The 72,089-nt window shown below is 37.2% G+C and overlaps 3 protein-coding genes, 1 long non-coding RNA gene and 5 other non-coding genes across 9 annotated transcripts in view; 7 read left to right on the top strand and 2 right to left on the bottom strand.

The window, feature by feature from the left end:
• LOC132270649 (protein ORANGE-GREEN, chloroplastic-like) overlaps positions 1-3,200 on the bottom strand; it is an 8,540-nt gene extending 5,340 nt beyond the window's left edge. Inside the window, exons 1-5 of the mRNA XM_059771829.1 lie at positions 3,141-3,200; positions 2,686-2,976; positions 1,650-1,764; positions 578-694; positions 313-399 (exon numbers count right to left, since the gene is read on the bottom strand). Of these exons, the coding sequence (XP_059627812.1) occupies positions 313-399; positions 578-694; positions 1,650-1,764; positions 2,686-2,885 (519 nt within the window). The 5' untranslated portion in view covers positions 2,886-2,976; positions 3,141-3,200. The remainder of the gene's footprint in view (positions 1-312; positions 400-577; positions 695-1,649; positions 1,765-2,685; positions 2,977-3,140) is intronic.
• A 14,602-nt stretch (positions 3,201-17,802) lies between these two features.
• Positions 17,803-18,216, top strand: LOC132269830 (uncharacterized). Its single transcript, XM_059771066.1, has one exon. The coding sequence runs from the start codon at positions 17,803-17,805 to the stop codon at positions 18,214-18,216; it is 414 nt and encodes a 137-aa protein (XP_059627049.1).
• Positions 18,217-46,400: 28,184 nt separating this feature from the next.
• Positions 46,401-51,078, top strand: LOC132270648 (uncharacterized). Its single transcript, XR_009469554.1, has 2 exons — positions 46,401-46,772; positions 46,880-51,078. It is a non-coding gene; the product is annotated as an uncharacterized LOC132270648 (long non-coding RNA).
• On the top strand, positions 46,646-46,748 carry LOC132272282 (small nucleolar RNA Z107/R87). The gene has a single exon (XR_009470025.1). It is a non-coding gene; the product is annotated as a small nucleolar RNA Z107/R87 (small nucleolar RNA).
• LOC132272000 (small nucleolar RNA R30/Z108) lies at positions 46,877-46,982 on the top strand. Its single transcript, XR_009469948.1, has one exon. It is a non-coding gene; the product is annotated as a small nucleolar RNA R30/Z108 (small nucleolar RNA).
• On the top strand, positions 47,761-47,854 carry LOC132272279 (small nucleolar RNA snoR31/Z110/Z27). Its single transcript, XR_009470022.1, has one exon. It is a non-coding gene; the product is annotated as a small nucleolar RNA snoR31/Z110/Z27 (small nucleolar RNA).
• Positions 48,418-48,517, top strand: LOC132272283 (small nucleolar RNA Z107/R87). The gene has a single exon (XR_009470026.1). It is a non-coding gene; the product is annotated as a small nucleolar RNA Z107/R87 (small nucleolar RNA).
• LOC132272280 (small nucleolar RNA snoR31/Z110/Z27) lies at positions 49,897-49,991 on the top strand. The gene has a single exon (XR_009470023.1). It is a non-coding gene; the product is annotated as a small nucleolar RNA snoR31/Z110/Z27 (small nucleolar RNA).
• Positions 51,079-56,090: 5,012 nt separating the features above from the next.
• LOC132270647 (nucleoside diphosphate kinase B-like) lies at positions 56,091-58,142 on the bottom strand. The gene is made up of 4 exons (XM_059771827.1): positions 58,004-58,142; positions 57,681-57,729; positions 57,343-57,574; positions 56,091-56,339 (listed from the first exon to the last, which is right to left on the bottom strand). The coding sequence occupies exons 1-4, from the start codon at positions 58,052-58,054 to the stop codon at positions 56,225-56,227; spliced, it is 447 nt and encodes a 148-aa protein (XP_059627810.1). The 5' UTR covers positions 58,055-58,142; the 3' UTR covers positions 56,091-56,224.
• Positions 58,143-72,089: the final 13,947 nt, after the last annotated feature.

The following is a 72,089-nucleotide window of genomic DNA, read 5'->3' as shown; positions in this document are numbered from 1 at the left end:
CATAATTTTTCCTCCCCTTACCCCCACCCCCCCTTCCTCACGGAATTGTTTGCACCCAAGAGGAGTCAAACCTTAGGCCTGATGCTTCCTAAGGCACCACCAACCCCTTAGGTTTCCTATAGAACCATATTTCATTATATGCAGTAGCGAGTGAGTCTCATTCAATTACAACACCAAAGATCATCAACACTATAATATTTGGAGAAGAAGAAGAAGAAAATTAAAGAAGAAGGAGAAAGTTAATGTTCTCAACTTATTCACTAACCTATTTCCCTGATTCAAATTGCAATTCACAAGTTGAAGAAAACTTACAGCAGGTGCTACAAGACCACCAAAAAGGATAATCCCAGCAATGAGAGAAAAACAAGTGGCATAATATTGCTTAAGATTAGCTGAACTCTGCATGAAACATGTTGCTTAGTCATCACTTAAAGAATCTCTCAATAGCGGGGAAATAAGAATTCCTGAATAAGTTAATCTATCGAAAGACGAATAAAATAAAATGGTTGGGTTAAATAACAGATTATGAGATTAAGAAGTTGTTGTAAGAGTATTTTAGTAGAGGCAAAAATCTTACCAGTGGAGGCAAAAAAGGAATAAATGATGGGAAGTTAGGAAGTTCATTTTCTTGCTCTTCCGTCAATATTCCAAGTTCAGCACTTCTGATTCTTTGTTGTATCCTCAGCCTGCGAACCTATAAAAAAATTTATGATACAAGTATCAGATGCAAATATAGTAAAATGATTTGCAAATGATGCCATCTCATACTTGCTTTGAAATTTGAAAGCATGACTTGTGGGAGTTCAACATTACATAAGCCATATTGACAATTTTAATAAGCCGTACTGACAAGTGTTCAAAAAATAGTCATATTGACAATTTTAATAAGCCGAGGTATCAAAACTGTGCCCAAAAAAGTTGCATTTCTTGATCTAGGGTCATGAAAGAGAGGGGAAATCAAGGGAAGTGCACCCAGGGTTCTTGAGCCATATAACTTAAGGAATGTAATTCTATATCATTCCATAGCAGTTCTTTTTAGCAACAGTGCTATAAATACCATGAAGCTCCATTTGGAGTCAAGCTGCCAGTTATCCCTCCTTACTAGTTATCCAGAAGGTAGGGGCGGGTATGCAGATACAGTAATCTTGACTTTTCTCTATGACTTTTTCTTGGGCAGCTCAAGCCTCAATGGCCACATCAAACTTTCCACTTCCTAATGGAAAAGATATATGAGACTTGGCGAAAGAGGATAAAAATATATATAGATGGGAATGAGAATCTACTTTTGACCATGAGCTATATTCTTGTTTCCTCAATAACATCATTTGCTGCATGGGACAACTAGAATCAACTGGAATATAAATGGAAAGTAGATGTGTGGTGATTAACTGTTTTGCTTTTTTCAATCAAGTCTTATATTTGCTTTTGGCATTTCCATTAGAGCCGACAGTTCGAAACCTTTTTTTTATTTTTATTTTTATTTTTCAAATAATCTCTGGTTCAATTGGTACTTGCAGTTCCTCGTAAATTGTGGGTTAGTAACCTAATACTTGTTCAAAGACACATAAAGGATAAAAGGTTTTTGATCTAAGTGACAACGGTGCAAGGATAAATACTATCTTAAACAAAGTATTACCTTCAAAACTCACCTCCTCCATATGCAAAAAGATCTTGTTTCGGCGACTTCGAACATTATCTTGAATTTCTAGCAGTTCCATTTTAGCAAAATCCTGAACAGTTTCAGGTCCTTCAATGATACAGAATCTGCACCACAAAGCATGAATGAGTCTTTTATTAGACCATCGTATTTATTTTAGTCATTAGTGAGGTTGTTTAGTTGCCGATTATCATATATACAAGTAGGATCACTAAGTGCACACAAAAATCTAGTTTGTTCCCAGGATTCCCAAACAAGATTATAACAGATACAAATTGGCCGCATTATGATTGTCTTGCAAACATTTCCATTAATCCATTTCTTCTTAATCATTACAAACTTTTGGCTTAAAAATATTGCAAACACGATCCATGAGATTGACTGGGAAAAAAACCACACACATTAAGAAATGTAAATAGTTAAAGCTCCAAACATTCCTCATTAAATACATGATATCCAGATACGAAGATGCTATGCACTGCCTTCAATGAGATATGATGAATCAAAATCCTCTACATTAACAATTCCCCGCTGCTCCCTGCGATTGGTGAATTTCACCTCTTTCAAAGGTGAATTTCACTACTACACACAAATTTCACCATTATAGCAGTGAAATTCACCAACTGCACAAAACTGCGAGAAATAATTAGGGATTCAGATTCAGTACCCCCAATTCAATTATTACTCATTTTTCTTAATCAACGTAGGCATACCTCATAACCGGGTTGATTTACATGTTTATAGTCATAAATTCAGTATATAAAGATCAAAATTAAATGCATAATTCACAAAGAACCTTCTATTATAAATTTGATAATCCGCAATTTAGCCAAGAACAAGTTAGGAAACATAGAACGTCTTAGGAAATGAATTCAATATAATTGATCATTCGAGGTAAACAAACAACCAGAAACCACAAAATATGCAAGCTGATAATTCAAAACAGAAACGAATAGCAAAGAAACACTAAGAGTTTTGCTTAATATATGAAAGGGTATACATGAATAGAGCTGGTGATTAGAGAATACCCAGTAGCACTTTGATCAGTTGAATCAGAATCAATGGAAGACGCAAAAGAGGAAGCATCGGGCTCCGACGCCATGGGTCGCCATTTCAGGCCCGATTCGAGCTTTTTTTGAAGAACTCTAGAGTTAGAGGGTGTGTAATTGTGACGAAACAAAGGCGTTACGGAGTACGAACCTGCTAAAAGTCGACCCGAACAAAGCATCGCTAAATTCCCTCTCTTCTCTCTCTCACCAAAGGTGTGCTCTTTCTCTCAATACAAACGCACGGATATGAAGACGAGAGGGTATCGTGTTCCTAATTTTTGTTGTTTTCTGTAAAAGGGTTGGGAGAAGAAGGTGGTGGTGGGTGGTGGTGTATTTAAATGTGATGGCGATTTTAATGTAATTGAATTTTGAGTGGAGTCATTTGGCTTTGACGCCAACGCACGACGGAAAATACAATAAATTTGTATCGTGTTTCGGTGCAGTGAGAGTTCCTAATTTTTGTTGTTTTCTGTAAAAGGGTTGGGAGAAGATGGCGATTGTGGGTGGTGGTGTTTTTAAATGTGATGGTGATTTTAATGTAATGGAATTTTGAGTGGAGTCATTTGGTTTTGACGCCAGCGCACAACGGGAAATACAATAAATTTGTTCTGATAGGTCATAGGCAACATTTATTTATATATATTTTAACTTAAAAAAAACATTTATATATATATATATATATATATATTTGTTTCTTGACCCGTTAAAATTTAAAGGGTAAATTACACAAATTACCCTTAAAGTTTTTATATTATGCATATAGATAAAAGTTATAGCAATTTATAAAAAAGTCCATATAGATCGTTTGACCACAAAAAATTAATATAATTTTTGACTTTAAAATTAAAATATTTATTTTTAATTAATAAAAAATAAAAAAATATTATGTATCGATGAGTTTCAGTTTTACCCCTAAAAAAGTGGTACACCCCCGTCAGCTTTTTTTTTTTTCTTTTCCTTTTTCTTTTTCTTTTTTTTTTTTTTTTTTTTTTTTTGGATTTCAAGTCTCCTTACTCTCTTTCTCTCTCTCTTTCTCACCTCTCTGTCACGGGCTTAGAGTTTTAGCACCACTCTAGTTGTTCCCGTGCGGCACAAATGTAATACCCCGATAATTTTAAAAGATTTATTAATTATGATTAATTATTTTATTTTATTTTTCAATGATTTATTTTATTTTATTGAGTGCTAGATTAATTATTTTATTTTAATTAAGTTATATTTCGTGATTATGTATGATGATTGATTGTTTGTGTGGTTGATTATTGATTGAATTATTGGTGTGTTGATTTTATTGGTATTATATGACTTAGTTGTAAATTCTTGTTTGTTTATGTGCTTCATGTAATTAGTTATTTTAATTTCTGTATTTAATTAATTATCTTATTTATTTAAATTAATTGGATTGGGCTTAAGGAAAGTTGGACCAAAAGATGTGGTCTTGGGCTTGTATGAAACCTTATTGGGTTAATTAATGAAGGTCCGTGGTTATTTAATTATTTAAATGATCACTTTTGTATCAATTATATATATATATATATATATATAATTATATATAAATATAATTAATTAATAATTGTTATGGAAAGATATATATATAGATATATATTTATTGATATTTATAAGTATATATGATTTAATTAACTAATGAGTTAATTATGGAAGGAATATATATTTATATATATATATATATGTTTATAGATATAAATTATTTAAAGATTATTATTTTAATTCATAATACTAGTTGGAATAGGATTTGGAATTTAAGGTGTATAAAAATACACATAAGGCTTTAGGGTTAAAGGTTTTACACGTTAGAAAAATAAAACAGACAGAGAGAGAGGAAGAAGAAGGGCTGACAAGGAGGAGGTCGGATCTGAAAAGGAGGACGTCGGAATTGGAAGAGATAATTAAAGCTTAAAGCGTCGGTTTCGTTTCGAAACCTTCAGGCGAGTTTTCTCTAACTTTCCTCTTAGAACTCATAAGGATTTCACCTTGAGTATCAAGGCTTTAATTAAATTTATTTGTTTAAAAATTATGGTTAGATCGGAATAATTAAAAAGTATAAACTATTATATTTGATTTTTAGATTATTGGATTTTAATTGATATATATAGGTGTTATGTATATTTTAAAATCAATCTATAGGTGGACCCAAGAGAGTTAATTATGGTTTCTTTATTTTCTAGAATTGTTCTGTAATTTTCTGGAATTTTTCCGATATTTTTAGGAATTTATTAGGATTTATTTTCCTATTATTTGTTAGGAAAATAATTATATATATATATATATATATATATACTAGGTAACTGGCTGGCGCATGTGGAGCGGCGGCACAATAAAGAATTGATCCAGTGCAGCGCGGTGTAGGATAATAGGGTGTATACGCCAATTAGGGCCATTTGATTAATTAAACTTATGTGAATTGATATGGTGCATCGCGGCGCATAAAAGTTTGGTGCGCAGGTGTATCTGGACCATAGAAGTGGTCTGGTCAACTATGGGATTATTTGGTGTATTGCAGACCATGAGAAGATGGTGCACTCGCTGATCTGGACCTTAGATCTATTATAGTTAATAGAAAATAATCTAGTGTGAACGTGTTCATTTGTGCACTCATTTATGACCATTGGATGCGGCATAAAGGAAGTGATGGCTTCAGTGTGGTGAGCTCACGGTAGCTGAAAGAGCTTAGCCAATACCAGCACACAAGGAGGCTTGAATCCAGCGCGTGCAAGTGCATAGTAAGCACGTGGGCGCGCGTGGGAAACTATGTTGGCCTAATTCGACACTAGAAATTAAAACGGTCATAACTTAGTCATTTTAAATCGAAATTGGGTCATTCTTGAGCTCAAATTCAAGGATTTTTCGTCTTCTTTCCAATGGTACCAATTTCATTATCAGATTCCCATCCTACTAGGAGATATTTATGTTTTAGTGAGAAAGTGTCGGAAAACTATTTAAACCAATATGGAGTATTTAAAGGAAACTATTTCTGACATATTTAGTTGCACTAATTTGTGTAAATATAATAAATTAATAATTTGTTATGGAAGGAAGTGTATATATATATATATGTATGTATGTATGTATATTGATTTTAAATAATCAATGATTATTAAAGAAGGTATTAAACACATATATACATTAAATAACATATGTGTAGGTATATATATATATAAATCATTTAAGATGATTAATATTATCATTCTTATTTGGCATATCTTAATAGGCTGGTTGTTAAATTAATGATATGCGTATAATATGCATGTGATGGCTATGTATGATTTAGCGTATTGTTAATTTTAAAGTTAATTCATGGTTAAAGTGTGGGCATGGATGAATTGTCAAATGATTAAATATATTACCTAAATATTTGTATGAATAGAATACATATATGGAAAGCATGGATGAATTGCTAATTAAATGTATGAATAAATATACCTGTGGAGGCATGGTTGAATTGCCAATGTATAAATATACATACACGGAGGCATGGTTGAATTGCCAATGTATAAATAAATATACTTATGGAGGCATGGTTGAATTGCCAATATATAAATAAAAATATTTACAATGGCATGGTTGATTTGCCAAAGCATAATTACGTTGTTATGTGTTAGATGATTAAAATATCATCTATGGTTGTTGTATGTATGGATTGGATTAGGGTTAGATATTCTTAAATGAGAATAGTTTAGTACTTACTGGTTAGTGTATTATTTTACATTAATAAAATAATATTGGGGAAGACGTGGATGATTTGTCAAAACTTGGATTTTGGATATGTGATTTAAACAATTAAAATCATTATCGGGTTGGGATTAAATAGAGTATTTCTTTTATTATAATTTGTTGTTTAAATGATTAAACAACTGACTAGGATGGGATTAAGGTCAAAGGAGTTTTTATAAAATGAAATGGTAGATTGGTCTAGGTATGAATATTATTTTAATAATTATTTAATAGGTATGGAAATTTAATAAACCTATTAATGGATGTGATTAGTATAGTATATATAATTATATATAGACATGTATATCGTGCTTTATTAAAGTTAAAACTTTATTAGGTTTGGTTTTGATCAGAGATGATCTGCTTATTGGTTTTCAGAGGCCTGGTAGAGTGAACTTGCTCGTAGGGTTTAACCCACGATTTATTTTTCAGGTTATTAGAGGTTCCAGTCTCGAGGTTGAGGATCCGCAGCTGGGAGACTGTCATTCGTCTATTCATCTTGTGTACTTTTAAATAGTATTGGATTATTGGATAATGTTTTAAGGGGTCCTTGAGTTATGGGATTTCCGAATTGTAATTGTTGGAGAATCATTAAGTAATATTTATTTATTAGTTTTCTTCAGCGGTTTATTTATTCTTTATTATTCATCTTTGTATTCTGTGCTTGTTAAATACTTAAATTGTTTTGATATCCCTTGATTTTGTGCGCGGACTTGATCAATCCGTGTTCCAAAATTAGGGGGTATCACAACAAAGACGTTGCTCCCACTCTCGCAAGTACTTGGTCAGCCTAATTCCCGTGCACACCTTAGCCAACACACTCCCCTCGTGCGCTTACTAGTGTTGTAGTTGCACTCGCCCTCTCCTCACTTGGCTTGCACACTCACACACACTAAGACACTTAAGTTGGCAAGGAAAGAAAACTTATATTACTTCAAAGAATGCTTTGTACAAGGCTAGCACTCAAGCTCTCTACAAGGCTCTCAGGACTCACTCTAGGACTTGTTCCCTGCAAAATGAAGTCCTACCTCTATTTATAGGCATCCCCATCCCTAATGGACGGCTAGGATGCATTCTAACCAACGGTGGAGATTGATTATCTAGAATCTTCTCCCACCTTCTTCACACTTCCATACTTATCTACTAGTATCTACAACATTCTAGAATTCTCCATACTACTCCACACAACTCTGGAGAACTCTAGAACCTTCCACACACTTCTACACATTTCTACACATATCTAGAATCTTCCACATAACTCTAGACTATTCCGGAAGACTCTAGAAACTCCACTTGCCATGCAGTTGCCATGCAGCGTCCTCCTCAGCGTCTGCGTGTCGCCTGCGTGGCACAACCTCCATAGGCGGGGCGTGACATTCTCCCCCACCCATTTCCGTGACGCCCTCGTCACGGTTTCTTCAGCTGACCCAGCCTCTCGCAGGTCATCAGCACTTGCGCATATGTCCTTGGCCCAAACGTACGAGCGTCCTTCGGGAGATGTGAAGTCCTCACGAGCTCCATCGTGTTGACTGCCACCTCTGGACTCTCCTTCCTGCCCACGAGCGGCACCATGCATGCGGCCTTGCCTTCCTCGCCTCCAAGTATCATCAACGCACCAAGGCATGGTAGTGGCGCGGCGTTGTTCCTGTCCATGAACTCCAGCCCCAGCACCATGTCATGGTAGTCCATCTCCGCAACTTGGAAGTCGGCCTTGCCCTTCCATCCTTGCAAGCATAGCTCCACCTCTTTGCACACTCTACTCACGCGTGCCTCCTCGGAGTTGACGGCCTTGATCCATCCCTCCGTCTTGCGCATCTCCAAGCCAAGTCGTTGCGCCTCCTCTGGGGTAATGAAGTTGTGTGTGGCGCCCGTGTCCACCAACGCTTGCACGGCTTTGCCACCAACCTGCGCATCCACATAGCGCACCCCAGCTACTTTCTTCGCCTTACCCTTTTTCTTGGTGTCATGCGCCATGCTACTCAGCATCTGCATAGCCCCCATGCATCTGTCTTCGTCGCTGCCCGTATCATCCACCTTGCCCTTGCCCTTATCCTTCACAAGGGCGCTCATGGTCTTCTTGTTGGGGCAGTGTCGCAATATGTGCGGCCCTTCGCACAAGTAGCACTTCGGCTCCCACTTGCCCTTATCGCGGCGCTCCCCTTTGCCACTAGCCTTAGACCTCTCTCCATGGTCCTTGCCTTTATCATGGCGTGGGCGTCTCTCCTCATCGCTGTGCTCATCATCACTTGACTTGGGCGAGCCCCTTTTCTTGAAGCGACGGTCTCCCCCACCTTTGCCGTGGTCCCTCTTGGGAGACGTGGCCCTCTTGTCATCGCGCCTAAAGTCTTCGAGGCGCTCCACTATAGCCATTGCGGATGCCAAGTCTCTAGGCTCCCTCCTCCTTAGCTCCGTGGCCACCCAAGACTGCAGCCCATCTATGAACAAGCACACGCGTTGCCGCTCCGGCATCTCTGGGATCTCCAGCATCAAATTGGAGTACTCCTTCACATACTCCCTTATGCTGCCCTTCTGCTTCAGGCGCCTTAGGTTGATCATGGCGAGGTCCTCAACGCACTCGGGATAGAACTGCCTCTTGAGCTGCCTCTTAAACTCCTCCCATGTGTCAACTGCTCTTGCGCCTCTACCGGTGAAGCGCTGCCTCCACCATAGAGCGGCAGTGTCCGTGAGGTACATAGTGCCTGTCTGCACCTTCTCCTCATCATCCTCGATCTCCATGCACTCAAAGTACCGCTCCATGTGCCAGAAGAAGTTGTCAATCTGGCGCGCATTCCTTGCCCCATCGTACTCCTTGGGCTCCGGCGCCTTCTTCTTCCTTGGCTTCACCACGACCTCGCGCGCCTGAGAGAACTCCTTCTTGCACTCGGCAATCTCCATGCGCAAGTCGTCTACCCGATCATGCAAGTCCCTTTCTTTCTCTTGCGCCTTGTTGGCAATGCCATCAATCAGCTCGTAGAGCTCCGCCATCCTTCTCTCGAGCCTATTAAACTTGGTCTCCGTGTAGACCAAGTGTGTGGCAAGCTTCTCCTCCAAGCTCTGCTCTAAGATGTGGACTTGGTGGTCTCCTCCGCTAGCCATGTCTACTCCAACAAAGCTCCCTTGACGAACCTGCTCTGATACCAACTGTCACGGGCTTAGAGTTTCAGCACCACTCTAGTTGCTCCCGTGCGGCACCAAGACGTTGCTCCCACTCTCGCAAGTACTTGATCAGCCTAATTCCCGTGCACACCTTAGCCAACACACTCCCCTCATGCGCTTACTAGTGTTATAGTTGCACTCGCCCTCTCCTCACTTGGCTTGCATACTCACACACACTAAGACACTTAAGTTGGCAAGGAAAGAACACTTCTATTACTTCAAAGAATGCTTTGTACAAGGCTAGCACTCAAGCTCTCTACAAGGCTCTCAAGACTCACTCTAGGACTTGTTCCCTGCAAAATGAAGTCCTACCTCTATTTATAGGCATCCCCATCCCTAATGGACGGCTAGGATGCATTCTAACCAACGGTGGAGATTGATTATCTAGAATCTTCTCCCACCTTCTTCACACTTCCATACTTATCTACTAGTATCTACAACATTCTAGAATTCTCCATACTACTCCACACAACTCTGGAGAACTCTAGAACCTTCCACACACTTCTACACATTTCTACACATATCTAGAATCTTCCACATAACTCTAGACTATTCCGGAAGACTCTAGAAACTCCACTTGCCATGCAGTTGCCATGCAGCGTCCTCCTCAGCGTCTGCGTGTCGCCTGCGTGGCACAACCTCCATAGGCGAGGCGTGACATCTCACTGGAACACAACCGTCACCATCGGCGGTGAGGAATCGACGAAATTGGCCCCGCATACGGCACGGGGCCACGTACTCCTCTCCATCTCATCGACGTTTCCATGCTTTAGGCGATTGATCGTTGGGATCTGAGAGTCGTTGCTCTCTTTGTCCCGCTGGCATTCAAAGTCCAAACACAGGCTCTTCTCTCGATCTCTTCTCAGTTACAAACCCAACAAAACTCAACAACAAAAATGGCAGTGCACCCACCAGTCACCACCCTCACTCACCACCAGGTCCAAACCCCACTTATCTCAAGTCCACATCAAAGCCCACAGTCACCACCCCCACTCACCACCACGCCACCTCCACCTATCTGAAGTCCAAATCAACCCCTATTTTTTTTTTTTTTTGAAAAGGCAAATCAAATCCATATTGCTTTCTACTTCGTATTTGGTATATATAACTGTATGTATAACTATATATATATATATATATGTATATATATATATATATAAAAACCCAAACCCATTTTGCAAAGTTTTTTAAAGACAAATCAAACCCATTTTGCATTCTATTTGTATATATAACTATATATAAGTATGTATACCGAAACTCAAACCCATTTTCATTTTATTTTCCCTAAAAAAAAAAAAAAAAAAAAAAAAAAAAAAAAAAAAAAAAGGCAAATCAAACCCATTTTGACTTCTATATGTTGTATATATAACAATATATATATTTTTATTTACATAAACCTAAACGCATTTTACAGCAGCAATGGCAGTGGTGATGCAATTTCGACGTTGACGAAGGTCTGTTCCACGACTAGCAATGACAATGGCACAACGATGACGTGATTCCGACATCGACGGGGGGCAATAATATGCATTTGGTGTGACCCATCGACTCTGATTGATTAAGCAACGACCAATTGTTGTTTTTAGGTCGATTTCGAACCCTAAGGTTCATGGAATTTTGTGAAGGAATTTGGAATGATTTGTGGCTCTGCGGTTGGATTTGGGTCTGTGATTGGTTTTGTTGTGAATGGTTTTGTGGTTTTTGCAATTTGGTTCTAGCGGTGATGAATGTTTTGGGTGAGTTTGGTGGTAGTTGCACCTAGCGGCAATGTGGTAGGCAAGTGATAAGGTGTACTACTTTTTGAGGAGCAAAAATGGAACTTGTCAATACACAATATCTTTTATTGTTTTCATTGAAAACAAATATTTTAATTTTAAGGTCAAAAATATAAACTTATATTGATTCCTTGTGGTTAATATGGACCTTTTTGTAATATTGTTATAACTTCTATTTACATGTACAATATAAAAATCTCGATGATGGTTTGTGTAATTTGTCCAAAATTAAAATGGAGGAATCTCCATTTTCACTGTGCTATGTCATGATCATTTACACACAAAATGAAAATTAGTATAAAATATTCTCACAAAAGCTAAGGTTTTGGTGTTTGGTATTCAAAAACATTTTATGTTTATGTTTTCAACGAATAATACCATCGTGTTACAAAAAGTTTGTTGAATAATGATTAAAAGTATATTTCATAATGTAAAATTTGTTATAAAATTTTTAATAGTAGAGTATGAAAACATGTTTGATAAAAATAAATAAAAATAATAATAAAAAAGTTAGTTTGAAATATCCAAGTCCTAAATAGTTATACAAGGTCATTTAACACTTTTTTTTTTTTTTTTTTTTTTTAGCACAAGGACCCACTCTAGGCTACAAACCTGAGGGTGCAAAGCCTCGCCCCCAAGATATACCAGGTAAGTCGAGGGTGATAATGGAGACTAGCAAGATTCGAACACTGGCCAAATTTTATTTTATAGTTGCTTTGGTGCAAAAATATGTAAAAGCATTAAATTGGTGTTTTGATTTTAGGCCACTATTTAAGAAGCATTTTAATGCTATACAAAAATAAATCATTATTTACCAAAATAATAATGCATACCAAATAGATCCAAATGATAAAAATTATAGAGTAGTCACATTATGTACATAAATACAAAAATCAAAGTTTTGTATCACTTATGGCATTGCTAGTCAATTTATATAAACAAAGGACTCCACCAAGTATAGATGTTTTGTCCATACTTATTTGCAATAATTTTAGATGAAATAATAAAATAATTTCAAATTAAAATTTTGTGGCGCTTCATATTTGTCAACGACATTGTGTACTTGGATGACTTAGTAATTTGATGGATATTGTACACTAAGACTCAATTCCAAATTTATACATGACTAGATCAAACTATTTTGTATGGAGTAGTGTTGGGTCCTTATAAAAAATAAAAACAAAAAGAAAAGAAAAAAAAAGTGAAGTGTAAAGTGCAACAAAACCCCCTCAATTATACCTCATTTACAAGAAACTCCCCAAACTACAACCAACTCCCTCAAATTATTGAATTGTTGCAATTAACACATCTCCGGTTAGCTGCTTAGGACAGATATAGTTAAAGACTTTTTTACCCCTATATAAAACCATGCCATTTCATGATTGTTTCAATATAGTTTTGATAGTTATAAACTTAGGTGGATGACATGGACAGTGTATTTTCAAGAACCAATTATATTGGGACAACTAGCGGAACCACCCAATGATAAAAACCACATGTCACCATTTATATATAAATATACAGTCATGTTCATATTCCCACACTAGAAAATCCATAGTAGGGAAATAAACACAGCATCAGAAATTCAGAGCGAGAGAGAAGATGAAGAAGAACACCCATATCGTCTCATGGCAAATTTAGAGTATGATTACCTCGCTTTGTCGCAACAGTTCAATTTTGATTCAAAAATTTTGGGGAAACAAGGATTTGGAACTCAGCCGATTCAAAGACCAATACTACTGGTGTTGACATCCATCCATTCTATCAATATTTATTTTCACATTATTGTGCATCATCTAATATTTTCGCCACAACCACAACCACTTTCAAGAAATTCAAGAAATCCCCTACAATCCTTGTACTAGAAGTGTTCTAAGCCAACAACAATCTAAAACTAATCTTCATGTATCTCAGATAACAATCTTTCTCAAATGGTTCCTGGTCTCAAATCTAAAACTAACAAGGTAATTTCGCTTCCATGGAGCTCATTATCTACCAAAACAACATAATCAATATATATTTGTGTTTGTATACATATATATACACGTAGAGAGACAGAGGCACACCCCTTCGCAAAATGGAAGGATTTAACGATATATATATAGCAATATAGATAGACGAGAGAAATTGAGAGAGTTAGGGATGCAAACCCAATAGCAAAACCCCAAAAACCCAAAAAATGTAGTCGCTAATCACCAATCAAACCCAATTACAAACGCAAAATTCTCGACCCATCATCTTCAAATCCATATAACAGATCTTTCACATAAACCATTACCGCTGCAATAGCCACATCGGAGAGTCTCATCATCGAAATACCCATTCTCATAGCCATCTCCATCACTGATTGGTGGAGCCTTTTGTCGTTGTCGCCGCTGCGTTGATTCTTTCTGTCGCCGTCAGAATCTGTGACCGTCGTATTCCTCGGCAAGTCGTCGCGGTCATCAAATCCGCAAGGTCTCGCTGCTGCGTGTATGACTACCACTAGTCTCAAATAGGGGATTGTTTGGTGTTGGAAAAAACATTAGGGAATGTTTGGCTGGGGTTTGGGTTTAACGGTAATAATAAGGAAGGGTAGTGTGGTACTTAGATTTCGTAAGGGTTGTACAGTCGTATAAAGAAAATTGGTCTTATTTTTCAAAAAAAAATAAAGAAAATTGGTCTTTCACGTGACCAAACACGTGCTTGTTAAAGTTCCAATTCAACCGGCAAATGGCCGCAGTAGGTTAATTGCAACCAAAGTAGCTAGTTCAGGAGTTTTATGTAACTTTTATAGGTCATAGGAGTTAACTGCTAAAAGGGACATAATTGAGGGAGTTTATTGCACTTAAAAAAAAAAAAACCTCCTCTATCTGGAAACGAGAATGTTAGAGCATTAGGTGTGCAAGGTCAATTTTGGCTCTCAACTTTTATGCTATGGCTGACGTGACTCGACGTGACTCTCTCCATTTAAAATTCTTGGCTGCGGTGCTGGGTGTGGTGATGGGTATTTTATATTTGGTCCTGGCAGTCCATATACGTATGTTTGTTTTAGAGAGAGATAAAGAGAGAATGGAAAGTTAATAAACGTGGGGCTTCGCTAAGCCACTTGGCCTTTTAATGGTAGATGTTTACATTAAATCTGCTACATGTTTTGGTGTGAGTCTTCTCCTCTGGAGAGCCCACTGCCAAAGTATTTAGCTCTCTAAAAAGTCAAACGATTCTCAAAAAGCCTAATACTTAATACTCATGAAATAAAGAATAATGATATTTACACTGATGAGTTAGACACAATTGCTAAACCTATTACATTTTATTTGTCAATACATATCAAATATAAGAAAGTAGAATCTCTATTTTCTTATTTTATATATTAATAACCTATCAAATTTACTAGGCCTAACAATAACAAATAAATGGAGTGACTTGAATATATATGATCATTAATAAAAATGTGAAAGAAAATTTTTTTGTGACTCTCATTGGATAGAAAATTTTGAAAAAGTAGATTTTTGACCCTTACATTCACTTAGAAAGACTAGGAGACCAATATATATATAGAGAGAGAGAGATTATTAAAAATGATACTCCTTAAAAAATAAATTTAACATGTGAAATGTTGTAATACCCATATATTTTTTTTTATTATTTAATTGAATATTTTTTATCTAGTTGACTTTTTAAGGAATATTAGTGATAATAGGTTTCCTTTTAAAAAGTTAGAAATTTTAAAAAGGTATCCTAAATTATCTCACCTACCAGTTATTGTTACTCTTTATAAGTTTATCTTGCTCTGTATATCAAATTATGATATTTTATAAATCGAAAGAAAGATAAAGATAATAGGTTTATACACACTGAGTGAGATCTGACGTTGTGTACTTGCCTGCAGTTTCTGGGAAGAGAGCCGGTGATCGGAGATTCGTGTGGTAGAAGGGATTAGCGTTTCCATGCAAGTTAATCTTACTTTATAATTTTATATATACGACTGACTTGCTTATTGAAGTTTTAATATTAAATTCTGAATTCTGTGTTCCATTGTATACAGATCATCTTGTTAATATTAAGCATTTATATATATATATATATATATATATATATATATACACACACACACACATACGTATGGATGTATAATTATCGTGTCATTGAAATGGTCACATAATTATGGCTTGTTAACTATTTTCTATGCTTTGGTAGATAAATTGATATTTTTTATATGTTCATGTGTGTATATATATAAATTTTTATATTTGTATAAGTATAATGTGGATTCTTTTGTGCATACAAATTAAAATCAGTTTTAGTGGACTAGTAATTTATGTTGGAGTCCGGAATAGCTTGGGTCTTATGTTGGTCTAGCAATGAAGGTTTTAGAAAACCTTGACTTTTATATGTGCTTTGGAAAATTCTTGCATATTAATTAGTTGGATGAACGTTTATATAAATCCTATGTTAATATAGTTGAACAATGGGATCGAGATCGGAATGTGATAAACAGTGGCCGATTGTAAGTTGTTTTTGCTTACAATGATATATATATATATATATATATATATATATATATATATATATATATGTTGTATTTTAATGTTAGAGAAATTAGAGAAAAATATTATTAATATTTCAAAAATTATGATATTTTTTAGAAAATTAGATTAAATGTTATGAGCCTAATTGTGAAGACTTGTCAAATTTTAAATGACGGTCGAGTGGTTTACCAATTTAAAATCATAAAATTTATAGTTTTGGGTCTCTGGGCATTATGTCTATGCGTGTATATATGTAAATATATATATAGTTCATTATTAGTATTGAATTTGAGACATTTAAAGTATATGATTAGGTATAATCATTGGTTTCATGGTATCTATCAAATAATATATCTTACTTAAAGAAAAGACAAAGTAACATGACCATGATCACTGCTGGGTTTTGATTATATGTATTATAGAATTGTATTTATTTATTCATTTTCTATAGTATTGAAAGTACATTATTGTTTGTTGATAATAGAATTAGAGATTAAATTGGGAAGTGAAGGTACTGTAATGAAATTACAAATGTGGCTTTTTACTGATCAGATGGAAATAAAATGCACGTTAATCTATGGATTAAAAATAATTCATTATACATTTTCTTATATTGATCAGTATAATGGCTAATTAAATGAAGTCATTGGTTAACCGGAGGGGAAGTCAGGGATTGACCCGATGATTATTTACTAGGTCTGGTTAGGGACCTACCTATTTGGGAGTGCACTTCCTTTTTATTATAACCATGGGTCTAATGAGCCCTTATTGTGTGGACGTGATCAGGGATCATCTGGGGAGTAGACGTACAATCCAGTCACACGTGTGTTTTCGGTAGTCAGGGACTATACGATTCACACCACTTTATTGGACGAGATCCCGGGATTTATATGAGTTATGTAAATCTAATAAAAGTAAATGATAGTTGTTGAGTTTTTAATTAATTGGAGATTATGCAATTTTTTTAATAATACACTTAGTTGAGTTGCTTTTATATATGAGAATATAAAGTATGGTAAGCTTGTTGAACGATGATTGTGTTTAGCATTTTTTGCTGAGCTTGTGAGCTCACCCCTTTCAAGTGCTCGTAGAGTAAGAACGTGATGGAGTCAGATGACGAGGACGGATTTTAGCTCGTGGCACATTTACTTATTTTTATTCGGTTTTCCTTTATTATTATCATTGTAATAAAGTTGGTGTTGTGTGAGACTTTGTTTAGTTAATTTAGTGGTTATGGATGTTTTCTTAATGTTAGAGGAAATTTCACCTCTATTCATTATTTGTATAAATTTGTCACACTCTCGTGTTAATAAATTATATGATGAGATTCATCGTAATTCTAGTTATGGTAGATGTATGTTGAGAATTGGTGGAAGTTAAACTTTAGATTTTATATTCAGAACAAGTAATTCTTGTGTTAAAATTTGGGGTGTGACAGTTTGGTATCAGAGCCTAGGTTAAGAATTACCTGGCTAAATGACGTGATAGTAAGAATAGGAGCATATACTTATACAAATTATTTGCTCTCTTACCATGCTCCAATTTAAAGTATAAGTTACTTGTGAGACTTATCATTGACATTCTTTACTGAAAATAGGATGTCAGGAGCTAGGAGAGGCAAAGAACGACCTGCTAAAGGTAGAGGTCAAGGAGGTGCTGGTCGTGGTGGTGTTGACCATGACAGTGTTCTATTGGAGGATGCACCTTATGCGCCGAATCCTATGATTGGATTTATCGGAGATAAACGCAAATTGGGAGCTGTTGAATTTGTCGGACCTACCGATCCACTTGATGCCGAGAAGTGGATTGAAGATATGGAAAAGTATTTTGAGATGATGGACTGCACTGAGGTGCAAAAAAGGAAGATTTGTGCTTTTCTTTTATCTGGTGAGGTGCGCCAGTGGTGGTAGTCAAAGACCAAGATGGTTGTGGACACTACATCTATGACCTGGGATGATTTTAAAAATCGGTTCAACGACAAATTCTTTCCACTATCAGTGAGGGAGAAAAAGGCAACTGAGTTCATGCAGCTGGAACAGAATAATGAGATATCAATCAGTGAATACGAGAGGAAGTTTACAGAGCTATCCCGATTCACTCCTCACCTTGTTGCGAATGAGTTGCACAAGGTTAGAAAGTTTGAGCGAGGGTTGATCTCTCATGTGAAGAAGTTTGTGGTGGGTCATCGTTATGACACATATGCTAAAGTGGTGGAATGTGCCATAGCGGTAGAGGAGAATAATAACATTGCATTCCAGAAACAGAAGGAACGTAAGGCGAAACAGAAAAGTAAGGGGGCTAGCAGCTCTCAACAGAACCAGAGGGGTCAACAGTAACAGACTCAGAGAAATTGGCAGGGTTAGTCTTGGAAGAGAGGCAGACAAGATTGGCGAGCAGGGAAACGTCAGAGAGTTGGTGAAGGTGATCAATCCACAGCTTTAGTACCAGCCACGCCTCATGATACACAGCCATATCAATTCAGCAGGCATTGCTACAATTGTCGTGAGCAACGACATTTGGCTCGTAATTGTCCCAAGCCTCACAAGAATAACCAGCAGAGAGGTCAGGCACCACAATAGCACGGATGTGCAAGGTTTAATGCAGTTGTTCCAGATAGGAGACAGGACCGTACACCACCAGCAGTGGAAGGTACACTTACTACTTATGGCAGTATAGCTAGAGTATTATTTGATTCAGGTTCTTCATATTATTTTATTGCATTATCATTTGTGGACACACTGGGATTAGAACCTGGACATATGAGTAATGCCCTATCTATTGCAATACCACTCGGGAGTGCGACGACACTTGATAGAATATGTCGTGCTTATTCTGTTACAATTGGGGAGTTGGAGTATCCTATTGATTTGATAGTATTACGTATGTAAGACTTTGATGCTATACTGGGTATGGATTGGTTGGCTCGATATCATGCTCAGTTGGACTGTCATGAGAGGACTATTGTATTCTCAATTCCGAGACAGTCACCTTCTCGATATAAATGTAGGGAGTTCGAGGGCACCATGACAATGGGATTTCTCGCCCACATTGAGGTGGCTAAGCAATGCGTGACTATAGAGCAGTTGCCTACAATGTCAGAGTATGCAGATGTGTTTCAAGATATGTGATACCCCTCGGATCCGAGACACGGGTTGATCAGGCCCGAGCCTGAGGGAATATCAAACAATTAATATTTTATAATGAACACGGAATACAAAATGAATAAAGAAATGAAACTAAAGCTGAAAGGAACTAAAAATAGAATCCGCAAAATATTATAATTATTAAAATCCATCAAACCCAAACTCCAAAACTCCATCAGTTTACAACTCAGGAATCCATCTCTAGTGGACCCTTATTATACTTCCAAACGGAAAATAAAACAACTGTAATAGACATCCAGAAATAAAACTATGGAGAGAATCCTACATCGTTGGAAGAGTGAATAGAGACCTCTGCTCAGCACGAACACGTCTAAGCCTGGAACTGTCGTGTACCTGAAAAATAAAAGTGGGTCAGGCCCACGCGCAAGTTCTATACTACTACAATCCAAACAGAGGCCCGATACGCATGTACATCCTAAACAATTCAACAATAGCTAATAGTCCGTAAATATATATATAGTCACACTAAAGGACTCTCACTGGACTACATGCCGGTCTCAACCTGAATAGAGGTAACATGCTAAAACGCACACGAAGTGGGCATGTGTACCTAAACCTAAACAGGGTACACCTCTAACCATCGTATCCAGCTATGCATCCCAATGCATATATGCACCCTAACCATCGATCCTGAGTCTCAAGCTCATATCGAGGTACCATAATAGTAATATATTTAAAATCCATTCAAAATCCATAGTAGTGCCGCTCAACTAGTTGTTGCCATGACACTACAAATCCATAGGATTTAACTTTTAATCAATCCATTCATTAATCCAGAATAGGTAGGTTTTGGCATTTTGAAACCAAACCGTCCCTAGTATACCACCGTCCCATACCGGTGTATACTATCCAACCATCCAGCAGTTGATAATATCAGCAACTGAAGCGAATATCAACTAATTCCATACATTCAATAATTGATAACAACAGTAGTGATATGAGCATCAATAAGTAGAGTAAACATAGTCAGTACATACTGTTACACAAAATCCGATATAATACTAAGTTTAAATATTAATAGTATTCCACATCCAGTAGTTGATATCACAGACATTTGGGGTAAATATCAACAAGGTCCATGCTCCAAAAATTGATACTAGCAGTACTAATGAAAGCATCAAAACAAAACTTTAGCATATACATAGGCATGCTTAATCTCTAATGTTTCACAGACTCATTAGAGTCCACATTGTAAAGTTTTTGACTTTATCTATATATATAATTAGTATAATGACTTTTTCAACTGTGGGGCCCACCCATTACAGACCCATTTAGTTCCAATTTGCTTTCTCTCTCGGACAGCTTAAATCTCTCTCTCTCGCTGCTTCTGTCTTTTTCTTTTCTTTTTTCTTTTTCAACTTCAATCCTTGATTTCTCTCTTAATTCTTGGCGGATTTAGGTTCCGTTTGAGGCAAAACGAGGAGCACGACGAGCTCTACGTGCTAGTACCAGAAATTCCAGCTTTTGGTCCTCTTTGGGAGCTCGAATTTAAGAACCCATTTCTAGGGATTTTGCTCATTTTGAGGTAGGGACACCTTAATCCACTACCTTCTTATTCCATTGTAAGTTATAATCATTTGTTGTGCCAAGCATGCTTAATTAGAAGTTAATTGTATCAATGATTATTTTAAATGTTGTCTAGAGAAATTCATGTATTTGAATGTGAGTTGTTTTATGTGTAAAGCATGCTTAAATGTATTTTGTTATATCTTAATGTGTTAATAATTACTTGGGAGATATTGAACATGTTGAATGTTTAATTTTATGGTGTAGAATTTTAAATGCCATGACATTGAATGTATGGAACATATATACATGCACATACCATTGGGTTTGCATGAAATGGGAGAAATTGTTCTTGAAATAAATATGGGGAATTTCAGGGAAGTGTTTTTGATGAAATGGTTTTATGCGAAACCCAATCGCTGCGGGGTTACCAACGGGTCGGAGGTTAATATAGCCTAGAGGGGACTAGGGAGTCGCCCTAGCGTGGTTGAGCTAGCTGGGCCCCATAATGACGCCGCGGGGTTACCAATCCTCCTCTCGCGTCGCGGCGGGGCTACCAAAGGGCGGGTTGTATTAACAGTTTGGAAATGATGTTTTGGATTATGAAAATGGGGAGCGACACCAGCATGCATTGCATCTCATACCATTGCATTGGATATACTTGACATTGAATCGTTATGCTGTATTATTTCCCGACATTATATGATCCCCATTTCCCATTGGCCTATGCTTTGTTTGGATTCACAAGGACACAAGATATGTGCCTTAAGTGTCACCTGCTGAGCTTTATGCTCACCCTACTATTTATATTATCGGAAGTTGAATTGCGCCACCATCAAGAACAAGTATCATTTGCCAAGGATAGATGATTTATTTAATCAGTTGAGGGGAGCCAGTTGTTTCTCCAAGATTGACTTGAGGTCTGGCTATTATCAGTTGCGGGTTAGGGATGAGGATATCCCGAAGACAGCATTCCGTACACGGTATGGACACTATGAGTTCCTTGTTATGCCTTTTGGCTTGACTAATACTCCAGCGGCATTCATGGACTTAATGAACCGCGTCTTTCACGATTACTTGGACCAGTTTGTGGTAGTTTTCGTGGATGACATTCTTGTGTATTCACGATCTCGGGAGGAACACGAGATCCATTTAAGTATTGTTTTACAGATTTTGCGGGAGCACCGGTTGTATGCCAAATATGAGAAATGTGAGTTTTGGCTACAAGAGGTGTAGTTTTTGGGACATGTTGTTTCAGAAGGCGGAGTGTCAGTTGATCCATCAAAGATTGAAGCTGTTGATGCTAAAAATCTACACGCTCCAGAGTCTGTGACAATTCCTGCAAGACAAGAGAAGTGATGACCGACGTGGTGCCGGCCTGGTGCGCTCCAACGGTCAAGTTAGTACTCGACGATTCAATATCCGATAAGGATTCAATATGAAATTTATGGCGTACCTTTTTAGGTTGACTGATCCTTTCTTTTATAGAAGCATTAATGGTAGTAGTTTTTCAAGCGAGATTCTCCCTGATCCAAGATGATATCGTTCCCTTCTTACAGGAATGGTAACTCTGGTTACATGTGCTATTATGATTCCATGGAGATTTTGGGTAAGATAAATCCCTTACCCTTATCTTATTTTTCTTTTGACTTTGAGCTGCCTATTACTTTTATCCTTATCAGTTGCCCCCCATTCTCGTGCTTGCTTGTCAAGTATCGAGAATGTCAAAAGTGTTTTTTTGAGTGACGTCTCTTTGGCATAAATCAATCTCTTTTTTAGGTTAACCCTTGTTGGGCGACCTTTTTTGGTTGATCTCTTAAGATTTGTCCGAATTTCATGAGTTGAGGGAGTAGGCTTTCTTTAAGCTGAATGAGCTTACCTTTTAAAAAAAAGAAGTATATTTACGAGCTTTACTCAGCTCGTCCTTTAAAAAGGAAAATATATTTTACGAGTTTCACTTAGCTCGCCCTTTAAAAAGGGAAGTATATTTTACAAGTTGATTTCAACCCCTTTTAATACGGAGGACAACAATTACGAGCTTTATTCAGCTCGGGCCCTTATAGTACGGGGCACTTTTATATCAATCCCTTATAATACGGGGATGGTAATTACGAGTTTCATTCAACTCGTCCTTTAAAAAGGAAAATACATTTTGCGAGCTTCACTCAGCTCGCCCTGTAAAAAGGGAAGTATATTTTACAAGTTGATTTCGACCCCTTTTAATACGGAGGACAACAATTACGAGCTTATTCAGCTCGGACCCTTATAGTACGGGGCACTTTTATATCAATCCCTTATAATACGGGGATGGTAATTACGAGTTTCATTCAACTCGCCCTTTAAAAAGGAAAATATATTTTGCGAGCTTCACTCAGCTCGCCCTTTAAAAAGGGAAGTATATTTTACAAGTTGATTTCGACCCCTTTTAATACGGAGGACAACAATTACGAGCTTTATTCAGTTCGAGCCCTTATAGTACGGGGCACTTTTATATGAATCCCTTATAATATGGGGAATGGCAATTACGAGTTTCATGAACTTATCCTTTTAATATGGGAGGTTCATCCTCGTGAGTAACTAATTTTCCAGAGTTTTGTGAGCTCGTATCTTTAATAAGAGAGGTTAACTTTTTGCCCCCATTCCCAAGCTTGCCTCTCACGTACAAGGAACACTAATGTTCTCTTTCTATTTGCAAAGTTAGCAAAGAAAAAATAAAAAAACAGATGTCCAGTTTGAACGGATAATATATATACATATTTATATATATTAGAATAGGTACAATTAAGACAAAAACTTATCATTGAGCATCATAGGACCAAAATCATCAATGGAGCTAACGATTGTTCTCTAGAATAAGAAACTTTTTTTTTAAACCCTGTGAACAGTACCCGCGGGTACTATTTATGTGAATAGTACTTACAAAATAATATTTTTTTTCTACACCCTGTGAACAGTACCTGCGGGTACTATTCATGTGAATAGTACTCACAAAATAATTTTTTTTTTTTCTACACCCTGTGAACAGTACCCACAAATTTTTTTTTTTTTTGTGAACAATACCCTCAAAGCGTAGTATTTTATCGGAGGGTCCCCAGGTGAACTACATCATTATGTAGGTGAACAACAATATTTTGTAGACAATTGAAAGCACATAAAAAATTGTTTCTCTTTAAATCATGTGAGGAAGTGTACACATATATTTTAATATACGCGTAATACATAAAACTTACCCGGTTAACAGCGATGATGAAACAACTGCTAGCGGTCGGGCGGGACTTTCTAGCAATTTTATCGGATTAAGCAACTGTACCCTTACTTTTGGCCATGCAATCCATGAACTGTTCTCTTTCTTTTAGAGAAAGCCAGATTATAAAGGGACTGAATTGCTTTTAAGTTTTGTCGTAGATTTCCCTTGTACGAACCATAATTTGTTGGGACTAATATACGTTCCCACAGATGGCGCCAACTGTTGATGCCAAAAATCTACACGCTCCGGAGTCTGTGACAATTCCTGCAAGACAAGAGAAGTGATGACCGGCGTGGTGCCGGCCGGGTGCACTCCGACGGTCAAGTTAGTACTCGACGATTAAATATCCGATAAGGATTCAATATGAAATTTATAGCGTACCTTTTTAGGTTGACTGATCCTTTCTTTTATAGAAGCATTAATGGTAGTAGTTTTTCAAGCGAGATTCTCCCTGATCCAAGATGATATCGTTCCCTTCTTACAGGAATGGTAACTCTGGTTACATGTGGTATTATGATTCCATGGAGATTTTGGGTAAGATAAATCCCTTACCCTTATCTTATTTCTCTTTCGACTTTGAGCTGCCTATTATTTTTATCCTTATCAGAAGCTATTTTGAATTGGGAGCAACCCAAGAATGTGTTTGAGATCCGAAGTTTTCTTGGTCTAATGGGTTACTACCGGAGATTTGTGAAAGATTTATCCCGTTTAACAGCGTCTATGACCCGTTTAACCCCGAAAGGGATTAAGTTTGCATAGAATGAAGCCTGTGAATCATCTTTCCAGGAATTGAAGACAAGATTGACTACGGCTCCAGTGTTGGTGATACCTGAGCGTGGCTTGGGTTATGTGATCTATTGTGATGTTTCACGTGATGGTTTAGGGTGTGTGTTGATGCAGGATGGTAGAGTAGTGGCTTATGGGTCTCGACAGTTGAAGACTCACGAGTACAACTACCCTACTCATGATTTGGAATTGGCGGCAGCTGTGTTTGCTTTGAAGTGTTGGAGACACTACTTGTATGGCAAAATATTCGAGGTGTACTCGGATCATAAAAGTCTCAAGTATCTTTTCTCCCAAAAGGACTTGAACAATAGACAGAGAAGATGGGTTGAATTCTTGGAAGATTATAATTTTGACTTGCAGTATCATCCGGGCAAGGCAAATGTGGTAGCAGATGCCTTAAGCCGAAAATCTCGTGGAACTTTGGCCTGTCTGGTTATTCGGAAGTGGAAGATGCTTAAGGATTTGGCAGAGATGGGATTGTATTGTTTTGATGATGATGTTGACAGCGAGCCGCCATTCTTGTTTAGTCTTGTGGCTTAGCCTACTCTTGTTGTACGAGTGATTGAGTCACAGAGACAGGACCCAGATTTAGATGCCATTCACGCTTTGATCTACAGTGGTGAGACAGTGAAAGATTGGGCTTTGTATACAGATGGGGGTCTACGGTTCAGGGGTTTGTTGGTGGTTCCTACTGTTTGTCGTGAGGACGTCTTACGGGAGTTTCACACTTTCCGCTTTGTAGTTTATCCAGGTGGTACCAAGATGTATCACAATTTGAGACGTCAGTATTAGTGGAACGGGATGAAGAAAGATGTTGCACAGTTTGTGGCTAGATGCCTTACCTGTCAGCAGGTGAAGGCCGAGCATCAGAGACCAGCCGGTTTGTTGCAACCATTACCTGTAGCGCAATGGAAATGGGAGCATATTGTTATGGATTTTGTGACAGGTCTTCTAAGGTCACGAAGGGGCAATGAGTCCGTATGGGTCATCATTGACAGATTGACCAAGACGTCTCATTTTTTGCCTATTAAGGCAACAGATGATGCAGAGAAGCTTGGTGTTCTTTATGCGAAAGAGATTGTAAGGTTGCATGGAGTTCTAGTAACCATTGTTTCAGATAGGGATGCTAAGTTCACTTCGAAGTTCTGGGAAGGACTTCAAGCAGCGTTTGGTTCAGCATTGCATCTGAGTACGGCATTCCATCCACAGACTGACGGTCAGTCGGAGCGTACTATCCAGATTTTGGAGGATATGCTTCGGGCATGTGTGCTTGACTTGGGTGGTAGTTGGGAGGATCACCTTCCACTTATTGAATTTGCCTACAACAACAGTTATCAGGCGAGCATTCAGATAGCTCCATTTAAGGCGTTGTATGGTAGACCTTGTAGTTCTCTTGTTTGTTGGACTGAGGTAGGCGAGACAGCCGCCTTAGGACCTGACATTGTACTCGAGACTACTGAGAAGATTAAGTTGATAAGACAAAGGTTACTTACAGCTCAGAGCCGACAGAAGAGTTATGCGGATAAGCGGAGACGATCATTATCCTTTGAGGTGGGAGACCACGTTTTTCTTCGGGTTTCTCCACGGAAGGGATTGATGAGATTCAGGAAAAGTGGCAAGTTGTCTCCATGATTCATTGGACCATTTGAGATTTTGGACCGTGTAGGAGAGGTTGCCTACAGACTTGTTTTGCCACCACAGTTGGATAGGGTCCACAATGTTTTCCATGTATCGATGCTACGGAAGTACGAGCCAGATCCATCTCACATTTTGAGTTGGGTTGATGTAGACATTGATGAGGATGTTTCCTACGAGGAATGACCAATTCAGTTCCTTGACACACAACAGAAGGTGTTGAGGAACAAGACGATACCCATGGTGAAAATCCTTTGGAGACACCATGGAGTCGAGGAGGCTACTTGGGAGCTCGAACAGGAGGTTCGCTCCAAGTATCCAGAGTTGTTTTCTTCTCTAGGTATGTCTTGATTTCGGGGACGAAATCTTTTAAAGTTGGGGAGAATGTAAAGTTTTTGACTTTATCTATATATATAATTAGTATAATGACTTTTTTAACTGTGGGGCCCACCCATTACAGACCCATTTAGTTCCAATTTGCTTTCTCTCTCGGACAGCTTAAATCTCTCTATCTCGCTGCTTCTGTCTTTTTCTTTTCTTTTTTCTTTTTCAACTTCAATCCTTGATTTCTCTCTCAATTCTTGGCGGATTTAGGTGCCGTTTGAGGCAAAACGACGAGCACGACGAGCTCTACGTGCTAGTACTAGAAATTCCAGCTTTTGGTCCTCTTTGGGAGCTCGAATTTAAGAACCCATTTCTAGGGATTTTGCTCATTTTGAGGTAAGGACACCTTAATCCACAACCTTCTTGTTCCATTGTGAGTTATAATCATTTGTTGTGCCAAGCATGCTTAATTAGAAGTTAATTATATCAATGATTATTTTAAATGTTATCTAGAGAAATTCATGAATTTGAATGTGAGTTGTTTTATGTGTAAAGCATGCTTAAATGTATTTTGTTATATCTTAATGTGTTAATAATTACTTGGGAGATGTTGAACATGTTGAATGTTTAATTTTATGGTGTAGAATTTTAAATGCCATGACATTGAATGTATGGAACATATATACATGCATATACCATTGGGTTTGCATGAAATGAGAGAAATTGTTCTTGAAATAATATGGGGAATTTCAGGGAATGTTTTTGATGAAATGGTTTTATGCGAAACCCGGTCGCTGCGGGGTTACCAACGGGCCGGAGGTTAATATAACCTAGAGGGGACTAGGGAGTCGCCCTAGCGTGGTTGAGCTAGCTGGGCCCCATAATGACACCGTGGGGTTACCAAGGGTCAGGGACACTAGCCAATCCTCCTCTCGTGTCGCGGCGGGGTTACCAAAGGGCGGGCTGTATTAACAGTTTGGAAATGATGTTTTGTAATATGAAAATGGGGAGCGACACTAGCATGCATTGCATCTCATACCATTGCATTGGATATACTTGACATTGAATCGTTATGCTGTATTATTTCCCGACATTATATGATCCCCATTTCCCATTGGCCTATGCTTTGTTTGGATTCACAAGGTCACAAGATGTGTGCCTTGAGTGTCACCTGCTGAGCTTTATGCTCACCCTACTATTTATATTATTTTTTTCAGGTTTTGGAAATGAACTGGTGGACGACAATCCACCTCAAGCTTGAAAGTTGTTAGAAGGTTGTTTGCTATTTTGTATTTTGACCGTTCTATGTATATTTGTAGTTGTGAAAATGTAACTAAGTTAGTATTCATGGCCTTGTAACTTAAGAACGAACTTATCTTTTGTTTGATGTAAATGAAACTAGTGGAATTATGGTATATGTTTCCATGCAATTGTATCATGTAACGTTGTAAGACAGGGACTTTAAATATTAATCTTGTATTTTGGGACTGTAATTATGATAATTTAGATTAATTGGTGTGTAGATGTTCCACCATGAAAGGAACTATGTTAAGGTATAATGAACGGATGAATAGGATGCTAGATGATTTTATGTGTTTTGTGTATTGGGACAGGTTGTTGAAGGCCCATTTTTAGGGGAGGTTATGCCGATTTTTTTTAAAATTTTGGCATCAGCTAGGGTCGTTACAAATTTGGTATCAGAGCGATGGTTCGAATACCATTAGGACGACGGGTAGAGGCTTGCCTAGGGTTGTCTGGGAATTCATTTGCATTGTTATTTCCTTGTTTGGAAAAGTGTTTTGCTATGTGAAAAAGCATGCTTAACTGCTTACTTGCTTATGTGCTTATGTGTTTATATGCTTACATTAATGTGTTCATTGCATGGTATTACATGCTAAATGTTTGTACAGTATGTTTTTGCGTTGGGTTGTTCACGGTTGGACCTTAGTGTTATCGTTATTGAATTGTTTCCTTTGTTTTATAGAACGATGTCACGGCGTGACGAAATCAGGGAAGTTGGCCCTAGACCGACTAGGGGTGATGTTGGCGAGAGCTCTAGCTCCAATCCGGAGGAGCTAAATGATGAGGACACACTTCTTAGGGACTTGATTCCCCCGAGAGTTGTCCCCACAAGGAGGGATAATGTTGAAGCACCCGTAGAAGTGGGTGAAGGTTCTGTGGCACTGAAGTTTAATCGTTTGTTGCAAAATGTCGTGAGGGCAACGATTGCTGCTCAGTCGCAGTCGGCACTACAACCTACAGTTCAAGTTGAGGAGACGTCAGCTCAAGTGCGTCTCAAGATTATTAAGGGGTTTTCTCAGCTGATGCCGGTTATGTTTGAGGGCGGTGCGGATCCAATGATAGCAGATGACTACATGGAACAAGTTGAAACTCAATTGATTTCAATGGATGTGACGTAGGATCATTTGAAGATCATCCTAGCTACTTATAAAGATGCGAAATTATGGTGGAAGTCGGTTACGAGCCGGTACAAGGTAGAAGAGATGAGTTGGGACAAGTTTAAGGAATTGTTTTATGAAAAGTACTTTCCGCTTTCCAAAAGATGGGAGTTACAAGACCAGTTTCATAACCTTATCCAAGGGAGCATGTCAGTGGCAGAATATGAAAACAAGTTCACTTCACTTTCTCGCTTTGCTCCAGAAATGGTGAAAGATGAAGCTAACAAGACTCGGAAGTTTGTTCTGGTTTTAATGATCGGATGAGGCCGTTAATCACGGCACAGTTCATTAAGGTTTACTCTGAAGCAGTGGAAAGGGCTTTGATGCTGGAAGTTGATAATAAAGAGAATGATGCAAGAAGAGAGCAATTGATACAAAAGAGGGGTGCAGGGCCATCTTCAGAAGGATCTTCTTGGAAAAGGAACAGGGGCGGTCCATCTCAGTTTCAGGGACAGCCGTCTGTACGATCGGCTCCTACCACTCCGTTGCCAGCTGGGTCTGATAGGAGTGCAGTTGTTTGCTTTCAATGTCAGCAGCCTGGGCATTACAAGTCCAGTTGTCCCATGAGATTGACTTTAGTTTCTTCAACTCCGAAGGCTTGTTATGGGTGTGGCCAGCAGGGCCATTTGACTCGGGACTGTCCGAGTCAGGGAGCAGGCACCACCAGTGGTAGAGGGTCACGGCAGAGGCCGTTACAGTCGGCTACGGTTCAATCAGGTTTCAGACCACCGCCGCCACCACCACAGCCTGCCTTATCTTCTCAGGGTTCACGACCAGCTAGGAGGGATAGTCCTGCTGTGTCGGCACAACAGTCTGGTGTTCAGATTAGTAGTTCACAGGCACAGGCACCGCAGGGGCGTGTCTTTGCCCTTGCATCATCGACTGATGCATCTCCTGGATCTTCAGTTCTTCGAGGTATATTTCCAGTGTTTGGTTCTTGGGCCCGTGTTTTGTTTGATTTTGGCGCATCTCATTCTTTCATTTCATCATCATTTGCACTTTCATCGGGGTTAGAGGTCAGTTTTATGGATCGGGCGTTATGTGTTGATACGCCAGTTGGAGTTTCAGTGTCTTTGAGCCGAGTCGTGAGGGATTGTTCCATTGTGATAGCCGGGCGGACTTTTGTGTTTGACCTTATCCTCCTGGAGATGACTAGCTTTGATGTCATTCTCCGGATGGATTGGTTAACTTCCTTTCATGCCACGATCGACTATTTCAGAGGAAGGGTTACAGTTTGTACTCCCGAGGGAGACTATTTCTTTTTCGTGGGAGATCGAAGTGATTCCCACATTTCATCGTTTTATGGAATTCGTGGACAGAGTCGTGGTGATTACTTTTTGGCTACCCTTATAGCCGAAGAGGATGATGTTGTGGAAGAATATTATCCTGCAGTTGTTCGTGATTTTCTGGATGTGTTTCCGGAGGATTTGACAGAGTTGCCTCCACACCGAGAAGTGGAGTTCTCTATTGAGTTAATGCCAGGTACCGCGCCGATTTCTATGGCACCGTATCGTATGGCACCAGTTGAATTGGAGGAATTAAAAAGACAGCTTGATGATTTGAGGATGAAAGGTTTCATCCGACCGAGTGTGTCACCATGGGGCGCACCGGTCTTGTTTGCTAAGAAGAAAGATGGTTCTTTGAAGTTGTGCATCGATTATCGGAAGTTGAATCGCGCCACCATCAAGAACAAGTATCCTTTGCCAAGGATAGATGATTTATTTGATCAGTTGAGGGGAGCCAGTTGTTTCTCCAAGATTGACTTGAGGTCTGGCTATTATCAGTTGCGGGTTAGGGATGAGGATATCCCGAAGACAGCATTCCGTACACGGTATGGACACTATGAGTTCCTTGTTATGCCTTTTGGCTTGACTAATGCTCCAGCGGCATTCATGGACTTAATGAACCGCGCTTTCACGATTACTTAGACCAGTTTGTGGTAGTTTTTGTGGATGACATTCTTGTGTATTCACGATCTCGGGAGGAACACGAGATCCATTTAAGTATTGTTTTACAGATTTTGCGGGAGCACCGGTTGTATACCAAATATGAGAAATGTGAGTTTTGGCTACAAGAGGTGTAGTTTTTGGGACATGTTGTTTCAGAAGGCGGAGTGTCAGTTGATCCATCAAAGATTGAAGCTGTTGATGCCAAAAATCTACACGCTCCGGAGTCTGTGACAATTCCTGCAAGACAAGAGAAGTGATGACCGGCGTGGTGCCGGCCTGGCGCACTCCGACGGTCAAGTTAGTACTCGACGATTAAATATTCGATAAGGATTCAATATGAAATTTATGGCATACCTTTTTAGGTTGACTGATCATTTCTTTTATAGAAGCATTAATGGTAGTAGTTTTTCAAGCAAGATTCTCCCTGATCCAAGATGATATCGTTCCCTTCTTACAGGAATGGTAACTCTGGTTACATGTGGTATTACGAGTCCATGGAGATTTTGGGTAAGATAAATCCCTTACCCTTATCTTATTTTTCTTTTGACTTTGAGCTGCCTATTACTTTTATCCTTATCAGTTGCCCCCCATTCTTGTGCTTGCTTGTCAAGTATCGAGAATGTCAAAAGTGTTTTTTGAGTGACGTCTCTTTGGCATAAATCAATCTCTTTTTTAGTTTAACCCTTGTTGGGCGACCTTTTTTGGTTGATCTATTAAGATTTGTCCGAATTTCATGAGTTGAGGGAGTAGGCTTTCTTTAAGCTGAATGAGCTTACCTTTTAAAAAAAAGAAGTATATTTACGAGCTTTACTCAGCTCGTCCTTTAAAAAGGAAAATATATTTTACGAGTTTCGCTCAGCTCGCCCTTTAAAAAGGGAAGTATATTTTACAAGTTGATTTCAACCCCTTTTAATACGGAGGACAACAATTACGAGCTTTATTCAGCTCGGGCCCTTATAGTACGGGGCACTTTTATATCAATCCCTTATAATACGGGGATGGTAATTACGAGTTTCATTCAAATCGCCCTTTAAAAAGGAAAATATATTTTGCGAGCTTCACTCAGCTTGCCCTGTAAAAAGGGAAGTATATTTTACAAATTGATTTCGACCCCTTTTAATACGGAGGACAACAATTACGAGCTTATTCAGCTCGGACCCTTATAGTACGGGGCACTTTTATATCAATCCCTTATAATACGGGGATGGTAATTACGAGTTTCATTCAACTCGCCCTTTAAAAAGGAAAATATATTTTGCGAGCTTCACTCAGCTCGCCCTTTAAAAAGGGAAGTATATTTTACAAGTTGATTTCGACCCCTTTTAATATGGAGGACAACAATTACGAGTTTTATTCAGTTCGAGCCCTTATAGTACGGGGCGCTTTTATATGAATCCCTTATAGTACGGGGAATGGCAATTACGAGTTTCATGAACTTATCCTTTTAATATGGGAGGTTCATCCTCGTGAGTAACTAATTTTCCAGAGTTTTGTGAGCTCGTATCTTTAATAAGAGAGGTTAACTTTCTGCCCCCATTCCCAAGCTCGCCTCTCACGTACAAGGAACACTAATGTTCTCTTTCTATTTGCAAAGTTAGCAAAGCAAAAATAAAAGAACAGATGTCCAGTTTGAACGAATAATATATATACATATTTATATATATCAGAATAGGTACAATTAAGACAAAAACTTATCATTGAGCATCATAGGACCAAAATCATCAATGGAGCTAACGATTGTTCTCTAGAATAAGAAACTTTTTTTTTAAACCCTGTGAACAGTACCCGCGGGTACTATTCATGTGAATAGTACTTACAAAATAATATTTTTTTTCTACACCCTGTGAACAGTACCCGCGGGTACTATTCATGTGAATAGTACTCACAAAATAAATTTTTTTTTTCTACACCCTATGAACAGTACCCACAATTTTTTTTTTTTTTGTGAACAATACCCTCAAAGCATAGTATTTTATCGGAGGGTCCCCAGGTGAACTACATCATTATGTAGGTGAACAACAATATTTTGCAGACAATTGGAAACACATAAAAAATTGTTTCTCTTTAAATCATGTGAGGAAGTGTACACATATATTTTGATATACGCGTAATACATGAAACTTACCCCGGTTAACAGCGATGATGAAACAACTGCTAGCGGTCGGGCGGGACTTTCTAGCAATTTTATCGGATTGAGCAACTGTACCCTTACTTTTGGCCATGCAATCCATGAACTGTTCTATTTCTTTTAGAGAAAGCCAGATTGTAAAGGGACTGAATTGCTTTTAAGTTTTGTCGTAGATTTCCCTTGTACGAACCATAATTTGTTGGGACTAATATACGTTCCCACAGACGGCGCCAACTGTTGATGCCAAAAATCTACACGTTCCGGAGTCTGTGACAATTCCTGCAAGACAAGAGAAGTGATGACCGGCGTGGTGCCGGCCGGGTGCACTCCGACGGTCAAGTTAGTACTCGACGATTAAATATCCGATAAGGATTCAATATGAAATTTATGGCGTACCTTTTTAGGTTGACTGATCCTTTCTTTTATAGAAGCATTAATGGTAGTAGTTTTTCAAGCGAGATTCTCCCTGATCCAAGATGATATCGTTCCCTTCTTACAGGAATGGTAACTCTGGTTACATGTGGTATTATGATTCCATGGAGATTTTGGGTAAGATAAATCCCTTACCCTTATCTTATTTCTCTTTTAACTTTGAGCTGCCTATTATTTTTATCCTTATCAGAAGCTGTTTTGAATTGGGAGCAACCCAAGAATGTGTTTGAGATCCGTAGTTTTCTTGGTCTAGCGGGTTACTACCGGAGATTTGTGAAAGATTTCTCCTGTTTAGCAGCGTTTATGACCCATTTAACCCGGAAAAGGATTAAGTTTGCATGGAATGAAGCCTGTGAGTCATCTTTCCAGGAATTGAAGACAAGATTGACTACGGCTCCAGTGTTGGTGATACCTGAGCGTGGCTTGGGTTATGTGATCTATTGTGATGCTTCACGTGATGGTTTAGGGTGTGTGTTGATGCAGGATGGTAGAGTAGTGGCTTATGGGTCTCGACAGTTGAAGACTCACGAGTACAACTACCCTACTCATGATTTGGAATTGGCGGCAGCTGTGTTTGCTTTGAAGTGTTGGAGACACTACTTGTATGGCAAATATTCGAGGTGTACTCGGATCATAAAAGTCTCAAGTATCTTTTCTCCCAAAAAGACTTGAACAATAGACAGAGAAGATGGGTTGAATTCTTGGAAGATTATAATTTTGACTTGCAGTATCATCCGGGCAAGGCAAATGTGGTAGCAGATGCCTTAAGCCGAAAATCTCGTGGAACTTTGGCCTGTCTGGTTATTCGGAAGTGGAAGATGCTTAAGGATTTGGCAGAGATGGGATTGTATTGTTTTGATGATGATGTTGACAGCGAGCCGGCATTCTTGTTTAGTCTTGTGGCTCAGCCAACTCTTGTTGTACGAGTGATTGAGTCACAGAGACAGGACCCGGATTTAGATGCCATCCACGCTTTGATCTCCAGTGGTGAGACAGTGAAAGATTGGGCTTTGTATACAGATGGGGGTCTACGGTTCAGGGGTTTGTTGGTGGTTCCTACTGTTTGTCGTGAGGACGTCTTACGGGAGTTTCACACTTCCCGCTTTGCAATTCATCCAGGTGGTACCAAGATGTATCACAATTTGAGACGTCAGTATTAGTGGAACGGGATGAAGAAAGATGTTGCACAGTTTGTGGCTAGATGCCTTACCTGTCAGCAGGTGAAAGCCGAGCATCAGAGACCAGCCGGTTTGTTGCAACCATTACCTGTAGCGCAATGGAAATGGGAGCATATTGTTATGGATTTTGTGACAGGTCTTCCAAGGTCACGAAGGGGCAATGAGTCCGTATGGGTCATCATTGACAGATTGACCAAGACGTCTCATTTTTTGCCTATTAAGGCAACAGATGATGCAGAGAAGCTTGGTGTTCTTTATGCGAAAGAGATTGTAAGGTTGCATGGAGTTCTAGTAACCATTGTTTCAGATAGGGATGCTAAGTTCACTTCGAAGTTCTGGGAAGGATTTCAAGCAGCGTTTGGTTCAGCGTTGCATTTGAGTACGGCATTCCATCCACAGACTGACGGTCAATCGGAGCGTACTATCCAGATTTTGGAGGATATGCTTCGGGCATGTGTGCTTGACTTGGGTGGTAGTTGGGAGGATCACATTCCACTTATTGAATTTGCCTACAACAACAGTTATCAAGCGAGCATTTAGATGGCTCCATTTGAGGCGTTGTATGGTAAACCTTGTAGGTCTCTTGTTTGTTGGACTGAGGTAGGCGAGACAGCCGCCTTAGGACCTGACATTGTACTCGAGACTACTGAGAAGATTAAGTTGATAAGACAGAGATTACTTGCAGCTCAGAGCCGACAGAAGAGTTATGCGGATAAGCGGAGACGATCGTTATCCTTTGAGGTGGGAGACCACGTTTTTCTTCGGGTTTCTCCACGGAAGGGATTAATGAGATTCAGGAAAAGTGGCAAGTTGTCTCCACGATTCATTGGACCAATTGAGATTTTGGACCGTGTAGGAGAGGTTGCCTACAGACTGCTTTGCCACCACAGTTGGATAGGGTCTACAATGTTTTCCATGTATCGATGCTATGGAAGTACGAGCCAGATCCATCTCACATTTTGAGTTGGGTTGATGTAGACATTGATGAGGATGTTTCCTACGAGGAAGGACCAATTCAGTTCCTTGACACACAACAGAAGGTGTTGAGGAACAAGACGATACCCATGGTGAAAATCCTTTGGAGACACCACGGAGTCGAGGAGGCTACTTGGGAGCTCGAACAAGAGGTTCGCTCCAAGTATCCAGAGTTGTTTTCTTCTCCAGGTATGTCTTGATTTCGGGGACGAAATCTTTTAAAGTTGGGGAGAATGTAAAGTTTTTGACTTTATCTATATATATAATTAGTATAATGGCTTTTTCAACTGTGGGGCCCACCCATTACAGACCCATTTAGTTCCAATTTGCTTTCTCTCTCGGACAACTTAAATCTCTCTCTCTCGCTGCTTCTGTCTTTTTGTTTTCTTTTTTCTTTTTCAACTTCAATCCTTGATTTCTCTCTCAATTCTTGGCGGATTTAGGTGCCGTTTGAGGCAAAACGACGAGCACGACGAGTTCTACGTGCTAGTACCAGAAATTTCAGCTTTTGGTCCTCTTTGGGAGCTCGAATTTAAGAACCCATTTCTAAGGATTTTACTCATTTTGAGGTAGGGACACCTTAATCCACTACCTTCTTGTTCCATTGTGAGTTATAATCATTTGTTGTGCCAAGCATGCTTAATTAGAAGTTAATTGTATCAATGATTATTTTAAATGTTGTCTAGAGAAATTCATGTATTTGAATGTGAGTTGTTTTATGTGTAAAGCATGCTTAAATGTATTTTGTTATATCTTAATGTGTTAATAATTACTTGGGAGATGTTGAATGTTTAATTTTATGGTGTAGAATGTTAAATGCCATGACATTGAATGTATGGAACATATATACATGCACATACCATTGGGTTTACATGAAATGGGAGAAATTGTTCTTGAAATAAATATGGGGAATTTCAGGGAAGTGTTTTTGATGAAATGGTTTTATGCGAAACCCGTCGCTGCGGGGTTACCAACGGGCCGTAGGTTAATATAGCCTAGAGGGGACTAGGGAGTCGCCTTAGCGTGGTTAAGCTAGCTGGGCCCCATAATGACGCCGCGGGGTTAACAAGGGTCAGGGACACTAGCCAATCCTCCTCTCATGTCGCGGCAGGGCTACCAAAGGGCGGGCTGTATTAACAGTTTGGAAATGATATTTTGGATTATGAAAATGGGGAGCGACACTAGCATGCATTGCATCTCATACCATTGCATTAGATATACTTGACATTGAATCGTTATGCTGTATTATTTCCCGACATTGTATGATCCCCATTTCCCATTGGCCTATGCTTTGTTTGGATTCACAAGGACACAAGATGTGTGCCTTAAGTGTCACCTGCTGAGCTTTATGCTCACCTTACTATTTATATTATTTTTTTCAGGTTTTAGAAATGAACTGGTGGACGACAATCCACCTCAAGCTTGAAAGTTGTTAGAAGGTTGTTTGCTATTTTGTATTTTGACCGTTCTATGTATATTTGTAGCTGTGGAAATGTAACTAAGTTAGTATTCATGGCCTTGTAACTTAAGAACGAACTTATCTTTTGTTTGATGTAAATGAAACTAGTGGAATTATGGTATATGTTTCCATGCAATTGTATCATGTAACGTTGTAAGACAGGGACTTTAAATATTAATCTTGTATTTTGGGACTGTAATTATGATAATTTAGATTAATTGGTGTGTGGATGTTCCACCATGAAAGGAACTATGTTAAGGTATAATGAACGGATGAATGTGATGCTAGATGATTTTATGTGTTTTGTGTATTGGGATAGGTTGTTGAAGGCCCATTTTTAGGGGAGGTTATGCCGAATTTTTTTTAAATTTTGGCATCAGCTAGGGTCGTTACACACATCCAGCAGTTGATATCACAGACATTTGGGGTAAATATCAACCAGGTCCATGCTCTAAAAATTGATACTAGCAGTACTAATGAAAGCATCAAAACAAAACTTCAGCATATACATAGGCATGCTTAATCTCTAATATTTCACAGACTCAGTAGAGTGCTAAGTATGTTTAAATCTTAATATCACTCAACTCCAATGCATCCAAAACCAATATAATTCAGACACCTGATCATGTTATATGGTGACACATGTATTAATTATATTATTTGTCTCTGAAGAATACAAAGCATAAAGGATTAAACCAATCTAACTCTTCCGACTCCAACTGCAGTGTTTTAAATTATTTAAAACATATACTGTTCAAGTGACAACCATAGTTAGGTTATTAACATGCCTCCTGAAGTCTTAGAATTTTCTCCAAGTACCATCCATACACCTCACACATAGCCCTAAACCCAACTGGAACCACAGAGAACCTACCACTGCAACTAAAACTGCCTGAAACCGAAAAAAAATAAAAATTGCATAAAGGAGCCGGCTCCACCCAAAGTGGAGCCGCCTCCACTACCAAGTAGAGCCGGCTCTACTACAAAGTAGAGCCTGCTCCACTTTTTAATTGAGCCTGCTCTTCTTGAAATAGAGCAGGCTCCTTCCCCTGTGCGTCGTTTTTCCAATTCCGGCGGTGTCCGGCTGTGTTGATCTTCCAACCCAAATTTCTTGCTGATTAAAATTAAGTCCTTGGGTGTTCAAAAGTTAATTAACTTCCTTGATTAATAATCACATTCAGTGGGAACAAGAATTAAACAAAACAATTTAAAAACACTTAACCTGTAGCTAAAAGAAAACATGCTGTTCAACTTCTTCTCCAACTCCGGCAACTTTGTTCCTCCAACCCAAGTTTCCTATGGATTAAAACTAAGTCCCAAAGTGCTCTAAAGTTATTTAAGTTCATTACTTGTTAATCAAATTCAATTAAAACAAGAACAAGCACAAACAGTTTCATCACGAACGGAAAATACATACAAGAACCCATACTGTTTGAAACAAATAATTACAACCAAATTAATTTAGCTTTATTTCTTCCTGGAACTGAATTAGAGATGCAAAGAACACAGGCCAAAGAGATAGAGTTAGTAATAAAATTTGCCTGTGAGACTCGGTTCAGAAATCTCAACGTCTTCCTTCTAAATTTTCCCGGCACCCCTTTGGTTTTCCTCCTCTCTGTTTCTTCTGTCTCCACAACGTGGTTAGGGTTCTAAACCCTTGACAGCCTTATACAGATACATTTATAGGTTTATAAGTTTACACAAAACCCTAGTTTAATTTAAACCCTAAACTAAATCCTTAGTCGACCCATATGAAACCTAATTAATGCTTAATTATGTCGGCGACATACGTGACTTCTAAAACCAAAACCCCTAATTAATCCTACTAACATAAAACTCTATTTATAGAAAATCCATTTATACTAACTTAAATCATTTAACACTTAAATCAATTTCAAGAAAAATAATTAATTAATCCTACTAACATAAAACTCTATTTATAGAAAATCCATTTATACTAAATTAAATCATTTAACACTTAAATCAATTTCAAGAAAAATAATTAATTAAATCAAAGAAAACAAGTAAACCAAATAATTAATTCAAATAATACAAATAAGTCAAATAATTAAAAAGTCCATTAAAACATAAATTAAATACCAGGACTATCCTTTTGAAATTAGGGGTATTACAAGATATTCCGAGTTTGCCTCCTAGGAGGGCAATGGATTTTTGCATCGACCTCACTCCTGGTATTTCACCTATCTCTAGGGCACCCTACAGAATGGCACTAGTTGAATTGAGTGAGTTAAAGAAGTAGACTCAAGAGTTGTAAGATCAGGGGTTTATTCGACCTAGCATATCACCTTGGGGAGCACCTATTCTATTTGTTAAGAAGAAGGATGGGTCACTCTGCTTATGTGTTGACTATCGTGCATTGAATAAGGTCACTATTAAGAATAAATACCCATTGCCACGCATTGATGATTTGTTTGATCAACTCAGAGGGGCGCAGTTGTTCTCTAGGATTGATTTGAAAACTGGTTACCATCAGTTGAGGATTATGGAGGAGCATATTCCTAAGACTGCCTTCAGGACTCGTTATGGCCTTTATGAGTTCTTAGTCATGCCTTTTGGGTTGACTAACGCTCCGGCAGCTTTATGGATTTGATGAACCGAGTGTTTCGACCTTACTTGGATCAGTTTGTTATAGTATTTGTTGATGACATTCTGATATATTCCAAGACTAAGGAGGAGCATGAAAGACACTTGAGTATTACACTTCAGACTCTACGTGAGCATCAGCTTTATGCTAAGTTTGAGAAGTGTGACTTTTGGCAGGAGCAGATTCAGTTTTTGGGGCACGTGATCTCTAAGGATGGAGTTTCAGTAGATTCTGCCAAGGTGGAAGCTGCGATGAGTTGGAAACAGCCTATTACTGTCACTGAGATTCGTAACTTCTTGGGACTGGCAGGATACTACAAGCGCTTCATTGAGGGTTTCTCCAAGATTGCTGCACCTTTGACTCGTTTGACTCAGAAGGATGTGAAGTTTGTTTGGGATCACCATTGTGAGCAAGTATTTGAGGAGCTGACGATGTGATTGACTTCAGCACTAGTTCTTACCATTCCTGTTAGTGGTGAGAGATTTGTGATCTACACAGATGCATCATATCAGGGTCTTGGCTGTGTTTTGATGCAAGACGATAAGGTGGTAGCGTATGCCTCTAGGCAGCTTAAGCCACATGAGCAAAATTACCCTACATATGACCTGGAGTTGGCAGCAGCAGTTCTTGCATTGAAGGTGTGGACGCATTACTTGTATGGTGAGAACTTTGAGTTATTCTCTGATCACAAGAGTCTCAAGTACCTCTATACTCAGAAGGAGTTGAATATGAGGCAACGAAGGTGGATGGAGAAGATGAAGGATTTTGATATAACCTTTCAGTATCATCCTGGAAAGGCGAATGTGGTAACAGATGCCTTGAGTCAGAAACTGAGAGGATTAGTTGCATTTATGATGATTCAGGAGTGGATGATGTTAAAATCATTGGCAGAGTTCTCTATCATGCCGAGTTCTCAGAGTACAAGGGCTCTTCTTTGTAGTTTGACCGTACAACCTACTTTGATCAGTCGGATCATTCATGCTCAGACTCAAGATGACAGGTTACAGACCAAAGCAGGTGACACTGTTAATGATGAAGGTAATGTCGATTGGACGTATGCAGCTGATAGTGGTATGAGATTTCAAGGTAGGCTATGTGTTCCAGACTTAGCAGACCTCAAGAGAGAGATTTTAGAGGAGGCACACCACTCTAGGTACATAGTGCACCCAGGTAACACTAAGATATATCATGATCTTAAGAGGCAGTTCTGGTGGGAAGGCATGAAACATGATGTGGCAGAGTTTGTATCTAGATGTCTCACTTGTCAGCGAATGAAGGCTGAGCACCAGAGACCAGCAGGACTATTATAGCCTTTGCCCGTGCCTAAGTGGAAATGGGAGCATGTGACGATGGATTTTATTATGGGATTACCGAGGTCGATACATAACCATGATACAGTGTGGGTGATAGTGGACCGTTTGACCAAATCAGCTCATTTTCTACCTATTCGAGCTACTGATACTGTAAAGGAATTGTGTAAGATCTACATCAGAGACATAGTTAAGCTCCATGGAGTGCCGATGTCTATTGTTTCAGATCGTGATCCTCGTTTTTCATCTCGGTTTTGGGATAGTTTCCATGCAGCTTTTGGTACTCCTTTGAGTTTGAGTTTAAGTTTGAGTTTGAGTATTACTTTTCATCCTCAGACCAATGGCCAGTCCGAGAGGGTCATTCAGGTGCTTGAGGATATGCTTCATGCTTGTGCGTTAGATTTTTAGGGCAGTTGGGAGGATCACATTCCATTAGTTGAGTTCGCATATACTAACAGCTATCAGGCTAGTATCGGTATGGCACCGTATGAGGCACTTTATGGTAGACCTTGTCGTTCACCTGTATGTTGGGCCGAGGTTGGTAATAGTATTTTTTTGGGGCCCAAGTTGGTGCAAGAGACTACGGAGAAGGTTGCCATCATTCGAGATCGACTTTGCGCAGCTCAGAGTCGATAGAAGAGTTATGCAGATCGACGTCGTCGATTTTTGGAGTTTAGTGCGGGTGACTTGGTGTTCTTGAAAGTATCACAGGAAGGGGGTTACAAGATTTAATAGGAATAAAGGGAAGCTAGCTCCTCGATTCATTGGACCTTTTGAGATCACAGAGAGGATTGGGGAAGTGGCGTATAGATTAGCTTTACCACCCAGACTCTCTGCTGTTCATGATGTTTTCCATGTCTCCATGTTGAGGAGGTGCTTGAGGGATGAAACTCAGGCTGTTGACTGCACAGAGGTTCAGTTGCGCTTTATTACAACCTATGTTGAGACGCCTGTTTGCATTGTTGACCGTATGGTGAAACAATTGAGGTGGGTAGAGATACCTCTAGTGAAGGTGTAGTGGAATCATCAAGATGAGAGAGAGGCTACTTGGGAGTTAGAGTCAGAAATGAAGGAAAAATACCCATATCTCTTCGAATAAGGTTCACAAATTTCGAGGATTAAATTTCTTTTTAGAATGGTAGAATGTAATACTTGTATTTTTTAATTTTTATTTAATTGAATATTTTTTATCTAGTTGACTTTTTAAGGAATATTAGTGTTAATAGGTTTCCTTTTAAAAAGGTATCCTAAATTATCTCATCTACCAGTTATTGTTACTCTTTATAAGTTTATCTTGCTCTGTATATCAAATTACGATATTTTATAAATCGAAAAAGAGATAAAGATAATAGGGTTATACAGAGTGAGTAAGATCTTACGTCGCGTACCTGCCTGCAGTTTCTGGGAAGAGAGTCGGTGATCGGAGATTCGTATAGTATAAGGGATTACCGTTTCCATGCAAGTTAATCTTGCCTTATAATTTTATATATACGACCGACTTGCTTATTGAAGTTTTAATATTAAATTCTGAATTATGTATTCCATAGGATACAGATCATCTTGTTAATATTAAGCATTTATATATATATATATTTATATACATATATATAGAGAAGTGATATGCGTATGGATGTATAATTATTATATACAAATATAAAAATTTATATATATACATAATTATGGCTTGTTAAGTATTTTATGTGATTTGGTAGATAAATTGATATTTTTTATATGTTCATGTGTGTATATATATAAATTTTTATATTTGTATAAGTATAATGTGGATTCGTTTGTGGATACAAATTAAAATCAGTTTTAGTGGACTAGTAATTTATGTTGGAGTCCAGAATAGCTTGGGTCTTATGTTGGTCTAGCAATGAAGGTTTTAGAAAACCTTGACTTTTATATGTGCTTTGGAAAATTCTTGCAAATTAATTAGTTAGATGAACGTTTATATAAATCCTATGTTAATATAGTTGAACAATGGGATCGAGATCGGAATGTGATAAACAGTGGCCGATTGTAAGTTGTTTTTGCTTACAATGATATATATATATATATATATATATATATATATATATATATATATATATATTTGTTGTATTTTAATGTTAGAGAAATTAGAGAAAAATATTATTAATATTTCAAAAATTATGATAATTTTCAAAAAATTAGATTAAATGTTATGAGCCTAATTGTGAAGACTTGTCAAATTTTAAATGACGGTTGGGTGGTTTACCAATTTAAAATCATAAAATTTATAGTTTTGGGTCTCTAGGCATTATGTCTATGCGTGTATATATGTAAATATATATATAGTTCATTATCAGTATTGAATTTGAGACATTTAAAGTATATGATTAGGTATAATCATTGGTTTTATGGTATCTATCAAATAATATATCTTCCTTAAAGAAAATACAAAGTAACATGACCATGATCACTGCTGGGTTTTGATTACATGTATTATAGAATTGTATTTATTTATTCATTTACTATAGCATTGAAAGTACATTATTGTTTGTTGATAATATGATTAGAGATTAAATTGGGAATTGAAGGTATTGTAATGAAATTACAAATATGGCTTCTTACTGATCAGATGGAAATGAAATGCACGTTAATCTATGGATTAAAAATAATTCATTATACATTTTCTCATATAGATCAGTATAATGGCTAATGGTTAATCGGAGGGGAAGTCAGGGATTGACCCGATGATGATTTGCTAGGTCTGGTCAGGTACCTGCCCATTTGCAAGTGCACTACCCTTTTATTATGGCCATGGGTCTAATGAACCCTTATTGTGTGGACGTGATCAGGGATCATCTGGGGAGTAGACGTACAATCCAGTCACACGTGTGTTTTTGACAGTCAGGGACTATACGATTCACACCACTTTATTAAACGGGAGCCGGGGGCTCGTATGAGTTATGTTGATCTAGTAAAAGTAAATGATGGTTGTTGAATTTTTAATTAATAGGAGATTATGCAATTTTTTTTTAATAATACACTTAGTTGAGTTGCTTTTATATATGAGAATATAAGGCATGGTTAGCTTGCTGAACGATGATTGTATTTAGCATTTCTTACTGAGCTTGTGAGCTCACCCTATTATCACATTTCAGGTGCTCGTAGAGTAGGAACGTGATAGAGTTACATAACGAAGACGGATTTTAGCTCGTTGCACATTTACTTATTTTTATTCGATTTTCCTTTATTATGATCATTGTAATAAAGTTGGTGTTTTGTGAGACTTTGTTTAGTTAATTTAGTGGTTATGGATGTTTTCTTAATGTAAGAGAAAATTTCACCTTTATTCATTATTTGTATAAATTTGTCCGACTCTCAAGTTAATAAATTATATGATGAGATTTATCGTAATTCTAGTTATGGTGGATGTATGTTGAGAATTTGTGGAAGTTATACTTTAGATTTTATATTCAGAACAAATTGTTTTTGTGTAAAAATTTGGGGTGTGACAAATGTAATTTTATTTTTAATAATCTCATTATATATATATATATATATATAATAGAGAGATTATACGGGTTTGAGGTAAAAATGATTCTAAAGATTTATCTTAAAAAGAAAAGTTAACATTCTATTTTACCATAATAAGATATATATATATATTGAGATACCAACCCTGTCATTCAAACATTCATACGTATACACGCGCGTCATTATGTATAAAATAATAGTACGTGGGTTAAAATTCCATAATTATAAAATAATTATATGTATTGATACTATATAATCTATTATATCATACGGATATGATATAATAGTACATACAATATGTATTGATACTATATAAAATAATTATAAATAATAGATAATGAATAAAGTATTTTTTATATTATTGCAATAAAATTAATTTATTATATATCTAATTTCATAAATAATATATATTTAAAATTGTATGCTATATAATCTATTATATACAAAATAAATAATAATTTATGATATTTAATATTTTAAATATTATTGAGAATATACAAAACATCTTGTATTAAAAAATATAATCCATATTTATAATATATAAATTAACACTAATACATAGTATTTAGATATTAGTATAATTTATCATACATAAAATAAAATAAAATAAAATAATTTATATAGCATATGTTACAAACACAATAAATTAAATATTATAAATAATACAGCATTACACAAAATATTATAAATAATATCGTATTTTAATTATATAACATAAATATATTTCTGGCTATTAATTTAATTTACTTTTTACTAACAAGGGTGATTTAGAGAAATTAATTAAAATTCATTTATTTTTTATCTTTAAACTACTAAATTTTTAGGATAATCACAAAAACTCTCATTTCATATCCAATAGATTAAGGGATATGATATTCGCACTCCACTTTTTAACGTTTGTATTACTCCTTTAAATGACATGATAATTATAATTCTTACTTTACAAGTAAATAATTATTACTTTTTAAATGACATAAGTACACTTTTAGATTTCCTCTCCTTATCTCTAATATTTAATATTTTAGGTATCTTTTTAGAAGACAAAAAAAAAGTAATAATAATAAAAAATAAAAATGAATAATTTTTTTTTTACGAGCCCAAATATATATATATATATATATATATATATATATATATATTATGTTGAATAAATTGTCTTTTTGACCGGAACAAAAAAATAAAAAGTAATTATTAAAAAATAGTAAAGAAAGTAAAAAAAAAAAAAAAAACTTAAAGTTATATAAAAGGTAATTATGGCATTATAAATTAAGGAATGTTGCATTAATGAATTTAAATACCTTTTCGTATTTTTCTTTTAAAAAAAAAAGATAAATAAAATGTAATTGAAGAAAAGTTGAATATTAATAGTCTTAATTACCTGATAAATGTCTATTTATTTCTCTCTCTTAATTTGTCAAACAATTTATCAGAGCAACCTATGAGTTGTTGACATGTTAAATACTTTCTTAGAGGTATAGTAAGTTTGTAAATAATTGTCATTTTGAACACAAATCAAACTCTTCTTAAATAAATATTTGATACGTTTGAAATACTTCAGCTAACGCAATGTCAACTATTTAAAGAACAATAATATTGATATGAAAAACGTAGAATTTTATTAAAGAAAAAACGAAGTAATGAGATAAATGACAAATTTAATTCATATGTTATCCATGCAATATAAATTATATATAATTCTTAACTTTCTACTCTTATTTGTTTGTTGTAATTCTATTTAATTTTTTTAATAAAGAAAAGTTAACAATCAGGTTAATTTGGAATTGGATATCTAAAACTGGTATAGGAAGAGCGCACTGAACAACTTACCAAACACACCCTTAGGAATGCTTCACGGGTGTGATGATAACCCTATTTTCCTCTATAAATATATAGGGCACGAAACAGACCCACGGCAAATTGCGCCTCCCACCCCTTTCGTTTTCTTGGGCTTCCTGTTGTGCCTTCTTCCATTGTCTCTCACTGATGTAATTTTGAGCCTACTCAGGTACGAAAGCATGCCTGAGTCTGTTCATGTTGACTCGGATTTTGTATTATTATTAAATTTTCTTTTTACTGTTATCGTCTAAGTTATATTTGGAAGATAGATCGCAGTGACGACTCATAAAATTCAAGCTCAACAGACCGGAATGCAGGTTTCTCTCTCCAGAGAAGTTTGCGTGTCGATTATCCCGCTGAACTGAGCGATCTTATCTCTATATATCTATATGTCTGTACGTATATATATATATATATATATATATATATATTCATATGTTAATTTTGATTTGTTGATTTCTTCGTAATATTTGTTCAAAAATTGCTTTGGTGGGAAATGAAGGGTTACGATGAGGTTAAAAAAGCTCCCTCTTCCGATAGTCCAAGTTGAGGACAGACCGCTGGCAGAATCGAACCTATGACTTTATAATGCCACTACTGAGTAATCTCATTTCCCTATTTTCACATCTCTTTATTTTTCTGTTTTTAACTCTATTATTATTATTTTTGCACTGAAGTATATTATTAGTGAAGTTGTATTTTTTTTCACTGAAGTATATTAGTAAAGTTGAATTATTTATTTATTTATTTGTTATTTTTATGTTTGTGATGAGGATGAATCATTAGTAAATAATCCAACACTTTTTTCAAGTGATGCTCAAAACTTTGCTCTTGAATCTTCGGGCTTATGATACGATTTTCATGCATTTCTAGGTTGTTTGTTCTATTGTGGACTAGTCTGTGCAATAATTTTGTTTAGAGCTTAGTTTTAAAGCTGAGTTTTGGCACGGATCGCCACCCATGCTTTGTTCAAGCTCTGTTCAATGAATCTTTTTAATAAGTTTGCTTACCAAGATTACTTATCAATCACATTAGCATAATTTGTAACATATAAAATAAGATAATCCTTGAAATCAATTTTTGAAACTTCCAAAAGAAAAAGAAAAAGAAACTGCTAACTAATAATATTTATAATTTAAATTCAAGTATAAGTCTAGATGTGTGTAATCATCTTGTAGGAAATATTTTACTTTCTAACAATTTTTTACCATAAATGAATTTAATGGACAATTTTTTTTTCCTCTTAATTCTTGATGTTTAAATTTTTTGTAAATTGTGGATGATGACCAAGGATGAAGTAATGGATTCTCATTTTGTTTGATCTACAATGCCATGCTTTTGAATTGATTATTGTTGTTGGTGTTTTGATTGTTTTATTTAGAAATCATCAAATGATGAAGTATTAAAATATCTTAGGACACCATTGGACACGGCCTTTTGAGGTTGTGGATGAGAATGATTGTATTCTGATGATGATTACAACGAGATCGATTTCTAATAGCTTTGTGAAATTTGACTTGAACTCGTTGCATTCAAAAACATGGTGCTTGTTAGAATTTATTTATTCATTACAATGTTTGATAAGTGGGCATGTTAGGAGTTTAATGGGCTTGTTAGGATTTATTTATTCATTACAATGTTTTGATAAGCGGGCATGTTCGGAATTTTTATAGAACATAATTGATATAGTATTTGGTTTTCAGAAAGATTTTAAAGATATGTTTTTATTTATAATGTCTTATGTGGCATAACATTTTTGTTAATATTAACCATCATAATGCTCTTGCTCATGTTGATTGAGATGTTACCGGTAACACATTTTATCTATATTAAAGGTGAAATATGGTTTGCAATGATTAAATATTTGTATATTTTTTCCACGAGAGATCTATTTCAATTTTAATTTTTATTAGTTTATTTCAATTTTAATTTTTGTTAGTCTATTGAAAACATGCGTGAGCCAGTTTATGTAACTTGGATTTTGAATTATTATTATATTTTCTTATTATGGTTATCATCTAAGTTGTAATTTGTTAGATAGATCGTGACGACTCATAAAATTCAAGCTCAACTGACCGGAATGCAGGTTTCTCTCTCTAGAGAAGTTTGCGTGTCGACTACCCCACTGAACTGAGCGATCTTCTACCTATATCTATATATTCATTTGTTCATTTATTTTATTTTAATTTGTTATATTTATTGTATTTTCTTCAAAAAAAATGTTTTGGTGGGAAATGAAGTTGCGATGAGGACAAAAAAGCTCCCTCTTCCGATAGTCCAAGTTGAGGACAGACTGCCGGCAGAATCGAACCTATGACTTTATTATGCCACTTCTGAGTAATCTCATTTCCAAGTTTTCACATCTATTTCTTTTCTGCTCGACTCTTCCTCTCTATATATTATTTTAATTGTGATAATTTTTTTCATGGTATCATTTATATATTTTTTGTTAATTTTATGATTATCTTTGGATGAGAATGAAGCAGTAGTAAAAAATCCGACACTTCGATCTGAGAATTTACATTTTTGAAGTGAATCTCAAAACATTGCTCCTGAATAATCATAATGATGACTTTATGATTATGTTGATGATTTAATGTATTCCTAGGTCTTAGTTACTAGATCAATGTTATTTGGACCTAGTTCCCTAGTCAATGTTTGGTCGGACTGGTTTATGGGTCCCATCCAATTGTGGATACATCCAATTGTTGGGTCCCATCCATGGTATTGAGGGATGATACCTCATTCTTTTATCAATGTTGGTGTGAAAAATAGGTTTAAAATTTCTAATAAGGTATACTTTCAGTTTTTTCAAGTTGTATGAGGTTTTTATTGTTTTGTTGGCTAGTCTTCAAATGAACGAAGCTTAGACGAGGTTTAAACTGTCTAGACTGGTGTTTGTTTGTGGGCTAAGCCTTGAGATTGTGAAGAGCTCAGTTTCATAAACTTGGGTCAGTGCACTTATTATCACAATTTTGAAAAGATTGGATTAGGTTTGGCTTGATTTTGAATTTTTCTTGCATTTGTACTCTATTCAAGCTTGGTCTGAGCTTATAGCTTGTATTCGTAAAGCTATCTATGAATGAATATTCAATCAGTTTACTTACCTAGCTTTACTTGTCAATTTCATGGTAACAATAGTTTTAAAGAAATATTTTCTTAACCATTTTAGGATGTCAATCTAAAGATATTGGCAGCTTCAGTTTAGGTTGTGTATCACAATCTTTGTCTAATATTTTCAACTTCAAAACAATATTCTTGTATTGAACTTGTATGGAATATTTTCCTTTGAACAATTTTAGCTATAATGAAGAACATTAGGTGGACAATTTTAGTTCATTTTATTCCTTGTTCCAACTTTGTAAAATTGTGTATAATTACCAATAATGTAATGGGTAGTCATTTTGTTTGATGTCCGATGCTTTTGATTTGATTATTGTTGAAGGTGTTTTGGTTCTCTGTTTGTTGTTCTTTTATTTTTCTTTACTCTATTTATGTGTGTTTATGTTTAAGTAAGAAGTCATCAAATGATGAAGTATTAGTAAATCTTAGGACACATTGGACACAACTTTTTGAGGTTGTGGATGAGAATGTTTCCATTCGATGATGATGATGATTATGAGATCGTTTTATGTTTTTAGTGGCTTTTTAGAAGTGTCCATGTAACATGAACTCATGCATGCAAGAACATCAAAATGCTTAATGGGCATGTTAGGATTTTTAATTATTGATTGATAAGTGAGCATGTTAGGAATTTTTATGGAACACAATTGATATTTTATTTTACTTATCAAAAAATATAATTTTTTTGGTGTTTCTAGAACGAATTTTAATATGTTTTTACAAGGCATGCCTTGTGTTGCAGAAAATTTTGTGGCTATTAACTACTTATCATCTTTTTGTTCATGTTGATTGAGATGGAACCATTTTTAATAACACTATTTTATATGAGTGAAATTTGGGTTGTAATTATTAAATTATTTGTATTTATTGTCCACAAGTGAAAATTATTTCAATTTTCTTACTTTACTTTGTTGTTAGTTCTTTTTGCACTTTTACTTGCCACATTGTTGTCGTTACTTTTTATCTTATAATATTTATCTTAATAATTAGCATGTGGTTCCCCAGTGGACTATGTTATATGGTGGAGTTGTGTTAGTTGGCTTTTGCCAACTCGGTTTTTATTTTGGAAGTTGTAAAGAAGTTGGTGGTAAATTATATTTTTACTCTGAGGTGTGTATCAGTTAGATGTTCAGAATGCCTTCTTGCATGGGGATTTGCAGGAAGAGGTTGATATGGTACAGCCAACTGGTTATCTTGCTCCTGGCAAGTCAGATTAGCTGCCTTCTTGCATGGGGATTTGCAGGAAGAGGTTGATATGGCACAGCCACCCGGTTATCTTCCTCCTTGCAAGTCAGATTAGCTTTGTCTGTTTGAAGAAGTCTATTTATGGTCTGAAGCAACGTGTGCATGGTTTGACAAGTTTAGTTCTCTTTTGCTTCAGTATGGTTTCTCATTAGCCATTCTTCTTCTGGGATGATTATTCTTGTTGTCTATGTTGACTATTATCATTATCAGTGGTAGTGTCTGGTATTATGGCTCGCTCATTTGCAACATAAATGTTGGTACTCTTTCAATTCTGTTAGGGTTTGATTCAGTATTTTATCGGTATTGAGATTGCCCGTTCTGGGGATGGTATTAGTCTTTCTCAGTGCGAGTATGTCATGGACGTGTTGTCGGAGACTGGTATGCTTGCTGCTCGTCCAGTTGTGTCAGCATCATGTGGGTACCCCACCATGATTCGCAGGCTCGTACTCAAATAGTTGCTTAGTGGTGGAGAATTTTTTTTAGATGGTCTTGAAACCCCAATCACCATTGTCAGCATCAGCCAAAAAAAAAAAAAAAAAGCAGACTAATAATAATAAAATTTGCAGGAAGAGGTTGATATGGCACATGGGCACAGCCGCCTGGTTAACTTCCTCCTTGCAAGACAGATTAGCTTTGTCCGTTTGAAGATGAAGTAACGTGTGCATGGTTTGTTAAGTTTAGTGCTCTTTTGCTTCAGTAAGGATTCTCATTAGCCGTTCTTCCTTTGGGATGATTATTCTTGCTGTCTATGGTTCGCTCATTTGCAACATAAATGTTGTACTCTTGATTTGGTATTTTCTCGGGATTGAGATTGCCCGTTTTGGGGATGGTATTAGTTTTCTCAGCGTGAGTGTGTCATGGATGTGTTGTCGGAGACTGGTATGCTTGGTGCTCGTCTAGTTGTGTCAGCATCATGTGGGTAACCCACCATGATTGCTTAGTGATGGACAACTTTTTTTTAGATGGTCTCGGAACCACCAATCACCATTGTTCGCTGCCGCCTTGCATGGGGATTTGCAGGAGGAACCACCAATCACCATTGTTCGCCGCCGCCTTGCATGGGGATTTGCAGGAAGAGGTTGATATGGAACAGCCACCTTATTATCTTCCTCCTTGCAAGTCAGATTAGCTTTGTCTAGCTTTGTCGGTTTGACAAGTGTAGTTCTCTTTTGCTTCAGTATGGTTTCTCATTAGCCATTCTTCTTCTGGGATGATTATTCTTGTTGTCTATGTTGACTATATTTTGGCTCGCTCATTTGCCACATAAATGTCGTACTCTTAGAATCCTTTTAGGGTCTGATTCGGTATTTTCTTGGGATTGAGATTGCCCTCTGGGGATGGTATTGGTCTTTGTCATTGGGATTGATATTGCCCATTCTGGGGATGGTAGTAGTCTTTCTTAGACTGGTATGCTTGGTGATTGGTGATCGCCGGATCTTCCAGTTGTGTCGGCATCATGTGGGTACCCTACCGTGATGGGTAGTCTCGTACCCAAAATAGTTGCTTAGTGGTGGAGAATTGTTTTTTAGATGGTCTTGGAACCACCAATCACCATTGTCCGCATGAGCAAAAAAAAAAAAAAAAAAAAAAAAAAAAACTAAAAATAATAAATGTTATTGCATACTTGTCTAGTAGTGATTGGCCAAGAACCAGGTTGTGATGATTGAACTTTTTCAAAATAAAATAAAATATTGTAACTAGTGAAATTAGTGGGTTGATTGAATTTGTTTATTTATAACGTGAATTTAATTGACTTTTTAAATATTTGAAGATTCTGTTAATTTTGAAGGTAATTAAAATTACACGTCTTTTAGTTATTATTGTAAATTAATATTAATTACAAATTGTGTTTTAAGACTATAGTTAGTATTTTAATATAAAAATAACATTAAAGGTATTTATAACAAAGAGAGTATAGATAAAAAAAATAAACATACACAATGGAATTCTGAACTTAATTAAAAGTGTATTTGTTAAAAGTAGGACTTTACATTTGCTTGTAAATTTATTAAAATTAAAAATAGGCCTAATTAGTAATTTTCATTTTCATAAAAAGTTTTGACCAAAATTAACAAATTCGGATGTGATTTACAAAATTTTGAAAGGTAGGAGTGCAGTGAAAAACCTCAATGGCGGGAATTGTTTTCATTAATGTTATTTGGGCAGTTCGGTGGTGATTCTTCTTTTTATCACCAGGTCTATGGCCCCTTGTTCTGAGGCTTCTCAGTTATGGTTTTGCATCCAAGACATGCACTCTCAAGTTTCTCGCTTATTTTACTTTCTCAACACTTTATGGGAACGCTGCTTCTATATATTTTTAGGTAGCTACCCAAAGGTGGTGTGACGAAAATTGTACAAAGGGTTGTGGAACTAAGATATATTTTGTGGGTGTTAGATGCAAGGAAGGCATTATTGTTTCTCTATTCTGATTAGTAATCATCCCACTCCATATATAGTTGCCTTCCTTACATCTAACCCCCACAAATATATATATATATATATATATATATATATATATATATATATGTCTTAGCACTACAACCCTTTTATTAATTACTCGAATTCCCGTCAGACCACCTTTTTAGATGTTGGGGGTTAGATGTAAGGCATGCATTCTTGTTTCTCTGTTGTGAATAGTAATCATCCCACTTCATATATAGTTGCCTTTCTTATTTGTTATAAAATGAACACGGCCAACAACAATAACTCCTTCATAAACTCCATTTTCCTGCATCATCTTCTATGTATGATTGTGAACCTGTCTTCGCTTTATGAAGAATGTCACTGATATCATCTTTTTTGTGAGACAAAATTTGGAAATGGGGGTCCGATGCTGTTAAACCCGAATTATTTATGGCATTAACATTCATCACAAGTTCACCATTTCCATGCTTGTAAGAACAATTTCACCATCTAAATCAGACATAAATGGTACTCCGTATATAATTATTAGAATTGCATTCAGTATATATATATATATATGAGAAACAAAATGTAAGGGCCAAAACACATTCAAATAAAGAGAATTCACGAAACCTAACAAATATAAGAATCTAAATATTCGTAGATGACCTTTTGATTGTCCTGAAAGCATATTATGGTGCAACTAGGAAGTTGGTGGATGGCTCTTAATAGTTTCAACTCGTCTAGAGATGAACAAAGATAAAGGGTACTATCTTTTTTCTCTCATGTAGTCTCTAACAGTTCCAATGCAAATGTGCTACCCTTGCTATCTCATATATGGGGCTCCCTCTAACTCAATATGGTCTCAACAATAACCCAATTTTCGCGTTGGTGGACAAGTTCAGCAGTAAGCCTACTTCTTGGAATGGCCTCAATCTGTCTCTTGCAGGAAGGATACAACTTTGTTAAATAAAACCAGGAAACTTCATCTTTCGTTGTTTGAACGAGTAAAGGGGGTTTTGGGATCAGAAGGATTTTTTATATCAACAAGGCTGCCATGTGTATTCTAGTATCCAAAGACTCTCTTTGGGTTGCTTGGTTCAAAGCTCGGGAACTGCAGTCCCAAATCCCTCTCATTCTCTTATATGGAGAAATATGCTTGATGTAATGGACTTTATGCTTCAAAATGTTACATTCTCTATTGGCAATGGTGAGTTGTTCACAGATCCTTGGGTGTCAAGGAGAAATAGTGCTAAAAGAATCTGGGCATCGTATTTACACACGCCTTGATTTACCAGGAATTCTAATATCTCTGAGTCGATTGACAATGGCAGTTCTAACCTCCCACCTATTTCTGCTGCCATTGTTAATCAGTTCAGAAATCTCATCTTATCTATATACCCGTTCATCAATTCAGTGATGCACTCAAATGGAAGAATGGTAATTTTAGTTTTAAGGCCGCTCGGGATACTCTGAGAACTCATCACACAACAAAGTCAAGTGGTTCAGGCTATGGGGGTCCTCCTGCAGGCCTAGAGTTTTTGTCACTGCTTGTTTACCACTTCAAAAAAAAAAACAAACTTCATTACTGGGCTGCGATTGATAATATTGATCATTTATTTGTGTGTAGCCCCTTGGCCAAGAGTGTTTGGTGCTTGTTATTTTCTCTTCTTCGTTGGGACTTGCCTCACTGTTGTTGTTTGAAACAGCTGCAACATTGGTTCCTTGCAATGTCATTATGCAGATGAATGAGACCAGAAATATTAAAGTAAACCCCACCCCCCACCACGTAACATTAAAACAAGTCCCACCTTCACGTTCGCGAAAGTTTCCTTCCAAGAAAAATATTTTTGAGACCAAAGGGTTGATTTTCAATATTTTAGTTCTTATTTTTTTTACCGTAATGTTTTAGTTGGAACCAAGGTTTAGACCTATTTACGTGACATCAGCTCTCTAATCTTCATTGATTTCATGGAAAATATTACAGATTCCTATTATGCCTGTCTAAAACTTCAATAAAAAATCTTGAATTTTTTATTATTTTTTTAAAAAAATTATGTTCCAAAAATACCCCAAGTTCCAAGTCCAAAAGCCACGTCACTTTCCTCCTCCACTACCACACCGCCACTGTCACCACCGCCACTGTCACCACCGCCACCTTCTTCCACCACACTTACTAATTCTCTAACCTTAACTTCACGAGCCAAAAAAACTAAAATGTTCCTTCTCTCTAACCTTAACTTCACAAGCCAAAAACTACTTGTTAATTACTGCTTGATACCATGTCAACATTACACCACTAGAATTTAAGTTTTCCTAGCAATCCTTGAGATATGTTGTCATGTGATACCCCTCTCAATGAATGCTCTCTATTGTTTTTTGATAATAGACAGAGCATTCATTGAAAGGAGTACCACATGGCAACGTACCCAAATGATTAAGACTGTGAAGAGGTGATAGTTCACTTGCTCCCGATGTGCATGAGAATGTATGCAAACCTCAAGTATTATCTGTCAGGTCCCATTGGACAATTTAAAAAAGGTAGTTTATGCTTTTATATCCAACAGTTAAGATATATATGCAAACCACAAGTGAACGGTCCTATATATGCATACATGTATAGAGAGAGATAGAGGGGATGTCATCCCCTCCATCAATGCAGATATTAACTAGCTGCTAATTATAACTTAAATGCTCTAAGGCAGTGTTCAGTTGCATAAAGTTAGAGCTTTGGAATTGGTGAAATTGAAAAAAGAAACAATCATATAATTGAATCAAAAAAATTCCAATTCCACCAATTTCAACTCCAAGGTTCCAATTCCATGTAGCCGAACAGTGTGTGAAAAAATTTACTGCCAAATTCAGATGCTCTAAAAATACCAATTAAAATTGAACACATCATGACAGCACATATAACTATAATAAGCACTGCACAACAAAGATTAATCAAGCAACAGAGAAGTTTTACTATTAGAAAACTCATAGCAGCATCCCAATGGTGGCTCAGATTCTAGACTATATATCTGGTATAATTTAAAACAGGGAAGAACTTAGCTCCCACTAAATGATGAAATTTTCACTCGTAAATCCAGGGATGAAGGCTGCTCTGCCAGTTTGCAACGCCATCTGGGAACCACAGTGCAATCTCTTTACAAGCACTCTCAACTGAGTCACTTCCGTGAATAACATTCCTGCATATTTATTTCAAGAAAAAAGAGAAAAAAAAAATTTGTCAACAACACGATGAACCAATCTGGTAAAGCATTGTATGAATCAACCAGCAAACAATAACAAGTATAGCAAGACAAAATGAAATTCGTCGATGTGGTGGTTACTTGTAAGAAGATTTGAGTTGGTTCATTGCAGTAATAGAGCAATTAAAAACTAGAAGAGAGAAGGCAGATACAATTAACAGTCAGTGTGTCAAATGAAACCACAAAAAGTATAACCTATTGCATTACTCAACAGGAGAAATAATAAGCTCATTTGATTTCAGGATAATTTTGAAACGCGCAGTTTTTCCCTAAACGAATACATAATAATTCATCATCTGTTGGCCACACTGTTTCTACACACTTCTATAATCTATAGCAAACACAATCAGAATTGTACAAGGTGCTCAAACCAAATAGAAGATTAACTCAAGCTGAGAAATTCAACCGATGAATTACAACATTTCAGCAAATAAACAACAAAACCAACGTCTCAAGATTGAGGGAAAATAAAGTAGACAAGTTTACAGTAGAAAAAAAAAAAAAAAAAAAAAAAAAAAACCAAAAAAAAACAAAAACAAAGTTGAATAGCTAAAAGTTTTACCAGAATTTGGCAATTCAAAAGAATTCAAATCAAACTTTTATCCAAAATTTGGTAATTCATACAAATTCAAATATAGTTTTTCCATTTTTCGGTGACTAATAGAATCATTGTCAAATAAACAAGATGGATAAATCCAACTCCAATCCAGTATCTAATTTTATTGATGCTATCATAATTATGTGCAACTCCATCTAAATAATCCTCTTTCTCGAACTTTTTCAATAATTTACAAAATATAATTGCTAAAATCAATAACTATTTCACAAAGTGATAGTACAAATCAGAGAATAATGAAACAATGCAACCAAACAATCCCAAACTACACACAACAATGAAGGATCATAGGTAGGTTATAGATTTTCAGTAAAAGCCAGGTACCTTCCAATCTCAACAGCAAAATCACCACGAATAGTGCCGGGAGCAGACTCAGAAGGGTTAGTTGCACCAATTATCTTCCGGCCGGTTGTCACAACTTTTTTGCCTTCCCATACCATAGCAACAACAGGGCCAGAAATGATGTACTCAACCAAGCCATTAAAGAATGGCTTCTTGGACAAGTCCTCATAGTGCTTCTCAGCAAAAGGACGTTCCACACTGATAAGCTTCAACCCTAACACGTACAGAAACACCCAATTGCCGATAATGAAATCATAAATAGAGTATAAAACACATAAAAAATATAGTAAAAAAATATAAAGACTCAAAATTTATTATACCTTTCAAGGTAAAACCTTTTTTCTCAAATCTGCCTATAATCTCACCAACCTAAAAAGGGGGAAATCGAATATCAGAATCATCTCCGTTTGAAGAAATTCCGGAAGAAAATTTACCCAGAAGTTGTACATAATGTATACATGTACGTACAAATCTATACAGATAGATACATACATCACACAAGTTTGAAGAATATAAATACAAACAAAAAGAGTGGCTAATTTATAATTGGTACAAACAAATATTCATATTCAGATTTGTGTGTATTACAGGTATATGTGTCTATATAGATATGAACAATATAGAGAGAAATGGGAAAACTAACCAAGCCTCGCTGGACGCCGTCGGGCTTGATCATGATGAATGTCTGCTCCATTTTCGTCTCTGGTTGGCTCTGGCTTCGGGTTTGCAATTTAAAATGGAGAGAGACACTAGTGAGTGATGAGAGGCGTTTTATGGTACTGATATATAAACCCTAAACATGTCATTCGGGGTGTCTGTTGGACCAGGTCGGTCCAAGATTAAGAAGCCCTGTCCTTTCTTTTGGGCCAAGTTCTTCTGATTTGACAATACCTCGGCCCACATTCTAAGGATTTACTAGTTAAAAGCTACTCCTGAGCCACAAGTAGTTCTTCTTTTATTTTTATTTTTATTTTCTTTTACACTGTGTGAGAGAAAGAAAGAAAGAAAGAACAGAACAGAAAATGTGGGCAGGAAGAAAATTTTGATTTTTAGTCTTTGTTAAAAAATAAAAAAAACAATAAAGAGGGAGAAAATGAGAAAATATAAAAATATTATTTATTATATACCATTAGAATATTAGATGTAATATACGTGAAATAGTGTCTATTATATTATATCCGGTATCGAAATTATCATAATTTATATTCAATTTATTAATTTATTGAATAAATATTTGAATCATGGGTAAAGTGTAAAAAACTCCCTTCAACTATTACCTTTTTACAAATAATTTTAAATTAAAAATTCCCCGGAACTATTGTATTGTAATTAAAGACAAACTTATTGCAAAATACTATTTTACCCTCGAGTAAATTGCACTAACACCCCCTCAGGTTTGAGTTAAAGACAACCATATACAACTTAAACACTTTTTGGACAATGACACCTCTCAGGTTTGGTAAAATGAGCAAAGACACCACAACCATGATAAAAAGTACGTACTTGCACTTTGACTTCCGAATTGACTCTGTGAATCATTAAATTACCTTTATAACCTCATATTAATTGACCAAAATGATGAATGAAAAAACAAATATGATTTTATTGTGACATGTTTTATTTTTATTTTTTCTTTGTTTTTGTGGAAGAAAAATGTGACATGTTGTGTAAGTAATGTTTCAATAAATGCTAAGAAATAAAAAAATTAACTTGTGTGTGATTACTTGAAGGTGATATTTAATATTTGAATATTAAAAATGGTCTTTTAATATTTAATATATTACTACGAAATAATAATAAAAAAATTTATTTAAAATTTGTATTTCTTGCTTTTGAGGTGGAAAGTCAAAGTTTTGTATTAGAATTTTGTTTAAGTATTAGATAATATAACTAATCTATCTATTTCAGTGAGGGCATTAAACATGCCAAAAAAAATATATATATTCATACAATGATTTTATATTTGTAGGTGCAAAATTTCACTCAACCAATAACGATTAAGAGAAATAAAACAACTCACTCAATCAGCAATAAAAATATCTAAGAACAGTATATAGAAAAGCGTAGAATTGCTTGGACGCTTGGGACCCCTTTTATTGGAGATCTTGGCCTCTATTTATACATAAAAAAGTAATAGAATTATGGTAGGACTTGCATTGCTTGTCCTCCAATTCTTTCCATGTATGACTTTCTTTACAATTAGAGTTCTTTCCATTATTTAATTTTCCATGCACAGAACTTGCTTTGTGTAGAACTTTCTATTGCAGAGTCTTCCTTCTATGGTAAATCCTTCAACTTATAGGATTTGTCCAATCTTGAATAACTGGGCTGGCTATACCTTTAACAGGCTGGGCTTGAATAACGGGCCGGATGTTGATATTAGCAAATCGGGTTGATAACCTTTTGATTCGGCCTGGATAAAGGTTAGAGGGCAAATAAGAGTGATCATGGGCTAAGAATACATTCAATTTGGGCTTGCGCATGACGGGCCTTTGAAAGACAGATTTACACCCGTGATGACGTGGAGTAATCTTATTAGAGGGGATTTTTTCCCTCCACACTTTGCCCCCAATTCCTCTTTAATTGGACTACGGCTCCTAATTAAAAGGGAATTGAAGTTGTGCAGTTACCACTTTTGCGCGAGGCGTTTCCAGTTGTGCTTTTGTTCTTACTGCGCTCGTTTCGTCCCCTGCGTTCTTCACATTCTCATATCACCAAGTTAGTTCTTCATCTTCTTCTTTCAATCTTGCATTATGAATATTTTGACTACTCCTGATCATGTAGAAATCGCGGATTCTGAATCCATGCTCTCGTCTTCTTCTAACCTCATTAGGGTTCCTCCTCTTAGGGTTTCTAACTTCCTTAGATCTGCAAATGACTCGGCCAATCAGCCTGGTATTTCTCCATTCCAGGCTGAGACATCCACCTCTGGGTCGGATAGTGTTTTTACTAACGAAGAGAGAAATGCAATTTTATCTGTTCGTCGTATTAATTTTTCCATTGAATCCATAATAGAGGATTTTGAGATTCCCGAGGAGGTAGAAATTGTAGAATACCCCAAGGGCGCCGATTTTTGTGCCGGTGAGGGCGTCGGCGATGACAAGTTGCTCCTCTTTGTTGGGCACCTCAACGCTCTTTGATTCCCTCTTCACCCTTTTTATCATTTAGTTTTTAACAAATTAGGGATGGCACCCCTACAAGTAAACCCTAACTTCTTCCGAATAATCTTGGCATTCCTAGCTCGCCGAAGGCTAGAGAGTCTTGATCTGACTCTTGCTAACTTGCTGATTACTTATGCTATTTCTAAGCACGGTACCGAACCTGGTCGCTTTTACTTTACCTCTTCCTCGCACCAGAGGATATGTATAAACCTCCCTTCCTTTGAAAAAAGTGGATAGAGAGGATGATAACCGTTAGAGGGAAATGGGCTGTATCTCAATCGAGTAAGCTCCCAATCCCACGCAAGTTTGGGAAGCTAGGTATAGATTATACCCCCTCTCTACATAAAAATTGTTCTGGTTGTTCCCCATGTCGAGTCTTACTCTTTCTTTATATTTATGAATTTTTTGGTCTTGTTTCAGTGACATTTCCTTCCTTTACTGCCAAGAAGAGACTTTCCTTTCTTGAAAAGCAAGTTTGGTGCGAGCCCCCTTCTGTTGAAGATTTGCTTACTTCTGCAAACCTTAAGGAAATTGTTCTAGAGCTGTAGCTGCAGACCTCATGGATCTATCTCTACCGACCTTTGACAGCTTCTCAATGACTGAGGAAGAAAAACAGAGGGCTAAAGCCCTAAAGAAGAAAGCTGTTGAAGATCGACCTTTGGTAGTCATCAGATCATATAAGCATGAGACAGAGGTTGACGAGCCTCATTTGAAGAAGACTAAGCCCAATCCACCTTCCCACGGCAAGAGTAAGACTTCCTCCAAGAGCAAAGGGAAAAAGGCTGAAGAAACTGACCCTGAGGAAGAGGTCAGAGCATATGTTTTGTCTGAGATCGGAGCACCTTGGACGCCCTCTTTCTCAAGAGCTGATAAATCGGTGCTTCACTCCGGTGATTCTATGATCACCGACCCATCTGCTGCATTGGCAGTTGCTAGGGGGATGTGGTTTCTCAAAGATGAAGAAATTATTGGCAGAATGGGATTGGAACAGTTGCTTCCATCTGCCCCCGTTCGAGCCATAGAGGTTTGCTCTTCCTTCTTCTTCTGTTCTCTTAACTTTCTTCTCTATTTTACTTACATTGCTATTTTTACTGTCTGATGATGTAGGGCTTGTATCATACTATGGCTTTTTATGCCACTGTTGAGGCTCAGTCTCCTTCCATCAAGAAGTTGGAGAAAGACCTTAGCAATTCTGAGAAGAAAACTTCAAATGCATCTTTGAATGCTGAGATTGCTTCTGAAGCGAGGGTGTCTACAAGAAGCATTTGGCCAAGTCTGCATCTAAAGTGGAGACATTGGAAGCTGAAATTCAGCGTCTTAACGAGGCAACAAAAACTTGTGTCATTGCTGGGAGACAGATGCAAAGCCGTTACTCCACTCTCGTGCGTTTATCAAGTGCAAAAGCCTATCGGTCTGGCTTTAATCAAGGCTCATCCAGAAGTTCCTCCAGCTCCAAGTTCATCAACTCCTTTAGCTGCTCTTGGCCCCTCAATTCCTCCAACTTCAAGTCCAGCTGTGGTGGACGCTTTTGAATCTGCTCCATTTGATCCGAAAAAGAAGTAGAGTCGTGTAATCTTGTTCTTTGTAATGAAACAATACTTTTAGAATGATATAACTCTGTTTTACAGGCTGTGATGCCTTAAGTTTGCCTTGATTGAATATTCCCGAATGCTCTTAATATTGCACACACTTTGCTGAGCGGTAATGTTTTGAGTAAAGTACCCTGTCTGAGGGTTCCATATTTGTTGTAGTTCGAAGCAAATATAGATAAGAGGTGAAGAAGGGATCTCCTTTGACAGTTTACCTGATGTCTGAGGATTATTTTTTCCTCTAGTGACTTAACTGTTAAGGGAACCCTTCTTGCCATGGATTTGTGTGGAGTAAATATGTATATACTCGTTTCTTCTTGTATTTTTCGATGTGGGACAACTCCGTGGCTCATACTAATGGGCTTAGGGTGAGAGTTAGCCAATTCAATTTCCACAGGACATTTGCTCTAGGCACCTTAAAGCCTGAGACGATTGGTTCCTTTGTTTTGAACCCGAAAAGTAATATATTGAGCAGGACATTTAGGGTCTGGGGCGAATTATTCCCCGGCGCTGAGCTAAGGGGAAGTATGCTGAGCCGAACGTTTAGGGTCCGAAGTGAATTATTCCCCGGCACTGAGCCTGAGGGGAAGTTTGCTGAACCGAAAGCTTAGGGTCCGAAGCGAATTATTCCCCGGCGCTGAGCCTGAGGGGAAGTTTGCTGAGCCAGACGCTTAGGGTCCGAAGAAAGTTATTCCCCGGCATTGAGCCTGAAAGGTAAAATGCTGAATTTGGATACTTAGGGTCCGAAACGATTAGTTCCTTGGCGCTGAGGCTAAGAGGTAAAATGCTAAATTTGGACACTTAGGGTCCGAAGCGATTAGTTCCTTGATTTCTGTATTCGCCTTAGAGGAATTTTATTGATGCCCTCGGACTCTTGAGGTCCGAGGCTTGTATTTTCTTTGATACATTCGGACTCTTAGGGTCAGAAGCTTGTGGTTTTTTGGCTTTGCGCCTTAAAGGAATTTATACTGATACTGTCTTAGGTGATAGTATTAACTGAGGATAACTTCCTTAGCTTATGGGCTGCCCTCAGTCTGGATCGGTACACTTCTTCTAACTCTTGGTCGTCCTCTGATCTCCTATGTATTGTATGAATGAATTTTACTTGATTACCCTCCACTTTCCGAGGGTTGACCTCCCGAGGCTTCACGTACTCTTTTGGTGTGAGGTAGTTTGACAACTTACCTCTGGTTATTATGTTTTTCACTTGCTTCCTAAGGGATCTGCAATCATTAGTTGTATGCCCGTAATCCCTAATCCCTATGGTAGGCGCAGTGCTTGCTCATGTCCCTTTGCTCCAAGGGTTGCCTCATTGGTTGATGGGCTGCGAATCTCACCTTGTTTTCTTGGAATAGCCGAGCCAAGGTGGTACGAAGAGGCGTGAACCTTTCATCTATCCTTTTCCTCTTCTCAAGTATCAGAGCGACCGGTGCTGAGGCATGCTGGCTTCTTTAACTTTTTAAACTTGAAACTTTTCCCAAGACTTATTATCCACTGTGATGAGGGTGGCATGTTGTGCTTGGTGGGCTACATTCTCCTCAAGTTGAAAGTAGGTCTGTGCTCTAGCATTGAAAGTCTACATGTTTCTAGGGGAATATTTGAATGTCTCTATAGTGAGATAATATATATTCTTCGGACTCGTAGGTTCGAAGATTTCAAAAGTGAGAGAATATATTTTCTTTTCTTAATAGCTCTTTAGGGCTACCTTATCTTGCCCTCATTACAGAAGGTATTGCCCCCATTAAGGAAAGAAAAATATGTCTCGTTGCTGTTTTCATGAAAGTTTATTTATCGGCACTATTTTGTGCCTTACAAAATTTTACATGAAAATTTAACCTTCGATTTATTTGAGTTCGAGATAATTTTTTATGTAATTTTATTCCTCGGCAGCTCTTTGTGCCGTTAGAGGAATTTGAAATCTTTGGACTCTTGAGGTCCGAAGATGAATTTTCTTCCTCGGTAGTTCGTTGTGGCTGAGAGGAAATTTGAAGTCTTTGGACTTTTGAGGTCCGAAGATGAATTTTCTTCCTCGGCAGTTCGTTGTGCCTTAGAGGAAATTTGAAGTCTTCAGACTCTTGAGGTCCGATGATGAAAATCCACGTCGTGTCTTAGAGGAAATTTGGAGTCTTCGGACTCTTGAGGTCCGAAGATGAATTTTCTTCCTCGGCAGTTCGTTGTGCCTTAGAGGAAATTTGAAGTCTTCGGACTCTTGAGGTCCGAAGATGAATTTTCTTCCTCGGCAGCTCGTTATGCCTCAGAGGAAATTTGAAGTCTTCGGACTCTTGAGGTCCGAAGATGAATTTTCTTCCTTGGCAGCTCGTTGTGCCTTAGAGAAAATTTGGAGTCTTCGGACTTTTGAGGTCCGAAGATGAGTTTTCTTCCTCGGCAGCTCGTTGTGCCTTCAGAGGAATTTGAAGTCTTCGGACTCTTGAGGTCCGAGGATGAATTTTTGGTGGTTAGGCTTGCCCCCGCTTTTTGGCGCTCTGATGCCACATATAGTATAACTGTATAGTTGGACTATTTGTCACTTCACTTGGGGATTGATCTTTATTGCAATGCGAATAAATCAAACCTAAATATTAAGCAACCTACGAACACAGAGCAAATACAAAGTTATTCGTAAGCAAAGTTATCAGAAGCATGCAAAATGATGACACGTAGCATATAGCAATTGATTGATGGAAAGTAAGAATTTTAAGAACTTCTTATGTATCACAATTGAATTTGTAACTAGAAATTCTAATTAGCAACAAGTATTTACTCGTTCTTGTTTATCAAGTACATTGAAGTTACTCAATGTATGAAACACTTTAGGACTTCAAGTAATAGATCAAATAGCACAGCTCGTGCATTCAATAATGCCTTTGGCCTTGGATCTTTATTTAATTATAAATTTCAGAAGTCAATGTAGACGGTCAAAATCTTCTTTTAGTTGAGTATTGATGAAGTAGTGCATCCCTCTAAAGAGTTTGAACCAACAATATCAAGTGTTGTGGTTCTAAGGTTCTGATCAATTATCAACCTTCAGTGAATAACTAATGGATATAATCTAAAAGTCTGATCAAAGTCAATCGTGAGCGAAACAGCTAGTGGATATGATTGAAATTGCAATGCTAAAAATCCTCGATGAGAGAAAGAGGGATGAATTCATAGATCTACTATAACATTGACAGTCACACACACACATATCACATATGTATATATATATGAGGAGAGATGCAAATTAAGTGTGAATAAAAGTGATTACTGATCATAACCGAAGAAGGAGAGACTAAAGAATCTGTTGAGTGTTGATAGAGACAGAAGCTTACGGTGGCCTCTCATTTATATTTTTACACAATAGAGTGTGCTAAATAAACAATTTGGTTCAAACTGAGTTATAAATCTTTATGTATAATGAACGTCAACATGAATAACAAAATATGATTGCATCATGCGTAAATATACATATAATATTGATATATATATATATATATATATATTTAATATGAATTTAATTTTCAATAATTTTTATCACGGAAAGCTGAATCCCAACTGTAAAAAATCAAAGTTGGGAAACTTATCTGATTAGAGAGATTTGCGTCTGATTAGGCCTGGGATGTTTGAAATGCTCGGCCGATAAGTCTGCTGAAGTTTGTGGTGTTGAGCAGCAACCCATCTTTAAAAATTTTCTGAAAGCCTTTATTTCGCCGTTAGCCTTGAAAAATGGAATGCTGGGAAGAATTTCGCCGACCTAAGAGCCCGATTTCTTCGGTTCTTGGAAGACAAAGCTTTGAATGCTCCAAAATGAGTCCCCAATTCGAATCAGCAATATAATTCTTTTTTTTTTTTTTTTTTTTTTTTTTTTTTTTTTTTTTCCGAACTGGGTTACCACAAAACCAGTTCTCAAATGAGGTTACCAAGCGGGTTTAGTTCTTGACTAATCCAAAACTAGAATAGATTTACATTTGCAGCCAAACAGTGACCATTAGGCTATATATATATATATATAAATTGATACAAGTTAGTAATTAACAGAGGAGGCGAGCAAGGAGAAGCCGTGATGGACGGCGGGCTGTTCGGGCTGTGGACGACGGCTTGACGTGGATGAAGTTAGTCGGTAAGCTCGCGGCAGAGATGGACGGCTGGTGAGGTGAAAACCGCCGGCGAAACAGATTTGTGAGCTTGGTAAGGATACAGCCAGCGCTGATAAAGATGGCCGGCAAGCTCGCGGCGGACGGGTGGTTCGGCTGGGATGAACTCCGGTTCGGTCATGAGGAAGCTATTATGACCTATTGCCGGTGCACTGGCGGGTTTGGCCGGTAGTGACAGTCTAGGCCGCTGTGGCGATGGTGGCTTGTGCAACTGTGGGTGACGATTGTTATGAAAAATCGACCGATCTCAAGCTTCGACATGTTCATGCAGTCTGGTACTGTCAGATAATAAAAAAACTAGACCCAGATCATCGGTTTTAACAGTGACTGCAGCACCCTTTAAAATTTTGAGTATTTGCAAATTTAGGAAACTTTTAATGAAGCAAAGAGGACATGAAATCTGATCCACATCATTAAATCCCAAATTATGTAACTAAATATGCTTCAGCTGGTTAAACATAGTTGGAAACCTCCTCAGTACCATACCTGCTGCCAAAACCTTCACAAAAAATGCATCAAAAGTAAGCTTCTGAATTTTAGGCAAATTGCCAAAAATATTGGTCATATCAATGTTTCCCAACCTTAATCGATTTTCTAATTCTTTACACAGTTCTATACGGATCACTGTCAGGTTTGGGATTCCAAGAAATTATGGCCAAAAGCAGCAAGAAATCACCGGAAAAAGTGTTCCGGCTAATTCAAGTTTCTTCAAAAACATGAACTTATATATATATATATATATTGTGAAATTATTTTTCTATTAACCTGATGGCTGAGTTACAGACTTGAGTTCTGAAGATCAACTCAACTTAATAAGCTTGAGTTCAGATTAGTATGAACCAACAAATATATTTTGCAGTAAGAGAACACGTTTATGAGAGCATACTAGTTGTTAGCAAAATTTCCACGGGAGATCGCGGATTGGGCAGCTTGCCCAGTAATTAAGATCTTAACATACTGATCCACCTAAAGCCCTTTGTTCATGTGATGTAATACTCAAATAATAGTAGCCAGCAGCAAAGTATGACTAATTAATCACTTCTAGCTCGCGCTTATATAATAATTATGCATGTTTGGATTTGTTGATCAAGATTATATAGATATAATCAAAATTAACAGGAAATCAAGATCAGAACACTTATCTGATTAATTTATGGCTTTTTGGGCTCGGATGGAGATCTGATTACCAGGGCAAACACACTGGATGCCTTTTGGGTTTTCCATTCATCAGTCTTGCTACGAATTATTGTCCGAAAGCTGAATATTGATGGAAAGAACCTTGTGGGAGGTTCGGATGTTGGACTTTGATCGGCTTGCTACGTGGAGACCTTCGGTCATGAGAGTTGTTGTAGAGAACTTGTGTTCAAATCCTGGACTTGAAGATTTTAATTTCAAGTCATATTGCTGGATTTGGAGATTTTAATTTGAAGTATTGTAACTTTGGTGGGGATATATTTCTATACATTTCCCACAGACGGCGCTAAAGTGTAGGTGTAAAATTTCACTCAATCAATAACGATTAAGAGAAATAAAACAACTCACTCAATCAGCAATAAAAATAACTAAGAACAGTATATAGAAAAGCGTAGAATTGCTTGGACGCTTGGGACCCCTTTTATTGGAGATCTTGACCTCTATTTATACATAAAAAAGTAATAAAATTATGGTAGGACTTGCATTGCTTGTCCTCCAATTCTTTCCATGTATGACTTTCTTTACAATTAGAGTTCTTTCCATTATTTAATTTTCCATGCACAGAACTTGCTTTGTGTAGAACTTCCTATTGCAGAGTCTTCCTTCTATGGTAAATCCTTCAACTTATAGGATTTGTCCAATCTTGAATAACTGGGCTGGCTATACCTTTAACAGGCTGGGCTTGAATAACGGGCCGGATGTTGATATTAGCAAATCGGGTTGATAACCTTTTGATTCGGCCTGGATAAAGGTTGGAGGGCAAATAAAAGTGATCATGGGCTAAGAATACATTCATTTTGGGCTTGAGCATGACGGGCCTTTGAAAGACAGATTTACACCCGTGATGACGTGGAGTAATCTTATTAGAGGGGATTTTTTCCCTCCACAATATTATTTTAAAATTTTAATTTATATTACTAGTTTGGTTTCCCAATTAAAAATTTCTAGCTGCGCCCTTATCTGTATGCATACAGCATTGGCGGCCACAGTGGTGGAGTCTTTTTTTTTTTTTTTTGTCATTTTGGTCAAATAAAAGGACTTATAAAGGTTAAAATTGTACTTTAATTATTTAAATAGGTCAATTCATAAGTCAAATGACAATTACGTACTCTTATCATGGTTGGGCGTGTTGTTGTTCAAGTTTGCAAACTTGGGGGCAATTGGATTACACTCTCCCTAAGTTGTATCTACCTGTCTTTATTGCAAACTTTAGGGGGTGTGAGTGCAAATTACCCTTTACGCTTTAAATAATTTTTATTATCTTTTCTCTTTTATAAATATTAATTATACTCTTTACCTTATTTTTTTCATAAATACTATTTACGTTAATTTTATTATTAGTATCAATTTATCATAAAAATGAAAAAATTAAATACATTTGTAACTACCATTTTCTAAAATGATTAACTTATCATTAAAGTTTTATTATTTAAAACTTATTATACCCAATTTAAAATTTTTTTATAGTAAAAAAAATACATTATTTTTCGTACAATATATGGATGAAAAATTAATAAATAACTTAAATATATTGTTCAAACTCGTAAAAAACGTGATTAGTTCAGTTCATTTGCGTTCCCAGTTGTAGTTGTCATGTTGGTGTTAGTGAGAAAGAAGCAGCAAAAAGATTGAAGAAAAAACATTTTCTTAATACGGAAATATTATTTATTCTAACATTAGATGGTATATATGTGAAATAATTCATTAATATGCAATTTGAATGTAATAATTCAATAGATTAATAAACCAAATTATATTAATTCAATCCAACATTTGACTTTATTATTATACAGAATTAAGCTTAATTCAAATCAAAATTTGATCTTTTGATAGTAAGAATTAAATTATTTATCTTTCTAAAATTTTACTGTCTATACATTTTACTCAAGACAACAAACATATCAGTTACGGCCAAACAAAATAATCAAAGAATGAACTTCAATCAACTTGGTGACATGGCCGCCCAACCACTTTAAGAAGTGTCTAAAAGTAAAGTTAAAATTAAGTTGAATATTGCCTAACTATTTCGACCCGTTTGTCACGAAGTGATTCCTAAGACGCTTGGAGGATGGAAGACACGCATGCTGGTTGGCAAAGAGCAGAGTTTGACTGGGAATGGTTCCAGGGAAGGGGCGTGCAGGAGCACAGGATGGTACCTCTTCAGAGTTCAGGCAGGTCGACTCGGTTCAGTTCGAGGTGCTTGTCGCTAGTCTTGGACTTGACTATGAAGAAGGGAGTTGGCCATCCCTGCACAAACTGGTCGGGAGCTGGAGCCGTTCCCCTGACGAGGCCATGGCAGGCCGAAACCAGTCAGCATGTATCCTTGGGAGGGCAGGTCGTGGTGGCTGACCAGGGCGCTTGCGCGAGCTGAAGCAACGCCTTGGTGCCGCACGGGCCGTGCCGCTGCGCCAAATCTTTAGGCCCGTGACAAATGGTATCAGAGCAGGACTTGGGGTAAAGCACGGTAGGGTGCCCCCTTGTCGGTCCGGGAGGGGTCAGAGAATGAAGACGGTGCATTGAAGTTGCGTCGATGTGGAGGAATCAATGCAGTTGGGGGGGGGGGGAAGAGCCTCCATCTCCCTAGGAAGAGGCGTCCGTTGAAGTTGCGCATTGAAGGGCCGGAGGGCCGCGCGCACCAAAGTTCGTGCTTAGTCCTTGGGTGATGCAAACCATGGTGAAGGGCGAGCATCAAGTCGGCAGAAGGCCATTGCTTGCTCGGGATGCCGCGGAGGCGGCATGACGGAGAAGAGTCACGTCCTTGAGGAGTGGACGTCCCCTTGGTCCGAGGCCTATCATTGGGCGAGTGCAGTGCAGGGAGCTGCACAAGGAAGCGATGGTGGGAAGGCGAGCATACCGCATGGAGGCAGACTTTGGAAGGGAGTGGACGCAGTAGTGAAGCGCCGCACTGCGACGAGGGCGTCGCAGGATTTGGGTGGGGGAGAATGTCACGAAGTGATTCCTAAGACGCTTGGAGGATGGAAGACACGCATGCTGGTTGGCAAAGAGCAGAGTTTGACTGGGAATGGTTCCAGGGAAGGGGCGTGCAGGAGCACAGGATGGTACCTCTTCAGAGTTCAGGCAGGTCGACTCGGTTCAGTTCGAGGTGCTTGTCGCTAGTCTTGGACTTGACTATGAAGAAGGGAGTTGGCCATCCCTGCACAAACTGGTCGGGAGCTGGAGCCGTTCCCCTGACGAGGCCATGGCAGGCCGAAACCAGTCAGCATGTATCCTTGGGAGGGCAGGTCGTGGTGGCTGACCAGGGCGCTTGCGCGAGCTGAAGCAACGCCTTGGTGCCGCACGGGCCGTGCCGCTGCGCCAAATCTCTAGGCCCGTGACACGTTGCTCTAATATTTTTAAAGGAACTAAAATAATCCTATTTTATCCCTTTTCATTCTGTTGGCCTCTTACCCCTTCACCCACATCTCAAAACCCTGTACCAAGTCAAGGTTGCCGCCACCACCGCTGCCTCTATTTACACCAACACTCTGTGTTATATATACATATATGATTATACACATACACACGTACACATACACATACACATATTACACACACAGAATTGTCGGCGGGACATATACCCAATATTTACACACATATATTGGGTATATATAAAAATGGGTATGTATTTGTGTGTGTGTATATATATATATATATATATATATATATATATGATGACCCCTAGCATTAGAAGGATCTTTCCCCACGAATGAGTTCTGGCTTGACTTTTTGTTGTAAGCATCCGTACCGATGCTTCCTAAAGTTCAAGTGAAGTCCCCTGTCTTGGTAAAAGTGAGTTTCGTGAAGCCAAAAAGCCAAAACAGAGGAGCTCTGATTTGGGCGAACGGGAGGGAGATTAGGGTGAAAAAGAATTGGCAGAGAGAGAGAATGAAGAGGGATAAGATAGGATTATTTTGGTCCCCTTAAAAATATTAGAATTATCGGGTTAAACCCGAATAGTCAGGCAATATCCATTTTAATTTTAACTTTATTTTTGTACATTTATCTTAAATTGATTGGACTTTATTATAACACATCATATTTACACAGAAAAATATACCGAACGAGATGATCTAATCTCTCATTCCTTTAGCTAAAATTTAACTACTGTAATATTGATTAGGACTGTAACTCAGGTGGGTTAGAAGTTTAGCTCGAGCTCAATTCGACATATAAAATGTTTAACTCCAGTCTAACCCTAACCTAATCTTTAACCTTAACTACTTAACTCGAGCCTGATCCATCCATCTAGTTTTAAATTCAGGCTTAGATTTCGAGTTCAAAAGTTGAGTTAATTCGAGTTACCTATATGGACAACTTGATTAATTTACTATTAAAAAAAAAATTAAGAACTTATTGTAAATTTTTAATAAATTATTAACATATGCTTATAAAAGTAATTCTACTAAATGCTAATATAGAAATAAATTAAGATTTAACAAAGAAAGGTGAAAAGAAAAATGTGATCATAATTTGAAGAGTATATATAATGCATTTAAAGTTAAAATATATATATTATTTTATAATTCAAGTTCGGATGGTTAGTATGTCAACCCAAGTCCAATCCTAATTAAGTCCGGAATGAAAATTTTCAACCTAGATCCGATCCTAAGTATATAAAAAAATTGGACTGAATTCGTTTGCCCACCCTAAAT

This window comes from Cornus florida, unplaced genomic scaffold, assembly GCF_030987335.1.
Source record: "Cornus florida cultivar Cherokee Brave unplaced genomic scaffold, ASM3098733v1 CherokeeBrave_3.0.0_Hap2_Chr08, whole genome shotgun sequence".
Classification (NCBI taxonomy): Eukaryota; Viridiplantae; Streptophyta; class Magnoliopsida; order Cornales; family Cornaceae; genus Cornus; species Cornus florida.
This window is presented reverse-complemented; position numbering and strand designations above follow the sequence as displayed.

Bases quoted from the DNA above. Each gene is read 5' to 3' on its own strand.
- LOC132269830 (XM_059771066.1), top strand. From the start codon at position 17,803: ATGGTTGTGGACACTACATCTATGACCTGGGATGATTTTAAAAATCGG.
- LOC132270647 (XM_059771827.1), bottom strand. From the start codon at position 58,054: ATGGAGCAGACATTCATCATGATCAAGCCCGACGGCGTCCAGCGAGGC. The intron at 57,575-57,680 runs GTATAATAAATT...TGTACGTGTTAG, and splicing joins AAAAGGTTTTACCTTGAAAG to GGTTGAAGCTTATCAGTGTG. The intron at 56,340-57,342 runs GTACCTGGCTTT...ATAAATATGCAG, and splicing joins TTTGCTGTTGAGATTGGAAG to GAATGTTATTCACGGAAGTG.